Source organism: Perna viridis, chromosome 1 (assembly GCF_037379345.1).
Source record: "Perna viridis isolate PV_CMFRI_1.1 ecotype Kerala chromosome 1, ASM3737934v1, whole genome shotgun sequence".
Lineage (NCBI taxonomy): Eukaryota > Metazoa > Mollusca > Bivalvia > Mytilida > Mytilidae > Perna > Perna viridis.
The window spans coordinates 72152062-72219402 of NC_142445.1; the positions used below are offsets into that span (position 1 = coordinate 72152062).

General features: G+C 33.2%; 2 protein-coding genes across 9 annotated transcripts; one reads left to right on the plus strand and one right to left on the minus strand.

Moving 5' to 3' along the window:
• Positions 1-2556: 2556 nt before the first annotated feature.
• LOC148630270 (tRNA dimethylallyltransferase-like) lies at positions 2557-33223 on the plus strand. 5 transcript variants are annotated; one of them, XM_088564536.1, is made up of 12 exons: positions 2557-3582; positions 10548-10688; positions 12438-12536; positions 22805-23004; positions 24661-24803; positions 26145-26256; positions 27526-27638; positions 29215-29292; positions 30724-30839; positions 31443-31554; positions 32437-32488; positions 32937-33223. In XM_088564536.1, exons 1-12 carry the CDS (start codon positions 3553-3555, stop codon positions 33169-33171), a joined length of 1431 nt encoding a protein of 476 aa, XP_088420662.1. In that variant the 5' UTR covers positions 2557-3552; the 3' UTR covers positions 33172-33223. The 5 variants fall into 5 exon arrangements, with proteins under 5 accessions (XP_088420662.1, XP_088420660.1, XP_088420664.1 ...); XM_088564534.1 differs by having other exon boundaries at positions 2559-2711; XM_088564537.1 differs by having other exon boundaries at positions 2570-3121.
• Positions 33224-41165: 7942 nt separating this feature from the next.
• On the minus strand, positions 41166-58169 carry LOC148630271 (eukaryotic translation initiation factor 2 subunit 1-like). Of its 4 annotated transcripts, XM_088564547.1 has the most exons (9): positions 58108-58128; positions 52749-52846; positions 51975-52221; positions 49386-49465; positions 47292-47440; positions 45815-45921; positions 45316-45413; positions 43747-43890; positions 41166-41988 (listed from the first exon to the last, which is right to left on the minus strand). In XM_088564547.1, the coding sequence occupies exons 3-9, from the start codon at positions 52210-52212 to the stop codon at positions 41848-41850; spliced, it is 957 nt and encodes a 318-aa protein (XP_088420673.1). In that variant the 5' UTR covers positions 52213-52221; positions 52749-52846; positions 58108-58128; the 3' UTR covers positions 41166-41847. The 4 variants fall into 4 exon arrangements, with proteins under 4 accessions (XP_088420673.1, XP_088420668.1, XP_088420689.1 ...); XM_088564542.1 differs by lacking the exon at positions 52749-52846 and having other exon boundaries at positions 58108-58169; XM_088564563.1 differs by lacking the exon at positions 52749-52846 and having other exon boundaries at positions 58084-58159.
• Between the last annotated feature and the right edge of the window lie 9172 nt (positions 58170-67341).

A 67341-nucleotide genomic window follows, 5' to 3' on the forward strand; every position in this document is an offset into this window, starting at 1 on the left:
AAATATAACAAGACAACATGAGCTCTAGTGAGCTTAACCGAATGAACATGTCATATTTGTCTATGGAAGAACAAAACCAAAACGAGTACACCACCCTAAAAGCTAACTGCATGTAGTTGGGACGATATCCAAAGTCCGTGTTGCTGTACCCAACAAGATATGTTAGAAAGACCGTGTTAGTGTACCCAACGAGATATATCGAATAACACGAGTCTAAATTATGAAACTGGGTAAATACACGGTTCCAAGCTACACGAATATGTTACCAATTATTAATGAAACGTCGTTTTCAAAGTTCGATGGAGAGTTTTCCTCTTAATTTTGTGAACTGACTTCAGGCGCGGAACCAAGGACGGGGGTGTCTGACGTACTTTCCCTCCTAAAATTAAGGGGGGTGGCATGAAATCTCGATTTTCACAATTTGTACCCTTTAATTCTTTTTTCGCTTCGCTCGGCATTTATATCTATTTACTCCCATGCACCCACATGTACCTAAATTCCTCGATCCGCCTTTGGACTTGAGTACGCGAGAAAGAATACCAGAGTGCTCTAGATAGTTGTCTGAATAGCTCAGTTGACGTGTATTAGGATTTCACTGTATGTACGATTTTCATACCCCGGCTTTGAAAAGCGGGATGTACTGTCAGTTCGTCTTTCTCTTCTGAAATATCACATGGTGCCACGGTGATTTCCGTCTAAATTACTATTAGGGGTTTGGTCATTCATCGACCCGGGACACCTCTAAAACCTCTAAACATACAAATTTTTCATCACATGATGCAATCCGTCATGAACCTCCCGTCACGCCCCCACCTGAATCCGCCCCTGCCTCCTTTATTATCCATCTGAATTACTATACAAAACATGAGCTTAATCATTGGTCGGCCAAGGGGATCAACTCTAAAACTAATTCAGATTGAAAAATAAAAATGGTGCACAATGACATAATGTGATAACGAATTTGTGAAAGCTTCATTGAATTCCGATCAGACTTCAAGAATTTTCTAATTGGGTTGTCAGGGGTAGCTCTAGGCGGTTTTAGGTTGAAACTTTTAATTTCTCGCTAATTTGACCAGAAAAGATATCTACATTGCAACCACTCTAGAAGAATATTTCAAAAATTGAACCTCAAAAATTTTTCCCCCGTTCTCCTACAAGCAAGAAACACTCGTAGAACACACGTGTATGATTTTAAGATGACCAATTTTATTTCGTATGAAGCTAGAATTATGACGCTGTGGTGGTAAACAACGCGATAATCTACAGCATTATGTGGCGTATAACTATATATTTATGTAAATCATATGCGATTATTAAAAACTGAAATTACGAGTGCAAGAAGTCGCTAACAATATTAGCGACTTAAAAACAGGTCAGCTATCCACGGTAAAAGGACCAATATCTCGTGACTGTGGTAAGAAGGATAACTCATCAGCCTTCATAGGCAGAAGATATATTTCAATACAGGCACTAGGGTCCAGGATTTTTTTTAATTTATTTTTTTCCCAAAAATGTCGAAAATTCATCGTTTTAAACCATTCTGTGCATGTTCTGACAACCAAAAATTTTGCAAATTTTTGCATATTTGATCCTCCCTTAGAATTTATATATATATACCGTACCATACCCATACTAACGTACAATCTGATTAAAATAAACGATCTGACATATGCCAAGTCTAGAGGGTATGGTATAAGGGTCTGAAAAATTCCCAACGATGTTAGGACTGTCAAATTTGCGATTCAATTTTTTGGTCGTTCCCTCCGCGGGATTCGAACTGGTACCGCTGTGACATCTTTGGCACCACCGCCTGCACAAAGTCCATAGCCCTAAACCACTCGGCCAGCTAGGCTATATCGAGATATAGCTTTCGCTGGCCGGGTCATTCCTCATAGGATTAATCTAGGGCTGTAACTTAGTACACGATATATGGTAGTACGGGACAGTTCATCTAGGTGTTATTATGTAGGATAGAGGATCAAATTAATGATGCATGTAACAACAAATCAATATTATACAACGTCTCAGAATTTGACGACTCTATTCGCTACACTGCTCCATCGGATCAAATGGATACAAGGAAGATAGCGTAAACTTGTAGAAAGGTCTGAAAAATTCCCAACGATATTATAACTGTCAAATTTGCGATGCAAATTTTTGGTCATTGTGCAGGCGTTGTTGCCATAGATGTCACAGCGGTACGAGTTCGAGTCCCGCGGAGGGAACGACCAAAAATTTGCTTTGCAAATTTGACAGTTCTAACATTGTTGGGAATTTTTCAGACCCTTCTCTCTCACTATATATATACTTCGATAAATATTGAACGGTCCCTAAGTGAAATCAAATGAAGTACGCGACAACAAAAAGAGGGATTCGATATAACCATGCCCGGGGGCTTAAAATCTTGTTAGTAAATGCTGAATAACGCTCTTAAATATAGGTTTTGTCGGTTTCAAAAGCTCTGCCGATTCGGGACTTTATATGTTCGAGCTTATTATTAGGCTCATAAGTAATTGTTATATGGGACGAAACAAATTGGTACGACTTGACCTATTCGCCATAAGAAACAAAAGATGGCTGCGCCCATTAGGTTGTCAAACCGACTGCCTCTTGTAGTTATTCTTGGAGCAACAGGCTCAGGGAAATCCAAATTAGCACTAGAACTTGGTCGTGCATTTAAGGGTGAAATCATCAGTGCAGATTCTATGCAGGTGTGTCCCTTTCTTTAATAGAAGAAGTAGATTTGCGCTCTAACTAATTGGAGCTCAACGTCAAACAACAAAGCTAATTACATCAAGAGAGGAAAAAAAGGAAAACTATTCAAGCATACAAAAATATATGAATATTTATATGAACATAAAACACTAACAGTAGTTGTATTGAGGATTATACATGAAATACATGTTTTAAAGTTATGACACATAATATACAGAACTACATCGTTTATTATTCTGCTTTGTAACGGGAGAGCACGATTTGACTCACAAAATTATAATCTGCTCCCGAGGATCGAACCCTAGACTGCTCGGTGACAAGCCAGTAACAAAGCAATTCAGCTAAAGAATTAAACCTTCAGCCAAGTCAATTAACTGGCTGAATCTCACTACCTATTACAACACAGGTAGGCCATCCTGCCACATTTCCCTCACCTTAAGAGTCTCCGTACCACAAATGACTCTAACACTAGCTCAATAGTTAACCAAACCTGTGTGTTTTTTAGTTGGGTGTCAAATATAAAGGGAGAGTATAATTTGACTCACAAAATTATACTCCGCCCCCAAGGATCGAACCCTAGACTGCTTGGTGAAAAGCCAGCAACAAAGCGATTCAGCTAAAGAATTAATCCTTTAGCCAAGTCAATTAACTGGCTATTTAAATCTCACTACCTACTACAACGCAGGTAGGCCGTCCTGCCACAGCTTTAACCTATTTCCGAAGTATAACTGGTTCTGGTGTATTATTAATATTCCTTTTTGTACACAACTGAGAGCACATGATTGGGTCAGTGGTCAGAGGTTGCCAACACTGGAACCTGCTTGTTTCATCAAAACAATGATAAAGGTTAAATTGCCAGCATTCGAGGTAATTTTTATGTTTTAAGCTCCACATAGAATACTTTCAACTATTCCAAAACATCTGTATGCGATATTATTTAATCCATTTTAGAAATACAGAAAATACACATGTAACCAATCAATCAATATTGATTTATTGTCTGCCAAACAATAATCACATAACCAAAATGTGCATGTGTCATAAGAAAAAACTATGGAAAGCCTGATTAACAAAAAATGAACTTTTTCTGAGGATTTGAAAAATCAAAGTATCAAATATTTCTTCTCTCATCTTAAAAATATTTTACTTCGAAAAATTGAATGGAAATGAAGAATAGATGTGAAATATGTAACAATAGGAAAGTTCATTATGGACAAAATTAAGCTAGTTATGGGATATTTGATTATACAGATATCTCCTAAATGAAGGAAAAAATTATGGCGCTGATGCTTTGAAATCTGCCTTCATGCATTATTTTGACATTGTTTGACAAATAAACATTGAAAACTTTAGATATTTTTTTGTTTGACTGTTTTATTTTGTTGAGTTAATTAAAGTTTTTCAAATTTATAAACGATTTAATTTTCAAAGTTACAATTGATTAAAAACAAATTGTACTTGTATATAAATTTTTTGAAAATTTATCATTTAGAAATTAGCAAGTTTTGATAATCTAATGATAGAGATCAGTATATCAATTTTAAGTGATCTTAAAATATTTCTTAATGACTTCAATCAAAAATCAATTTCAATCAAATAATTATTTGAATAGAAATTGAAATAAGATCAACAGTATTTTGAGATAAAAAGCAAAGTGTTAATATTCCCACATATTAATATTTCTCTTTTAGAAAATATATTCTATACAGTCATTCTTGTCCAATACAATATTTTCATTAATAATTCAAATACTAGCATATTTCCTTATTTTAAGTGGAATTGTATTGTATCCCATATGGCTACTCATACTTGTTTAATCTCTGCACCGGATGTAGGGTATGACAACAATAATAGCAGATAGTTGACACCCGATTTTCATTGACTGGTTTAATAATTAAACAAAGACAAGGCTATGACATGATATACAGAAGTGGAAATTAAAATGGCCGAATTTTATTTATATAAATAACATTAGCATGGTCTGACCAGATCGGTAATTCCATCAGATAAATAACATTTTGACCACCGGAATGGGGATAACCCAGTATACCACAGCAAGGGAACTAAAATTATCGGTAGTTTAATTTGATGAAACAGAAACTTCTAAAATAAAATGTTCTCACCACTGTCTGTATGGCAGCAGGGACTTAATATTACAGGGACTGGTCACTCCTAACAAAATCTATATAATGTACAAAAATAAGTAAACCTCCCTGGTCTTTATACTAGGTAAACTTAAAGCCTGTAAGGTTTATATTTTACTTATGCATACTGGGAAAGAGAAATAATTCTGTAATCTAGTGATACAAGTTATAAAATTAACAAAATGATAATGATAAAGTTATGATGAAAATACTGAGGAAGGGTGTGTGTCATTAAAACACAAAATTGCCCCAGAAAAAATCAATGAAATTGGTCAACTTCTAACTGCTAATGAAGTATGTTTTTTCAAACTCATTATTATACAATAAAAATAACATTTTAAAATGAGTCATTGCTTATGCTCCAATTAGTATTTCATTTGTGCCTCAAACCATGTCTTATTTGTGCCAACTACAAGTGACTTTGATATAATATAGTCATACTTTCTGTTAGCCAGCATTATCTGTTTCAAAATAATGTATCCCTGCTCACCAGGAAGAAGTGGAGGTTGGATTTCGGGCAGGATAAGTCATTTAGCGTTGAAGGTTAAAACACTGAAATTGCATTTACGGCGTAAGCAGAGTATTTAGTCGTCTTAAAATCATCCTAAAAGCACTATACATGTTTATTAACTATAAACCAGCTACAACCTAACAGGTCTGTTCTACGCCAATGGACTTTTTTTTTTTTTTTTTTTTAAATATTACTAGTATTATAATATAGTCCCTAGTTCTACATTCCAGGCTTACAAATCATTAAAACTATTTACTGAAACTTTATTTATCTACCATTGCCTAAGTTACTGGAATAAATAATTAGTTATTGGCACACCGTGTAGCGCAAATGAATTAGTGAATATTTAAAAAAAAAAAAAAAGGTATGACATCCTTTTCAAGAGGTTTCTTTAATCTTTTAATTTGTAGTAAATTCAAAAGGTTAAAAAACAGAAAGGCACAATGATTAACAGCTAATTGGAGTATAGTTTTTGAAAGTGGAAATTTTTACATTTCTTTCTCAAGACATAGCTCCATATAGGTACATTTATTTAGTCATTATTTTATTGTTATTCAAAGCACATTTACTAAAATAGCCATTACCATTCAGCAGATTTTTCTCTTCAATTTGATACTAATTTAGTTTTAATAGATGCATTAGTTTTTACAAACACTTAATGACAAATCAACTTTTATGAACCTTTAAAAAAATGTGATTTTTTTTTGTCAATTGTTTAAAAAGACCTAATTTTGAACTGGAAAATATGTACAGTCCTCTTTTTTCAATAAAAAAAGATGTATTGCCATTCTCTAATCTTTATCTTTAATTTAGTACATCAGTCATCAAAATCCATCCAGTAGTTTTTGCAAACATCCCTAAAGCAAGGTTGCCCTTATTCCAACAGAGACATTTGAGAAAAATGGTTAATGAACAACCAAATAACCTATATAGATTCCCCTCTAAATATACACTCCTTGACTGCAGCTTCCAACAGGCACTTGTTTCTTAGTATTTAGACAAATTTTGAAGAAAATGAAAAAAGTCTGTGATGAAACTATTTCATATGTTGTAGGCATGTGCATTGCCTAAAGAAGCAAGCACTGTGAGGTTCAACATTCTTGGATTCTCATTTTTAACCTAAGGTTGCACTACACAAATGGGATTTAGGTGCACTGTTTCTTACACAAAACTGACCTGGTCTAATTTTGTAAAACATGAAAATAAAAGGTGAAACTTGGTGGAAATATTGATTGTGGATAGTAGAGCATTTATACATGAATAGATGCAATACTTGTGAAGGTAAAGAGGTGTAAAATGCATGCTTTAAGCTATCCAGAAAGATTCAGGTCCTCATCGGATTGGGTTCTCTTCCCGGCACCAACTGGCTGTTTTTCAAAAGTGCAAAATTTCGCAGGAACTTTAAAAATTAAAATCATGAACAAATGAGCAGAAAAAGGTACACTTTTTATTACTTTTTTTTTTACAATAATACCATGCCAACATGAAAATAAAAGGTGAAACTTGGTGGAAATATTGATTGTGGATAGTAGAGCATTTATACATAAATAGATGCAATACTTGTGAAGGTAAAGAGGTGTAAAATGCATGCTTTAAGCTATCCAGAAAGATTCAGGTCCTCATCGGATTGGGTTCTCTTCCCGGCACCAACTGGCTGTTTTTCAAAAGTGCAAAATTTCGCAGGAACTTTAAAAATTAAAATCATGAACAAATGAGCAGAAAAAGGTACACTTTTTATTTTTATTTTTTTTTTACAATAATACCATGCCAACTTCCTTTTTCTGGCAGTTTTTAAGTGCCTGATATTTTGAAAATTATTTTTGGGAAGGCATCCAAAATTTGTTATGTAAATTGATGTATATTTTTATTATGTTACCATGGCTACAGATTTTCATAACGAAGTAGAAAAGAATATCAATTTTTTTTTATGGATCTCCATAATGTAAGGTTTTGAAATATATATACTTTTTACAGGAAAAAATGCTGGATTTACTTGTTTAAGTGTCTCAATATAGCTTTATTTCCACAAATTGTCATAAAGTTATCTACAGTGACCCATCTATATAGTGGAACCTAATGAGCAGCTTCATGATCAGCTATTAGTAGGTCTGATTCAGAATATGTGTACATGTATGTATAAAGTCTGGAAATTTTACACATAACCTGTGATGTAAACAATTACACATCAAAGTGATGCAACTGACAGCTTGCACAAATTCTAAAAATGATTGCCTTTTTCTGTCTTAGAAAAACCATGCTTTGATTTGAATAATACAATGAGGTCTCTATGTTTTCCAGTGTAAGTTTGGTTCTGGAACAGCCAAGACCATCCAATATTTCCCAAACTTTTCTATGAATTTATTATATGATACAGAAAAAAAGAGAAAGGAATGCATTGAAAACAAGTGTCAATTTTCTTGTGAAACTTCTGTAATAGGGGTATTTGTGCATTCTATGAAACCCTTTCCAGTTTGATAACAATCACTTGGGACCATCTTAAGATTGTTTTTTTTTTCACATATACACACATTGCAGTTGAGCTTACCTGTGCTTGCTATTATTTTAGGGTATTATTAACAATATTTGTATAGAGCACTATTTTATTAAAAAATACTCTAAGCACTTTACAATAATAAGCACTAAAATGCAACCAACTTCATGTAGACAAAGTATGTATGCACATTTTAAAACAGGTACTCAACCAGTTAAAATTATACTTAACCAGCATGTGAGATCGGACCATATATCATATATGATATACCATCATACAATAAAATATGAATAATACTGGATAAACATATCTAAAAAAAAATGTAATAATATAACTTGGAAATATAATTATGATTTAAACTCAGAAATAATAGATTCATCATGGATATGTGTCACATTTCTTAAAAAAAACTTTATAATTTTTTTGAAGTGATGAAGACCTTGTAAATTGAAAACACGATAGGAAGGGAAGGAATAAAAAACTCCTTTTAAGAGCATGCCAAATAGGCATTTTTACAGGAAACCATAGTTTCATTTTTGTAGTCCTTGGCATTAGACTAGAATTTAGCCCAGCTGGTGTTAACCTGAAAGAGAAAGAAGTCACAAGCTAAAATGCTTTGACACTTGACTTTTGAAAGTAAATAAGGATCAATTTAACTTGGCAACAATAATGCTCATATACTAATATTGCATGTCCATGGTACTGGTATAAAAATAAATGTTGAAGTAATGTATTAATTTATTGTATTATGATTTTCTTTGTTTTACTACTACATGTACATGAATCTTATTAGATTAATCAAATTAGAATTTTGTCATTTTAAGACTTTTTTTTAAGGAAAAGAAGTACCATACATGTACATCCATTTGAAATAAAACTGAATATTCAGTAAGTGAGGTATATTTCATTAGATACATGTACAAATGTACATGTATTTTTATATTCAATATACATGTAGATGCATGTATATACAATATAAAATGGGAAAAAATTACAAGTAACATAGAAGTGTTGACTTCAATCAGGGCATAATAGTTTAAAGAAGGATATTGTTGTATTTATGGAATTGAATACATTTTGTATAAGTAAAATTGAATCAGGGTCTATTGTAGAGGGAGTAATCAGCAGAAAACTTCTCCTTCTCACTGCTCCCATTTGTCTTTGACAGAGAGATGTTTTGTAATAGACATAATAGATTACAAAAAATTTACTAAAACTTCTCCTTGCATCGATGTTTTATGGTCACCAAGTTTTTGTCTTGACTGAATATTGCAAATTTAAAAAGTATCCTTACATGTATATATGAAAAACTATGCATATTTATAAATAGAAGGAAAATCTATTTCGATCTTAGTTTGGTTGACTGAAAAATTCGAAAGATCTTTTGGAAACAATCTGAATACAATATCATTAAAACCTATGATTTTTCAACACTGTATACTTCTATTCCCCATACTCAATTAAAATCCCTACGTAAAAACATTATTCATCATTGTTTTTCCAAAAAAGATGGTACACCTAGATACAAATATATAGTTCTTTGTAGAGATTCGTCATACTTTGTAAGAAGTAATTCCAAATCATCTTCCAAATATACAGAGGAAGATGTTTACAAAATGCTGGAATTTTTAATCGACAACATATTTGTCCAATGTGCTGGACGTGTTTTTCAACAAACGATCGGCATTCCAATGGGAACAAATTGTGCTCCTTTACTTGCTGACCTATTCTTTCACTCTTATGAGGCTGACTTTATAGCTGATCTGATCAGAAAGAAAGAATATTGTTTGGCTAGATCCTTCAATCTCAGTTTCCGTTATATAGATGACATATTATCTTCAAACAATCCTAATTTCGGGGATTTGATACATTGCATCTACCCAAAAGAACTTGAGATAAAGGATACTACAGACTAAGGGAAAACTATTGACCAAACTATACGACAACGTGATGACTTTTTATTCAGAATTGTCAACTTTCCTTTCATCTGTGGCAACATCCCTTCAGCACCTGCGTATGGAGTGTTCATGGGTTATGCCAGAGCTTGCCGAAACTACGCAGACTTTTTATATCGCACTAGAACTCTAACAAATAGGCTTCTGGAACAGGGTTATGTTGCTACAAGATTGAAGTCATCACTACAGAAGTTTTATGGTCGTCATCATGAACTCGTTGATCGTTATGGTGTGTCCATTTGCATCATGAAAACTGATTTGTTCCATGTGTCATAGTTTTCCTTTCCTCTTTCGTTTACCCTGGACTTGACTTTTTATGAGCTTCTCGGCAGGTGTTTCTAGAAAAGCAGAGGACGCCTACCCTACCGGTGCATCTGGTCCATGCTCCCAGTTTTTAGTGGAGTCCGAGTTGCTCATTTGCTTTTGTTACTTTGTATGTATGATTTTAGTTACCTTATGTTCTTTGTTGTGTAAGTCTGTTTTCCATGTCGGGTCTTTGTCCCTGGATTACATTCTTTTGATTACCGCTATAACCTTGGTTCCCTTGATTACTCTTTCACTTTAATACACAACACTGATTTTAAATGAATACTTGGAGGTATTTACTTTGATGCTCTAAAGACACAGGGTATAAACTCACATTTTCTGTAATATTCATTCTTTTGACATTTAGTACATCTACATGTTGTATTAAAAAATAGATAATTTTGTTGTTTAAACTTTTGTTTTAGATATATAAAGGCTTGGACATAGTAACCAATAAAGTGACGAAAGAAGAAGTACAACAATGTCCTCACCATATGATAGATTATTTAGACCCTTTGATAGAAAACCACACCGTGGTAGACTTCAGAGACAGGGCTGTTCCTATTGTATCCTTGATATTATAGACTTTATAACACATACCTATGTTATCAGTGATGACACAGGTGTCTCATTAGTACCCTGACATATCTTTGTTATGTCTATATGGGTTAAAATTTCCTTTCAAGAATGGAGGACCTGGACTTTCCAAAGTTTCAAATCAATAGATCACTTGAGTAAGTCCAGACCAGTAAACAAAGGGACAGTGCAAAGAGTTTAAGGTCAAAGAACTAGGTAAATGAAATTCAATAAATATCTTGCTTCAAACCCTGGATCCATACTAATTTGAAACCCCAATCTGGTGATAGGTTAGGTGGGCCCAACTTTCCCTCTTTTAATTGAGGTCTGACATTCCTTGATATCACAGGTGTCTGGTTATGGATCAAGGAGGTCTGACTTTCCTTGATATCTCTGAGGTCTGGTGATGGATCATGGAGGCCTGACATTCCTTGATATCACAGGTGTCGGCCCATGGATCATGGAGGTCTGATTTTCCTTGACATCACAGTCTGGTGATGTATCACATTGAGGTCTGACATTCCTTAATATCATATATGCCTGGAGGTTGATTGTGAATGTCTGACATTCCTTTATATCTCTGTACCTGGTGAAGCATTTTGGAGGTCTGACATTCCTTGACATTACAGTCTGATGATGGATCATGGAGCTGTGACATTCCTTGACATCACAGTCTGGTGATGTATCATTGAGGTCTGACATTCCTTAATATCAAATATGCCTGGAGGTTGATTGTGAATGTCTCTGACATTCCTTCATATCTCATATGTCTGGTGATGGATCATGGAGGTCTGACTGATATTCCTTGATATCTCTGACATCTGGTGATGGATCATGAAGGTTTGACACTCCTAGGTATCTCTGATGTCTGGTGAAGTATCATGGAGGTCTGACATTCCTTGACATTACAGTCTGATGATGGATCATGGAGCTTTGACATTCCTTGATATCACAGGTGCCTGGCCATGGATCATGGAGGTCGGACATTCCTTGATATCTCTGACATCTGGTGATGAATCATGAATGTCTGACATTCCTTGATGACACAGATGTCTGATGATGGATCATGGAGCTGTGACATTCCTTGACATCACAGTCTGGTGATGTATCATTGATGTCTGACATTCCTTAATATCAAATATGCCTGGAGGTTGGTTGTGAATGTCTTTGACATTCCTTCATATCTCTGATGTCTGGTGATGGATCATGGAGGTCTGACTGATATTTCTTGATATCTCTGACATCTGGTGATGGATCATGAAGGTCTGACATTCCTAGGTATCTCTGATGTCTGGTGAAGTATCATGGAGGTCTGACATTCCTTGACATTACAGTCTGATGATGGATCATGGAGCTTTGACATTCCTTGATATCACAGGTGCCTGGCCATGGATCATGGAGGTCTGACATTCCTTGATATCTCTGACATCTGGTGATGAATCATGAATGTCTGACATTCCTTGATGACACAGATGTCTGGTGATGGATCATGGAGGTCTTACATTCTTGATATCTCTGACATCTGGTGATGTATCTTGAATGTCTGACATTCCTTGATATCTAATGTCAGGCCATGGAACATGAAGGTCTGACATTCCTTGATTATGATATCACAGATTTCTGATGATAGATCATGGAGACATTACACTCCTTAATTTCACAGATGTCTTGTGATAGAACATGATGTTAAAACTGATTTATAAAAGAGACCAATTTATTTTCCTGAACCTTTACTTTAGATAGACAATATATTTCATTCAAATAAGATACCCATAGTTGTTGGAGGGACCAACTATTACATAGAGTCATTGGTGTGGAATACACTTATTAACAATCAAGTAAGTAGAGGACTTATAATGATTAGGAGGGAAATGGGATTTTGAGGATTTTTTTAAAATGAATTCCTTTACCTATCAGGTGAGAATATGACTTCTATTGGTAAAAAGGGTCAGTGTGGTTTTCAGGTATTCCTTACATAAAAGTTTTAACCTCCTTGTAGATAGAGACTTTGACTGGTACAGGCAATGGGTTTTTGAGGTACTCCTTATATATATCAACTACCTGGTTAATCAAAGACTGAACATCTTCAACATTGCTAAATGGTGAAAATATTGATAAATTTAAAGAAAAAAAAAGGCTGTTAGTTGGAAATTTCTACCAATGCTTTTTTGTTTAGTGAAAAAAAGTTTTTACATTGTTGAATTCACAAAATTCGTAAAGTGATATCAACCTTCACCATCTTTGACGAACAGAACTATTAAAAAGGGTTGTAACTAAAGCCTCTGCTTTTAAAAGAGGAGCACTGTCTAGCTAGATTCTTGAACCTCAGTTTCCGCTATATAGATGACGTATATAGTGATTTAATACTGTTAAGTCACATCTTTCCCAAAGAACTTGAGATAAAGGATATTATAGACACTGTGAAGTCAGCCTCGTATCTTGACCTACACTGAGATCAGTGGTAAAGGAAAACTATTGACCAAACTATACGACCAACGTGATGACTTTTCATTTTTTATGTATTGTCAAATTTCCTTTCATTCGTGGCAACATTCCTTCAGCACTTGTGTTTGTAGTTTTCATATCACAACATAGCTTGCTGTAACTGTGCAGACTTTTTGTACCACACTAGACTTCTTACAATTGGGCTTCTGGAACGGGGATATGTTGATACAAGATTGGAGTCATCACTACAGAAGTTTTATGGTTGTCATTATGAACTCGTGGATCATTAAGTAATGTGAGCCATTGCCATCACTTGCCTTGGTTGTAGGCGGTGGCGGCAATGTTGTCATTGTTTGGTAAACTTTTCTTTAATCATCTTCTCTGAAACTACTTGTTTTAAATGAAACCATTCTTATGGTACCTTGCACAAAATTTGCCTTTAGATTTTTGATCCTTTAAAAAAACATGGCCTTCATATCTATTTATAGAACATAGGGGGTAAAGCCCTGTTTATCAAGTTTTATCTCAAAAACTATGAGGGTATGAGGAAAAATGGAAGAGACCTGTCTTCTTCAGCTTGAAGAGCTCTTCAAAAGTTTGTATTGGGATAACGTTGTAGGATAACTCCTTGTTAGAGTTATTGCCCATCAAGCCAGAAAACTGATGTGTTTTTTGCAGTTTTATGCCAATATTTTGAAAACCATAGTAGAAAGAAAAAACTTTTATATGTCCGCATTAATATTGGTATGGCCCGCATTATGTAAGTCCATAATGTCCTCCTGAGACACTTGTTTTTGTGTCACAACTTGAATATTAGATAGTTAATCTCTATGTAATTTTATAACAAGGTTTTAAACTACACAAGGAGTGTTGCTATTGATTTTGGGGATTATGACCATAACTGTTTTAGAATGAAGGGCCAAAAAAAGGGCTTTCATAGAACTTAACTATATAACTCCAGTAAAAGCATAGGAATGCTTATTATAGTGTTCCACAATATTCTATACCACAATGGTCAGACTAGTATATTGATTTTGGGGTTAAGACTTTAACATTTTAAAATTTAGTGACCAGAAAGATGTATTTTCCTTTTGTCCATATTAGTGAATGGATCTTTTTTAGTATTGTATAACCAGGCGCCATACTACCAAAAGAAGGCTGGGATTGATTTTGAGCGTTTAGACATGAAGCTTTTTGGAAAAGGGGGCCTGAAACATGCATTTATCTTTTGTTCTTACAATAATTTAAGTAAAAGTGAATGGATATCATATAAATCCAACTACAAATGTACAAGGTGCCATACCACAAAAGGAAGATACAAATGTACAAGGTGCCATACGACAAAAGGAAGACTGGGATTGGTTTTTGGGATTGTGACTTGAGCCAAGTAAGAATAAGGGGCCACAGAGGGGCCAATAACAAGTGTTTTTTTTTATTTCTGGATAATAACTTTAGTAAAAGGGAATAAATGGCTTTGACACAAGATGCCATACCCCCAAAGGACATGTTGGAATTTGACTGAAACCATTTAGGAATAAGGGGTCATTAAGTGTCCACTTAAATTCAGGTCAAATTCTTATCTTATCGTGTCAGTTATCTAACTGTTCTCAAAATTCAAAGCTTTATCAAGTTTGAATGGTGTGTACATACTTGCCCCAATTGTTCAGGGGTTTGACTTCCACAGTTGTATCAAGCTGCACTCAATGAAGCATTTTATTAGCCAATATCTTGAAAATCATAGTAGATAGAAAAAAAAACTTAAATTACGAAATACACAAATACCAGTCATATTGATATTGCCTATTTCAGTCTGCTGTACATGTGTTTCAAGAGTTAAACCTTGCAACAGCAGCATTAGAATCAAATACATAGGAAGATTTAAATTTAAAAATCAATTGTGTATAAGAAGTTCTCAAACCTAAACTATCAAAATAAGAAGCCAAATTCATCACCAGGTGGTTCTGCCATGTACAATACAAGAATGAAGCCTCATTCATCACCAAGTGGTCTACCATGTACAAGCCTCAATGCTTCAAGGGAGAAATTTGTAACACTGCAATTATCTTTATGGTAAGGTTTTCAAAAGGCTCCATGGAGTCAAAGTTGTATGATGACTCATTATAAAAAGGCAAAAAATTATGTTTTATGCAGTTACTATAAGGCTTATAAAAGTCTATTGGGTCGAAGTTGTAGGATGAGGCAAAAAATAAACCAGGTGGGCAATTCAGGTTTCTGGGAGCCTCTAGTTAAATAATACAATTCATTTAGTTTTATAATGATTTCTGTGAATGTTTTAAGCAAAGCATTCTTATAAAGAGGATTTTCATTGATATACATTTAAAGCAGTGTGGGACGAGTTTAAAAACAATTCAGTCTCCTAAATAATATCCATCAAATTGAAATGAGACTTCTATAGTTAAAGCCATTTGAATACAGTGTATCATATGTGAAATACACAATTAGACTATAGTACTTTAGGTATGAATATTTGAACACTGTCTTTGAAGGAAGATATGTATACACCAACTATATAGTGTTGTCAAAGCTATATAGAAAGTGCTTGTCCAGTCCACAAACTGCCAATTATTGTTTAAAGTACAAAAGTTGATGATAGTAACTAAGATTGAATGAGATAAGCAAAGGGATTTTGAGGAATTCTGTATAATTTAATTTGATTTATACCGAGTCTTATGATTTATTGGTTCAGTGGGCAACAAAGTTTATATTGTATACATTTAATTAGTACAGGGAGGCTATTAATGTCAATTGGTCAGCAGCCTCTGATTCAAAAAATCCCATACTATGTTATGTTTGATTAAGGACCAAATCTTAATTTTGGAGTTGTCCCACAAGATTCTTGTGCAGACAAACTTCAATCAGTATAAAAAGGCTAAATCAGTAATTGGGATGGCAGCTTGTGTACATTTTTTTTTTTTTTGGTTAAACAGTTAAATAGAAGAGGAGCCCCGTGCAGGTCCGGGTGTTAAAAGAATAGGCCTGCTGCAGCGCTAAGCTTGTCGTAAAAGGCGACTAAATAGTGCTCAGAAACCTAGCCGGGGGCTGGGCGCTCTGCCCACAGAGCAACTGGGATGTGTGCCCCAGGTGGTGGAATGGGGTACCCCTGGCGTGTTACATGCTGGGGTTGTCAGGCTATAATACGGAAAACCTGACCACAAACCATAGTGGTGCACCGTGTTGGGAAAGATGCCACATTCCTCGCACGTTAAAGAACCCTGCTGTGGTATTTGATAGGAGTAGGAACCTTTGCGCTCCGCCACAGGAGGCTAAATTGCCCGACCTTACCCATCCCTCCTTTTTCCAGTGGCAATCAAAATTTGTCGATCCTATTATCCTTGTGTCCCATCCTTTTTTTCATTTCATGTTCATTTAATCATTCATTTCATGTTCATCGTCTGAATATAGCTGAAATATTGTTGCTCAGACGTTAAACCCCAACAAACAAACAAACATAAATAGAAGAGGACACTGATGGGGAGGTGTCATCCTGGTTTGCATACATTTAATTACCATACTAATTAAATAGTTAAATAAACAAAAAAGACAATGGGTTCATACACCTTGAAGACCTATAGTTTGTTTTAAATATGTACAATGAAATGCATAATATTTGTTTTTACCTGCAGAAAATATATGTTGGCATTCTGTTGAGTTTCGTTTTAGTATTGATTGCGTGTTTTATTTAATGTGTACATTTGTCTTTCATTTCTAATAATCCTATAAAAAATAAGTAATAATAAGTATTTTAATAACAAAATCAACAACACAAGATAAGGGACAAGAGAATTCATTTTCAGATAGCTTGAATCACAACAAATAAAATAAATAATTTGCATATACTAAGAATACATATACAACATTTAAGACCCATTGTATCAGTTGCAGCATTAAAATAAATATAAAATCAGGTTAAATTATCAGAAATGACAAAGCATGAAATATATTACAATGTTTGTATCGTATAAAAGTTCACTAATTAAGATGCAGTAAGTGAGAAACGGCATCTGCGTAGTTTGTCACAGTCATAATCCGCTGCTGATATCTGTCTTTGAGTTGCTGTAGTTGTGTGTTGATGCGTCGGTAAACTGGTGTAGTGGAAGAAACATCCTTTGATGGTCACACCTGGAAATACAGTAGTGGCAGCGTTATTGGTGGCAATCTCGTAGTCCATGAATACAGTCTGAGGTTGAAGTACAATGTTGAGTTGGCGAGATATCTCTTTGATGTGGCTGTAGAATCTGATGTAGGTTGTCTGGTCTTTGCCTGGTAGTAAGCCAAATACTAGTGGAAACATGGAACCGTCGATCATAGCATGGATAGTGTATAGTTGATGAAACAGTATGGTTTAATCCTGGTAGTTGAAAATATAAGCATGCGTTGGTGAATGTTGTCATCAGGCAGTAGAAATTGTTCCCCAGCAGTAGTTGTACACCATTTGTCTTGGAGGTTGGTGTCTATGGTAGTTTTTGGTAACGCGGGTCTGGTCAGTGATCTCTGGTGGTAAAGTGAAGTTTTAATTGAGTAATATGTAGGTAGCTGCTCTACCATCTGCCTGGTATCGTTGTTCCACTCTGGTGTGCGTAGTTTCACTGCTTCCTCCTCGTAGATTGTTGGTGCTGGTGTGACCTCGGATTTAGATCGGTCTTTCATTGTCTGTATTACCCTCATGACATCAATTTTGGATTGGTTGCTTGGGTGGTTGTGTTGGTATCCACGTTTGACCAGATGGCCATCATGCGTGTTGACTGTAGCAGGACATGTGTTGATAACACATCGCCAATATATGCGTGTGTTGCGTTGACTTCTGATGCTGTAGCGATACCCATCTAAGACTAAGCTGTCTTTGCCAAACTTGTTTTTAACAAATTCAAGTGCTCGTAGTTGTGCGAATGCCATTTTTACTTGGAAGCTTAACATTAAGGAATGTAATAAATTTCAACAGACATTAATTAAGGATAAACTATAAAACTAACTTTACAGTTTTATTTTTTTTATTTCATTAAGTTCATAATTTATTATGTAAATAATTGTATTTTTGTACTATAATCCCAATATTGACAACATGTACTAAAATAAAATATTACATAATGAAATATTTCATTTAAAACATCATCAAGTTTATTTTGATATTCTCATAACAATATCTTAAGATTTTAAGTACAATTCTTCAGGTAAAATACAGGTGCAATTAAGGTGACCAATAAAGAACAGACTATAATGATTAAAACAACAATTTCGTCTTTGTTTATTTAAACCTGTAATCAAATGTATGCAAACCAGGATTAAACCGATGGGGAGCACAGAAGGATTATAGACCTTTTACCACATTGTCAATAAAAGGGGACACTGATATTGATAGGGAGGGGCACAGAAATCTTGAGGAATTCCTTAAAAAAAGTGTTATAACCTGTTAAATAGAAGAGAACACTGATAATGATAGGGAAGGCAGAGAAATTTTGAGTAATACCTTACAACCTGGTAAATAGATGGCGCTCTGGTTAGGATTTTGATGATTTTTTTATATAAATCTTTAACCATAAGGTAAATACGACAGGCATTGATACTAATATTGTTAGGGAGGGCAGAGGAAAATCTTTATTTACCTTTAACCAGGTAAGTAGATCCACCTGGTCAGGGGATTGATACTGATAGGGGTAATGTTCTTGATGACTTCCTTTTATATGTGTAACCACCATATAAATAAAAAGACTATTGTTAGGAATAACCAGATTTACTGCTAAGTTCTTTAACTTGATAAAAGTTAATTGTATATGGGTTCAATTTTATGATTTTTCTTCTTATATATGGATAGATGTTCTAGAAATTAATGTTTTCCATGTGACCAAACATTTAGTGTTTTTTTTTCTTAGAAACTTATTATACAGAATGTATTTGACTTTGGTTAATGAGGCTTCATTCCAATCTAGACATTATTTGATTCAGAGATCAGGGTTATTCCCTTTATACTTTCCCTTATACACTTGACATTAGCCATATCATTAGACTTCCTCCATAATTAGTGCCTACTTGACCTTTTACATCACAGTCTGTATTACAAAGATAACTAACATATGGTGTCTAAGGTCATGACCTCTGATCAAGTTCCAGGACAAATCCTCAATGCAAAATTGATAAAGATATGAATTATAGTCATTGTTGGAAAGCTTAAAAATATACATGTATGATACACATTGCAGATTCTTATGTTTGTAAAATTACTACAACTAATGGTATGAATGCATTCCAAATTGTAGGTTGTGGGAAAACTTCAGAATTAATGTAATCAATGTGTTTCTACATGGTTTGTGGTATGTATCTCTGCAGGAAGTTTAGATCATCAGTTAAGATCAATTAAACTCTGTTTAACAGGTTACATGATACCACTTATCATAGTAGTATGTAAATTACCAACCAGTGCGAATGATTCTAGAATGAATGAATGAAAATATCATTTTTTAAATATTTTACTCTGCTATTTATGGCCTATTTTATGAGCTTGCTTGCCATGGTCTTTAATTTTATTTGCCTGGTCTGAAATTACTAATGTCACAATTTTTCTGCTAAGATCATAAAAAACTATTGCTTTTGGAAGACCTTGTTTTAAGTTAATAGATATTTATCCACTTCAAGTTTCATACAATGTGTTAAAACCTGTTATTAATTCAAAATATTAAATTTTGTACAATAATAACTTGAAAAGAAAGGCAAAAGAGGAAGATTTTTCCTGATTCTGTTACTTTCTTGAAAACTGTATTGTAATAGATGAATAAAATACTTTACTTAAAGTGCAATAGTATAACAGTGGGTTATGGCTGAAATCTGATGTCATCCTTTTGATTTTTTCATTTAATTTTTAGCTAATCTTGGCATTCGTCATCTGTAGATAGCAAAACTCCTCAGAAATTACATGGTAGACTTTAATCAAACTTAGTAGGAATGATAACTGAATTGTCTTGTGGTTCATTGAACAAGATAGCTTTGTTAGGGCTATTGCAAGTTCTTATTGGTTGATTTTTATACACCAGTCTTTTTTATGGGATGTTAATTACACTGTTGTCTGTTTGTCATTAGATAACTCAAGAACACTTCCACCAATTTTCATGAATTTTAGTGAGTGGTTTCTTTTTATTGGTGTGAGCTCCATTTCAATTTTTGTAAAAATTCTGATTTTATGATTTGGAATTTTGGGATAGGTGGTTAAGTTTTATGGACTCAAAAGCATTTACCAGTTTGTATTTTACTTTGGAAAATAATTTCTATTGTTGTAAGCTCCAATTTGATTTTCATGAATTTCTGATTTATTGTTTTCAAGTTCTTGTACTTAATTAGTCATAAAAAGGGTAGTTTCACCCATTATACAATTTCTTTAAATTGTTTCCACCAATTTTCATGAAACTTTGATGACCATTTCCATTATAGTCAAAATCTGTGTCAAACATTTAATCAAAATCCCCAATTCGGACGTACATATCAAGCATAAATGTTGCTTCCATATTTGTCTCAAATATTCTTGCTTCAAACTCTGCAGGCATTTCTAGTTGCTCCCCTCTAAACAACTCTTCTGAAACTACAAGAGCTTATATTTTCAAACTTCATTGGGTTTATGACCTGAATGCCAACTACAAAACAGTTTACTTTTTGAGTGGCTCTGGTGGCTCATCAGGTGTGTGTGCCGACTATTCAAAGTTTCCACTTTGGGTAATCATATCTTGCCTATGTCTGCCAACCTTAATTAAGAGGTGTTTTTTCTTTACTTTCATGATCAATTATAATGCATGCTCATTCTAGAATATTGATAATGAAGTCTGGAATGTCCTTTATTAAAGCTCCCTGCAGTCTTACATGATACAGATCTTTGTGTGCAGATGTTACATTGTTTTCAGTAGGTTTACACATGTTACCTAATAACAGGAAATTGTCATTTGTATAGAACTCAATCATTGGATCATTGCATTCAGCCAACAGGAACAGTAAACTTCCCTTTTTGCTCTTTGTTACATATGATTTAAAATTCCCAGATTGTATTTTTTTCAATTAAAAGGTTATAACCTACATGAAACTGCCGAAATTGTCAATGGTCAAAGTGACTCTAAACAGTTCATAGCAGTTAACTCTCTCAACTTTTCATTGGTAAAAAAAGAACTCAATTAGCTCCAGGTGAACTGGTTCCCAGGTCATAAGTGAACTGTTTCCTCTCACCTTTTTCTGTAAATCATATCTGAACAGAGCTCCTGTGGTTAGCTGGAGAACTTTCCCAGACACAATATAAACAACACAAGCCTCTGATCAGCTGTTTGTAATTGACAATCATCATGTTGAATAATGTAAAATGGTATTGAAATTGTCAAAATTAAGGTGATGAAACACGTTCTTAACATTTGTCAAATTGTTTCTGTAATTTACTGGTATATATCTGACATAGTTTGGGAATGGTGATGATTATACATGGTGGGGAAACAAGTGTGATGGATGGGCATAATATCATGAATGAAGTTTGTGGGGGAGTGTGTGGTATATATCTGGGTCACTGATGATGACATAGTTATAAGGAGTGTTACTTCTGTTGTGTAAGGATAATAGTCCCAGATTGGTTCCAAAAACAATATAATTTGTTCCTGATTAATTCTGTGTTATAAAGCTGGTTCTGCTCAGGTGATGTACAATTATTGTCTTAGAAAGTAAAGTCTTAATTGATCATTTTTCTTCCTTGTGACCTTTTGACACTTTAGATCAGGTTGTTTAATTGTTTTACAAGTATTAAATACTTATGTAATTAGTCTCCCCTGATTCTGACATTTAGCTATTAGTCTCACAGTAAAGATAAAGATTTTAAGTATCAAATAATTATGCTCACCATATGATCCTATCTAGCTGATTAGTTTCACCCCAAGATGGAGATTTGGAGGTATCAAACAAATTAGATATACCCCCAGAGAGTAACCTAATCAGGTCAGACTGACACACCACTGTAGGTAAAATGCACCCCACCTGCAGTGAACACACTCAATTGAAATCTAATGAGCATGGGAAAATGTTCCTATATACATTGAAAAATACACCAGGGTCAATCTATCATGCACTGAAATAGCATTCAACTGTCATAGTGTGGCTTCATTGTTTGTCTTGTCCTGTAAAATATAGATCTGTTTAGATGTAGGTCAGCTCTGTTGATACTGTTAATTTTCGGTCACTTTGGTGCATATGACCTGGTGAATAAATGAGCTTACATAGGAAGGCACTCTATAGATGAAACTTATGGTTCCACATGATCAAATAATATGATTACATTATTTCTGATATTTCCAGGTCAGAAAAACATGCTCTTTAGGGCCTCTAGTTTATGATTTTAGTCATTTTAAAGAATTTGTAACTAATTAAATTCACTATTAATGTTTCATAATAATGCCAAACTAAGATTCATATTAAGCTCACTCGCCCAAATTGTTCTGCATTTGACCTATGCAGTCATATCAAAGTGAGCTCTGCAAGGCACTTTGTTATCTCAAGTTAAAACTAGTTTTTTTCTTTTTTTCCAAATTTAAACTTGTTATATGTTAGTGTTTTGGTGCTGGATTCAAATTTGTCATAAAGTAATGAATATGTAAATTTTATTTTTGCATTTACTAGACTACATGTTTTTCAGGATGTTGAAAAGGCAGCTGGTGCTATCTCTAGTGATAATAGGGGGAAAGCTGTAAGAAGTACTTATAGTGAAGATGAAGACAGTTATTACAGACAATCACTGGAAAAAGAAGATACACTGGTATTACATCAGAAACTTATGGAAGTCGACAGAAAACAAGCTGAATCTCTACATCCTCATAGTAAACGTAAAATCATCAGGTAACCATCAAAGGTCAAATGCTTGTTTGATAAGCACATTTCATCAACACTTCTTTTCAAGGAATGGTTGTTATTTCTTTACTATGAAGAAATAACCTCAATCATGTTGGCACACTAAACCATATAATTACCTCAGTACAGGCAAACCTCAATGTGTCGAACTCGGATTACTCGAAATCTTGGATAACTTGAACTAATTACAAAGTCCCTGCAAAACTCCCCTTACTTCAATACAATTTTACCTCGGATGACTCGAACTCGGATGAATCGAAACCTCGGATACTCAAGGTAATTAATCAGTCCCCTCGATAGGGCTTTGAGGTTAATTAACCCTGATGTCTTGAAGTCAACTAATTAGTCCGAAAACTCATTGCTTTATTACAAACCATGATCGAAGTGTGTTTTAACAACAATTAGCGTGGCTTTTAAAATTTATTTGTTGACACTCTTTATGGTTTGATTTTTTTTAATTAATTTAAAACTGCGCATGTTGTTAAAAGAAACAAATTTTATATACACGTCAGAATTTACACTAACAGTGATTTTGGATATTTTGAATTTTTTTTTTAAAAATACAGATGAATGGTAATGGTATCTTGACTATTTCATGAAACATCAAACAGACGATAGTAAGGGTATTTCAATGACTACATTCATTTCACCATTGAATTTGAATTAAATGTTAGCATAATACTGTAGAGCACATGGTTTGATGATACTCCTGATTGTGAATCAATCAAAGCAGCATGTTATGAACTATGATGTTTTTGATATAGAAAAAATAAAAATGGAAATTTCACTAAAACACTCAGTGCCATTCAGTATTACAAACATGATATACAACATACAAAAAAAGATATCTTCAGATATGAAACTTATGACATCACGAAGTACCATGCAAAGTGAAGTACATATACATGTAAAAGCACAACAAATGATGTAAATACAGAATCAATCATGAACCAAACTACTAGTATTTCCGGTTTATCCTCGACCTCAGATTACTCGAACCTTGGATAACTCAAACATTTTTGCATGGTCCCTTAGACTTCGACTTAACGAGGTTCGACTGTAGTTATTTCCAAGTGTGTGCCATGTGCATTGAGCTTATTTCAAATAGACTCAAAATATTTCAGTCATTCCATATAATTTAATTTTAAATTCAGAGTTTAACTAACATCATTGTATGACATCACAATCACATTGTAAAATTATGTTAACCAGTCAGAACAGACTTAACATCCAAAATTGAATTATAATCTTTAAAAAAAGCTATTTTTATACCTATAGCATGGAGGAATATTATACATGTACATTGCTCTGATACTAGATGTAATAGTAGAAGTTGCTGTTCTTATGTATGCTCCAATTTATTTTTCTTGTCCAAATCATAATTTGTTTTTATTGATATGAAGTGTAGATTTGCATTCTACACAGTTGATTCTACAAATATTGTAAAAGTTAAGAGGATTTAGGTACATGAGTGCTGGAGATATGTTACTATGAGTAGCAGTCTTGTTACTCATGACTGAATCAATTCAGATGACCAAGAAAACAGCCTCTTTTTTTGTTTCTAACTTGTTAAATGAATAAATGAAACCAATTTGGTGGAGACTTTGGTGTTCTCCATTAGAACTAGTAGATTGTTATTTACAGAGCTTTAGAAGTATATAACAGATATGGTATAGAGATGAGTAAGATATTACAATGTCAGAAATCATGGACTGGACTCGATGCATCAAGAGGGCAGTTTCGTTATGATAATACATGCATATTTTGGATACAGGCCGAGAAAAATGGTACTTATTCCTACAGAATTTAAGTACAAAAAAGGTCCAGTAAGACGTTCTGACTGTATTCTTACCTGTTATTGTTTCTCAACAAATCAACATTTAGAGCTTTACTCCATTCATATTTGATTCCTTTCTAAAAAGGGAGAACATTACATGTCTTACTTTTCCTGCTTTTCTTCAAAACAGCACTAAATAAGCACCAAGAGAAATAACTCCAACCTCTAGCTCTGGGTTGTACCAAACTGCAAACAAATCCTGAGTTATTACCTGGAAACCAGAAAAATGCTTGGTTTTGGCTCCTTTTTGGCCCCAATTCCTTCATCATTTTATGGTAACAGTCATAACCTCCAATGTCAACCCCAGGCTAACTTTTGTGGTACAGTAACATGGAGATCTGTAAATTGATACTTAGGTTATATTGTTTCATTAAAGGCTTACTTCTCCTTCCTTTTTTTCATCCCTACAATTATTGTTATGACCACAAAATTATTCCAAACCTTTCTCTTGTGGTACCAAAATTTGTGGTACAATTTCATAGTGATCCATACATAACTTTTGCCCGTTTTGTTTGCCTAAACAATTAAAGTCATTACCCGAAAAATTTATCACATGCTAATAGTTGTAAAACCTTGTGGTAAAGTTTCATAGAGATGTTTACACTTTACACCTTAGAAACATAGTTTAATTTAATGAAATGGTTATTTTTGGCTCTTAACTTCTGTGTCAAATAAAATTTGTCAAAGAGTTTTAGACAGTACAATAGTACCCTGTAGTAACCAGTCTGTACGTCTGTCTGTCCTGCATGATCAGCACTGCCTCAATGGTATGGTATCTCATGTTTGATTTTTAAAATTTTAAAAAGGTTCATATGCATATTTATAGATTTATTTGAGGTTTTCAGGAAAGATAAGTTGTAAACTAACTATGTTACCCTCTTGAAATAAAGTATTATTGTTATTGTTATAATAGATGCAATTCAAAACATAATCAATTACCTCGTATTTGAAGGCATTCAGAAGAAAGTATTGTGTATGTACATCATCATTACAATGAAATGTAATATTAAATCAGTGGCCTTATAGTTTAATTTAGTTGACATTAGGCAATTTGGAGAAATAGCTTGGCCTTCATTTTCAAAATAAACAAGATGGCTTTTTTTTTTTGCATTGAAGGTAAACATTTGTATGTATTTGAATGAACACGAATAGCTTATAAATTTTATGTACCAATATATGCAAAGCATAATTTTATGTTTACACTTTTTCTAATACAATAAATGAGTCACATTCCTTTTTTTCATAGTACATAATGACTAATGGTAAGTATGTAGTTCTAATTTTATTGTAGTGCTAGAGAACAGAACAGATAAAAGAGTTGATGAAATGATAGCAAAAGGTTTGTTAGAAGAACTACAAGATTTTCATAAAAGGTATAACATGTCCAGAGTTCAGGATAACAAGTAAGTTATATCATCATAAAGCAGTAATACCATATATAGATTTATTTTAGTGAGTGATTTATTATACCCCTACTCTGAAGGAGAGGGGGTATACTGTTTTACTATTGTGTGTGTTTCAGTGTGTCTGTGTTTCTGTAACACATTTTTTTTTTGTCACAGTTTTTTCAGCAACTATCCATCACAGTAGCTTGAAATTTTAACACATTCTTCGTGTAGGTATGTCATATGGTGGGATCCATTTTCAGAAAAAATTGACAACAATATCCTGTTACCAAGGACTTATAACGAGAATAGGTATGGTGAATATGTCAAAGAGACAACAACCCCACCTGGATGAAAATGTCATTGGTCTTCAATAAACAACAATGAAACCCTCACACCACAGGGCAGGTGCAGCTTGCCCCAAAACATCGTTATACACAGGTACATCAAAAAAGTTGCCCCCATATACTCAAGTTATATTTAAAAAATGAAAGTGAAAACAAAACAAGACAATTCTTCACTTGGGACATGCACAAAAAATGTGGTGTGGTTAAAGTACTTTTGAATAATCACAACTCTTTAGGTACCAGTATTGTATTGCATATCCCTAAGCGGGTGTACGTCAAAACATAGTACGTTTTCGTTTTCCCTTTTTGCAAATTAATGTTTTGTCAGAAGATGTGAACAATGACTTATAAAATAGAGCAAACATAACACTATAAGATGACAAACTTTTTGTTAAGAAAATTTAACATTATAACATAAAAATGATCAACTGAAAAGGTTGGTTTGGTGAGTGCAAAATGAAAGTGAAAGTAAAGAAAATGGCTATTTCTAGTTCAAGATTTTTTTTTCTGTCTGATCTTCGTGGACTACTTTTTTTGCGGGAAACTAATTTTTCACAAGTTGTTAGAAATGCTACACAAGTGAAACTTTTATTGAATCATTTTACATATTTTTGAAAAAATGCTAAAAATATGCACTTCACTATAGAAGTCTATGAGAATATTAATGCAATACTGAGACCTTTAGTTAACAATTTGATTGTTACTGCCATCAATAGACCTTGGTTTATTTCCCTTTGACTTTGAAAATTGTATTGAAACTATAGTGTTAAAATTGTATATAATGAAAAGCACTGGCAGTATTAACCAAATCTGAAGTAGGAATCTGTTTTCTAGTTTTAACAAGTTTTATTTTGACATATTGCACTGTAAGCCTATATTTGGTAATAGAAGTACAATATTATCCACTTGAGGGAATTGTTTATGTTATTGTCTATATCAGTGATTACACACATGGAATATTCCAAAGTATTGGATTCAAAGAATTCCATGAGTACCTGCTTCTTCCTGATGCTGAGAAACAAACCGAGAAGGGACTAAAGTTGTTAGAGAAAGGTATGAGGTAAAACATGACTGAATGCATTATTGTTTGTAAAGCCAAAAAAAAAAAAAAATTAAAGTGACATTTCAAAGATTCTCATTTATAAATCTTACTGATCATTTTCTTTAAAAAGTTGCCTCTTTTTCACAATTTCAAAAGTGCCCCTTCATTCTATTAACTCTTCTACTATTGTGTTTGTTATTAAAGCTTCCTTTTGTTTTCAATAAACTCATTGTCTATTCATTTCGTAAGTCTCCTTTGACACTATAGATATGTAGTATTTTAATGTGTATTTACCAAGAAGAAGCTGTCCTTATTGAAGACACTACCCACTCATTTCTTTATTCAATCAACAGTACTGTAAGTTTCTATACTGTCTATGATTTCAACCTCTTTGGGATAGAAAATTGGGAGGTTTACTTGTTTTTTTTATTCAAACTTATTGCCTAGATATTTCAACAAACTAAATATTTTGTTAAAAGTTGTTCTGATACAATAGCCTTTAACGGGTGGACTATTTTTAAAGTTGTCAACACATGTGGCCAAAATCTCCTGCAAAGAAAACCCTAGTGAAATATACTGCTTTTTCTTAATTTTGCAAAATTTACACATTTTGGCTCCATGTTATGCATGAATAAATTGCAAAAAAAAAGATTTTGCTGGCAAAATAAGCACACATTTTACTTAACATTATGCAAAAAGGAGATAGTAACATGCTTTTTCATTATTTCTGGTCGAAAACTTAACCTTAAGTGAATGGATCTTTTTGATATTGTACCACAAGGTGCCCATGTCTGTTCAAGGTTTGCCTCTGGTTGTATCCAGATCTGCTCTGCAAACCATTTTATTTATTATTAATGTCATTGATGATTATTAAAAAAAAGCAAGTCCGGCCTTTTATTTGCATCAAAGTTTTGCTTCAGCTTCTTGTAATGTGTTAATTACTGATATAAAATAATTAACTGGTGCACTTCAAGCGTTAACAGCAAGCCGTGTTTTCATCATTGGTGCATTTGTTTTATGATGACTGACGATAGTGAAGTTTCAGAGTGTATATTCAAAACACCGCAATTCAGATCATTTGATTGAACTGAACATTTCATTCAGATTTGTAACTCATATTTTAAATCCAGATTGAAATGGATATGAGGAAAAGTGATCATTTTAATAAAAATGGGATAAATCTTAAGATGAAAGGCATTTGTGACAGATATATATTAAAACATTTTAGGGAACCCTCACATAGTCTAGAGTTATAAAATATGTATTCCATGCAAAATGCAAATTCTGCACTGAATTCCTGCAAAATTTGATCAAGTAGGAAGATGTGTTATTTTTAATGGATTTTTATGTACTGGGTATTTTTTTCTTTTTCTTTCTCAAAACAGTGCCACTATCACTATAAAATTGAAAAATCATAACATCTGACAATATGATTCAATTACTTTCCTATAGAAATCAACTCCAAGTTTGTTATCATACAAATATATATTGATTATCCTGCTAAACTCCTTATAAATTCTTGGTAAAGTATTTTGATTATACAAATATTCTACTGTTAACATATGCAAAACATTATTTTTCTTGTAGGTATAGAAGAAATGAAGTTAGTTACAAGACAGTACTCTAGAAAGCAAGTTAGATGGGTCAGAAACAGGTTCCTTAAATGTTAGTTTATTCTTATTCCCTAAAAGAGAGTTTTTCACATTCAGTTCAGTTCAAAGAATCTAATCTAATCAACATTTTTATATCCTCTGAAGAACTGTTTAAAAAATTCAAATCATACATTGAATATCACTACTACCAAAACAAGTACAGAGGTAATACATCAATGGACTGTAAAAAAAGAATTACATGCAAGTGGATGGGTGATGTAACTCAAGTCTCAGTCTATATTTTTACTTAAGTATCTCATTGCTGAAATCTCCACTCCAGGTTCTGAGCTCAGCCTTGCATTGCAGTAGTCTCCACTGTAGATTTTGAGCTCAGCCTTACATTGCTGAAGTCTCCACTGTAGGTTCTGAGGTCAGCCTTACATTGCTGAAAAGGTTCTGAGCTCAGCCATGCATTGTTGAAGTCTCCAACGTAGGTTCTGAACTTGGTCTTGCATAGCTGAAGTCTCCAGTGAAGGTTCTGAGCTCAGCCTTGCATTGCCGAAGTCTCCAATGTAGGTTCTGAGCTCAGCCTTACATTGCTGAAGTCTCAATTATATGTTCTAACTTTCGTGATGCATTGCTGAAATCGCTAGTGTAGGGTCTGACTTTGGCATTACAATGCTGAAATCGCTAGTGTAGGCTCTGACTTTGGCATTACAATGCTGAAGTCGCTAGTGTAGGCTCTGACTTTGGCATTACAATGCTTAAGTCGCTAGTGTAGGCTCTGACTTTGGCATTACAATGCTGAAATCACTAGTGTAGACTCTGACTTTGGCATTACAATGCTGAAATCGCTAGTGTAGGCTTTGACTTTGGCATTACAATGCTGAAATGGCTAGTGTAGGCTCTGACTTTGGCATTACAATGCTGAAATCGCTAGTGTAGGCTCTGACTTTGGCATTACAATGCTTAAGTCGCTAGTGTAGGCTCTGACTTTGGCATTACAATGCTGAAATCGCTAGTGTAGGCTCTGACTTTGGCATTACAATGCTGAAATTGCTAGTGTAGGCTCTGACTTTGGCATTACAATGCTTAAGTCGCTAGTGTAGGGTCTGACTTTGGCATTACAATGCTGAAATCGCTAGTGTAGGCTCTGACTTTGGCATTACAATGCTGAAATCGCTAGTGTAGGCTCTGACTTTGGCATTACATTGCTGAAATCGCTAGTGTAGGGTCTGACTTTGGCATTACAATGCTGAAATCGCTAGTGTAGGCTCTGACTTTGGCATTACAATGCTTAAGTCGCTAGTGTAGGCTCTGACTTTGGCATTACAATGCTTAAGTCTCATTGTATGTTCTGATCAAGCTTATTCAATATAGTAATGTTCTAAACCTCCATTGTTACTCCTTTTGTTATGAATATCAAGAATTTTCTCACTTGTGTCTGGGTAAAATGTATTTAACTATAGTAAAATGAAAGATGTAAACTTTTTTATTTTAACAGACAAAGGATCTGAACAATTCCTACCACCTGTATATGGATTAGATTCTACTGATGTTTCATTGTGGGAAGAACATGTATATAAACCAGCTGTTGATATTCTTACTGCAATGTTGAAGGTAATTGTTAGCTGGTGTTCAATCACGAAGGTAATTGTGAACTGGGGTTCAATCACGCAGGTAACTGTCGACTATGGTTCAATCACAAAGGTAAATGTCAACTAGGGTTCAATCACTAAGGCAACTGTTGACTGGTTCAATCACAAAGGTAAATGTCAATTGAGGTTCTTATCATGAAGATAACTGTCAACTTGGGTTCTATCATGAAGGTAACTGTCAACTTGGTTTCTATCATGAAGATAACTGTCAACTGTGGTTCAATCATGAAAGTTGCTGTTGACTATGGCTCAATCATGAAGGTTTCTGTCAACTGTGGTCTCTGTAAACAGTGGTTTTATCATGAAGGTAAATGTCAACTGGAGTTGTACTAAAAGTTTTACTTAGTTGCAAATTCTTTTGGTAAAACATTTAAACTGTTCATGTTGTTTAGTTCATAACTGTATTTTGAATTTTGAAAGCAGATATTCTATTTTCATCTTTTGGAAAGCAAAGTGGCTCTAAGCATAATGTCAAAGCTACATTAGTATTGCTCTAGAATTTCAGAATTTTCCTTTTTTAACAAATCCTTTGTTTGCTCACATGAGAGTTGATTATGATACACAGGGTGAGACACCTGACTATGAACCTCTGCCTGTGGACTCAGCATATAATACAGCTGTATACAATGTATGTGATGTGTGTAACATGGTGTTTACCAGGAAAATGGAATGGGAAGGTAATTAATGTCTCATTCATTTTAATGATAGAAATGTTATTATAGATTAATTTATGGCCTTTATAATATTGTTCTTGTTATCAGTCCCAAGATTTTTGGCTCTGAGGGATTTAGCCTGAGGGAGGATATCAATTGAAAGCTGATAACAAGGACAATAAGGCCATGTATTAATCTGTTTATCACTTATTTTTTATACCAGTAATGAATTATTTAACAATTTTTCTTTTTAAACAAAAATCAGAAAAGGCTAGTGGCTAAATTGTGTTGTCTTATCTGTTATTTTGCATATGTATTTGACTTTTGTAGGTTCTTTAAACAACATTGCTCTTCATTATGACAGCGAATGATTATTTACCTGCGACAAGTTTTGTTTTTACTGCCTGATATCTCCTGCTACTTCCATGATACTAAAAACAGAATAAAAGTTACAGCAGTGAATCTCATGAGAAGGCTCATAACATATTATCTGCCCCCCTAAAATGAGGGCAGATAACATGCAGAAAACAATGCTTTGTCACATATGCAAAATTAATGTTATTTCAATAAAATATGTGATAATTGTGTTGTCTGCATTTTGACCCCAAATAAAAATATCAATAACTGGGATATTAAAAATATCCCATCATCCTTTAAACCAAAAAGGAGATACATCCAAATATGTAACAAGTTCAAGTAATGTGGTATTTCAGATTCCTAAACTATTTTTTACTTACCTTGCTGCATGATTCAAATTTCTCTAAAAAATTATTACTAAACAATGTAAAGCAGTTTAGATGACGTCATATCGAAAGTAAACAAACCAGAAAACATGATTGCTGTAAATAAAAGAACCAGTACAGTTAAATTCAAATGATACTAAATATCATGATTTTCAATTTGTAGCTCATATCAAAGGGAGGCGACACAGTAAAATGATGAGGGCAAAAACAAAAAGGTATTTATAAGACCATGTTTTACAGTGAAAAAGTTTTAAAAGTTGAAAATATAAGACCTACAGAAAATAGGCATCAGATGTGAATGAAGGTAGATAATCCAATTTAAGCGTTTTGTATGTTGAAAACTTAAATGAAACTCTTGTTTACTCTGCAAGAGCTATTGATTAAATTTATAGGAATCATCATATGTAGATGTGAATGAAGGAATATAATTCTCTTTTGATAATCTTAAAGCGTGTAACATGATTTTAGTCCATTTGAAGTGGAGAAGTATCTTCTTTATAATTTTGCTCACATCATTAACATTTCAGAAAGAGACAGAATACTTTTTAACTGTTTTATGAAACTGTGCTGATCCTGTGATAGTCTACTGTTGTTAGATCAGAATAATACAAGTATAAGTTAATTTCAATGGGTTCAGATATATACTTATGTTTCTTTTCACAGAGATGCATTTGAAGTATACAAGAGAACTCGGGAACAGAAATCAGACAATAGTTCATCCATAAAGGAACAGTTAGGTGACATTACTCAACCTACTAGTGGTGATTCTACTACACATGACAATGAATCATCTACTCATAGTGTTTCCAATTCAAAGATTTTAGAGAAAGAATCATTTTGTACTGCTAGTGAACTACAAACAAACAAGTTGAGTGACTCGGACTCCGATGTGAAATAAAATTTACAGTGCATTGATATTTAAATCATTAATTAAATCGGCTGATCCAGTATTGTTTGTCAGGCTATTTTCTCCCAGAATTTTTTAGATAAACCTTTGAAATTTGGCAGTATTTCACCCTTTAGCTGCCACAGCAAAATTACGAAATTCTACATTCAATGCCAAGGCTTGTTTTGGATGTCATTGTGAAGTTAATGGAGGTTTTATAACTTCAACAATGAAACAATAGAAGATCCAGTTATACTGGACAGATACAGAAGAACGAAAAAATTGAATTCCCATCACACGCCTGGTGAACCAGACTATAGCTATGTTATCTTAAAAAAAAACAAAACAACGAAAACAAAACAATATCAGTCATATAAAAATAAAATAAAAGAAATTAAAAATGAGAACCGATCCATAAAATGTGAATTTGCAGTTGATCTTTTTAAGACAGACGCTTATGTAGAATATTGTGCTGATTTTAAAATTTTAAATTATTTTGTTAATGTTTTCTTCCACAGTCCTGCAAATTATGTATGCTAAAAAGATAATTTGAGAAAAATTCTTCTTCGGTCCCTACAATAAAGTGAGGCTATATAAGGCCTAATTTTAAGTTAGGGGACCCACAACCTCTATAACAAAAAAAGGCAGAACCATGTGTATAGTACCACTAAAGTTTCTTTTGAAATTGCACTGCAAATAACATAAATGCACGTACATAATAATTCATGGGTTATCACTACATTTACGGTGTGTGTAACTTGAGTTGGGTCTCCTAAAGTAAAGTAAGGTCCATGTAGCAAATTAACCCAGATTAGTTGGAAAACTGAACTCCGTGCAACAAGGGGTGGAAATCTATTGAGCCAAGTTCGATATCTATAGAACATGTAATTGAGGACGAAGTCTTTATACATTTATTGGTAATCAATTTAACCATTGACCTAGAAGCACTGAGAGCCTGATTTCAGTCTGACTAGAAGTTGACCGAGGATAAAACAAAGCAAGGATATTTTTCATTTTCGTATCTTTAACATCATTAAATATTTATGGCTTTTGTTTTTAAGTTTTGTTACATTATGAACAAAAAATAAATCCTAGTAGATGTAAAACTGTAAACGGCACCATCGTATCTAAAAATATCTATATACTTAACTTGGTCCCCTTACATGTTTCACCCGTCTCATAATAGCTAAGTAAAGAATTTATGCATTTAAACATGCAACTAACATGCTTAGGAAAACATCATGTACATGTACTACTATGCATTGAAAATGACAAGAAATTAAAATAAAAAATATATATATTTATGTTGCTAGTAGAAATAGGATTTGACAATTTTCGCACCTGCATGACTGGTTTAAAGTTGAAGAATCAACATTAAGAGAACTGAAAGCATTTTTTGCTGTTATTCTTAACATGGGTATCATAAAGAAACCTGTTCTATAAGAATACTGGAATACAAAATGTGCTAGTGAATCAACAAAGTGGTTCAGGGACATGATTTCTAGGAACCGGTTCTAATTAATTTTTTAATTTTTTTTTCATCTAATTAACAATGATACGATTCCTAACCGTAATGACCTACAGTATTCTCGGACAGAAAAATTTCAATGCTTCATTGATTCGTTTAATGCAAAATCTAAACAATATTACAAGCCAAGTCAACCCCTAAGCATCAACGAAATAGGAACCCGGGGGCAGTTCAGTAATGATACAATATATACCCTCAAAGGTGGCAAAATTCGATATTAAACAACCGATATAGGTTCTAGATAAGTAACATGTTGGTAAGGTTGTGTGTGTTTTTTTTTTAGTACTACGTAAAAAAACTTAATGTACATGTATCAGACAAATTAAAAAAAAATATATATATCTTAAAAACTGAAAAACCACTGTCACAGTTTTTGAAATATAAATCCCTAGTTATTTTATGTTTTTTTTTAAATTCCATTTTATATAAAACTGATGAAAATTGGAAGTGACAAGTGCGCTTTTCAATATCGGGAGTTCGACAACACAATTCTCTATTGTTGACATCGTTGGTAACATAGCTATAAGAACATCGGCCGAAAATCAGCCCTCTGGCACTGAACGGTATGTGTAAATCGGCCCTTCATCACAGAAAGAGTTAAAGGATCTTGATTTCTCAAAATATTGTTGAAGAATAATCAAAGGAACCCAGATTCAAGTGATAATTAAAGGAATATATTCCAAGGATGAAGACAGGGAAAACAAAGAACATGAAATAACCAAAATAATATGTACAAAGAAATACAAGTAAATGAGCAACCTGAATTCCACTAAAAACTGGGATCATGGACCAGGTGCACTGGTAGAGTACACATTCTCTGCTTTACTAGAAACAACTGCCAAGTTGCTCATAAAATGTCACATAAAAATTTGAGATACATTTAGTTGAATCCAGAAATTTCAATATTTCATAGAGGTGATAATGGGCACATGGTTTGTCTTGCTATCTCCACTCACCGTTTTTCAGCTGCTGCTTTGAAATTTTGTTGGATGTTTATCCACCTGATGCTGATGGAGGTGTAAAGGGTCAAAGATTCTTATTTTTTTTTTTGTTGTACAATTCGCCATAATTAGAGATAGTAGACTTAGAATTTTCAAAATTTCAAAGGACATATGTTGGGGTAATAGGTGGTTCATGGTTTGTCTTGCCATCTCCTACAGTTTTTGAGTACTGGTTGAAATTTTAAATGATTTTTATGTACTTAATGGGGTTGTGCAGGGTCAGAGGTTTTTTATTTTCATAAAATGAAAAAAATTCAAGAAAAGTAAACTTTCAATTTCAATTTCTGTTGGGTTACATGGCATTTTGTCTTGGCCTATTAGCTTCCCTATTTTTGATAAAGGTATCATTCATGCCCTCCAGACAAGTTCTAAGACAGACATTTGCGTTTTTATGAAAATTGCATGCTTAATTGTATAGTGTAGGAGCATCTCTCTTTCTAGTTGACCAATATTTGTAATCCATAATAGAAACTTAAAATTGATGAAATGATCACTATGATAAGTTCTACAGAAGTCTTCATTGGGTTGAAGTTGAAAATGTTGACCATTAAAGGTGAAAAATGATGGGTTTATTTGCAGTTTCTAGCCAATATCTTGAAAACCATAATTGACAGAAACTTTCAAATAATAAAATGTTCTTTATACAAAACAATTATTTTATTAAACAAATAATGGACCCCCAACAGGCAGCTCTAGATTCAATATTTTGTATATCAGTTGTATATAGGAATTACCTTGTTTTTCTATCCATTCATCAATTGGTTCATCTGTCAACATGCCTTGTAAGTGTAACATCTTATCTTTTCAACATATTTTAAGAAATTTGGAATCATACTGGTGTAGACATATTATATAAGAGCATCGCTGAGCGCTGCATGATATGACTGCAGTGGTCAAACCATGAACAGTTGGGGCAAGTGTGAATACAATTAGATTTTGACAAACTTAAGCATAGGGACTTACAACCACTGGTTTGAACACAATATAGCACAAAATTTGAAATTGAATTAAAAGTTTTCAAAATTGAACAAAAGATAAAAAGTCGATTTTTTAGGGGTGTGGCCATTTTGCAACTTTTTATAACTCAAAAACGGTAAAAGGAATCTAAAATCTCCATAACAGTTTAAGAAAAGCCTACCCTGTACATTTTTTTCAAAACTGAATTTCAAAAGGAACAAATTGACACAAGAATTATAAAAATTGAATCAACAATACGCTTTTTCTATCAATTCTAATAATAACACCTGTTTTCCCCCTTTAACCCCTTTTTTTCCAAAGGGATGGGGCAAAAACTGGGTAATACCATTATACAACCAAAAAAAGGCTGCATAAAAATGTAATAGTTATCAAATACATGTACCTCTAAAGAGAAATGATTCAGCTTGAGTGTTTTACCACACGAGTCCAACTTCATTAAAACTTATAAATGTTCTACTGGAACCCTAGAGATAATTTGTACATGAAGGAATATAATTATCATACAGTGCCTGCAAATGGAGAAAATACACCATAAAAGGTTTTACATGTTGAAATGTCATAAGTATAACTTCTCCTACCTAAGATATTTTAATTAATTTTATTGGAAGGTAAGGCTCGATATTTAGATGTGCATGAAGCTATGTAATTATTGTCCAATTCAACCTTCGGGAGATAATCTAACATCTAGTCTAAAGATGTTGGTCACTGACACATTAAAATGGATATTTCAAGGGCAATAACTCCTAAAAGGTAAGGTGTGTCTCAGGTCTCTCAGTTAATATTAAGATCAATATTTGTTCCATTAGGGGTCCAAAATAGTCAAAAGTCTCAAACAAGAATTAAAACATGAAAGAACTACTTCAATCTTCAGAATATTGGGGGATGTAGTTACTGAAACGTTTATCTGAAATTGGGTAATGAGATGCTTACATAACAGAACCATAAGTAGTCTGTACATGCTTATCCATACATTATCCCTCCAAAGTTTGGTTACAATAAGTTCAGTTGTTTTCAAAAAGTTGAACAGAATTTAAAATGCAAAATGGTCTTAAAGGACAGAAGATGGGACAATAAGAAATGCAGAGAAATGTCCTTTGGTTTTGGCAAGCTATTAAAACACAGTATAGAAAATTACTTACAGTAAATTGCAAACCAAAATTAATTCATTATATTCAACAGTTTTAGTCATTATTTCATTTTGATTGGTTTCTTCATCATACTGCTATTAACCAAGCATATTTTCTGAGCATGTGTCACTATCATATATTTGTCTGTACATAGGTATTGTCAATATAAAGAGATTCCAATGATACAACCACAAAAATAAAAATAAAGCTTTGCCAACCACAGCATAATTCAACTACAAACAGTTGAACTATGTTCACTTGGGGTAAGTGTGGACACAATATTAGTTTTTGACAAACTTAATTATAGGGACTTCCAGTTCATTATGGACAACTCATTTGGATACAATATTGCACAATATTTTGAAATTCAAGGACAAAGTTCTGCTTTAGGGTGCCTTCATGAATCAATAAAAAGCTTTGTTAAGTGCAGCATGATACAACGGTAGTGGTCAAACCTCGAATAGTTGGGACAAATGTGGACACAATATTAGTTTTGACCCCTTACAACTTGAAAACTTTAAAAAAAAAACTAAAAAAAAAAAAAAAACAACATTACACATGGGTTTCAAATAAACACTTTTTTTTACCCTTTTTGCACCTTTTTCTAGAATCGTAGGGGTCACAAACTCCAAATCAAATAGGAATCTTCCTTTAGTGGTAAGTAAAATCATATCAAAATTTTAGAACAATTGGTCAACCACAACTTAAGTTATCACACAGAAAAAAGTGTCCCCAAACGATGACGACGACGGCACCATCATATTCTACTACCACATTTGTTTTTGCAGTTGTATAAAAACAATAAATAAAGAGTAAATTGCTAAGCATACTTCTTAAAGCTCGTGTAAAGGATTTTTATTTCATCCTTATCAAATATTTTTTTTTATAATTGCACCTAAAAAACAGTAGATTTTTTTGGGGCATGGCCCCTTTAGCACCTTATAACTCAAAAATCATATGAGATATCTGAAATCTGATTAAGACAGGTTATCAAGAGAAATTTAATAAATAAAATTTCATAATCCAATGAGAAACAAAAATGTTTATTTTTAGGGTGTGCCCTCCCCATACACTGACAATGCTAAATGCTATTTAAACAGAATTTTATAACAAATTAAAAAAAAGATCTATTAAAATTGAACAAAAAGTAAACCGTCTATATTAATTTTAAAACAAACACCTCTTTTACCCCTTCAGGCCCCTTTTTTGCAGAATAGTAGGGGCAGTAACTCAATTTTAAAAAGCAAGCTTCCTAAATTTCATGACATTTAGTCCACTCCAGTTATTGCACAGAAGTAAAAAAATAAACAACCCTGGCCACAAAACAACAATGACACTGACATCATTGCATTATACAACTACAATTTTTTGTGGTTCTCTAAAAACAAGAGGCTCCAAGAAGCCTGAATCGCTCAACTGGTTAAATTTTAGCCTTTCAAGGGCATTAACTCTAACAAGGAGTTGTCCGACAATTTTGACTCCATTAAGAATTTGGTAGGACTTATCATAACGATCATTTCATCAACTGAAAGTTTCATTCTATCTATTAAAGTTTTCAAAATATTGACTGAAAACTGCAAAAGACATAATGTTTTGCCATTCAAGGGCAATAACTCTTACATGAAGTCGTCTGACAACTTTGATCCCTGGAGACTTCTGTAGGCCTTATAATAAGAATTATTTCGGTAATTGAAAGTTTCATTCTATCATAGTTTTCAAGATATTGGCTGAAAACTGTAAAACTAAAATGTCATTGTTCTCCTCTCAGGGGCAAAAACTCTTAAATAGAGTTGTCTGACAACTTTGATCCAGGGAGACTTTTGTAGGCCTTATAATAAGATCATTTCAGCAATTGAAAAATATTGGCTAAACCTAATGGTTTTGGAGATGTATGCAAAAAACTAATGTCTGACCCCTATGTTCTATTTATAGTAATGGCAGCCAAGTTTTTTAAGCAATGAAAAATCCAAATAGACATTTTGTTTAGGATACAAAAACGCCAACTTTCATTGAATTCTGTACAGTAGTTTCTGAGGAGAAGATTTTTTCAAAGTAATAACAACTAAAACAGCAAAAAACGTCCAAAAAGGGCAATAACTCTAACATGGGTCAACAGATTGACCACAGATACATCTCATCATGTTGAATACTTATACCCCAGTCAGAATTTGGTTAAACCAAAGGTTTGGGAGATAAATGCAAAAAGCTGCAATCTGAACCCTATGTTCTATATTTAGTCAGGGCAGCCTTGTTTTTTAACCGATCAAAAATCCAAACAGTAATTTTGTGCAGGATACTCTAAGGAACAATCTTCTAAAATTTCATCCAAATCTATTCAATAGTTTCAGAGTAGAAGATGTTTGAAGAAATTAAACGAAGATGACGATGGACACCAAGAGATGGCAATTTCTCACATGGCCTATGGACAGGTAAGCTAACTAGGTTTTTTGGAGCATGGCTGAGTTTTGTACCCTTATAACTCCAAAACAGTTAAAAATAAGTCCAACCAGTAAAAAGCGGAATTTCAAAAGGAACACATTGACAACAGAATCACCAAAAAAGGATTAACAAAAAACTATATCATTTCTAATTACAATACCTATTTTCTCCCTTTTAGCCCCTTATCTTCAAAGGGGCAAAAACCTCTGAAAACTATAGGGCCCTCCATTTTGTCCCTAGGAACAATGATTCATTAAGTTTTACTCAAGTTATCATAAATAAATGAAATTTAACTGAGACTTATGCCAACAATGCTCACAACTACAGCATAATACTATTATACCTCCACAAGTTTTGTTTGCAGTTGCATAATAAATACTATTTAAAACAAGTTAAAAAAAAACTACAGAGTGGATTATTAATGTCCTTACCCTAAAGTAATTTACTAATGATAGCATATACTGCTGAAAAATGGTTCAACGTGATAAAACAATCAAATTGTTCCATAATAGGTGGTGAAAATCTTCAATATGTAAATAAGCATAGTGCAAAGTTCCAATAATTATATAGGTTAAATACTTTTTTGAATTACAGATTTCATAAAGTAGGTAAAGTAACAAAAAAGGCTACATTCAACATGCTAAAACAGCCAAAAAAAAAAAACCCAAAATTTGATCAAATTTCTCCATAATAGGAAGTTCACATTTCCAATATGTATAATAACACTGAGCAAAGTATAAATAATATTGGTTTGATATTTTTTAGAGATTACACAAAGTAGTTACCCTCTAAGTGCGATAGACGAATGGACAAACAGGAGTTGTGGGCTACTTGACCTTCTTTCACCATTGGTGACACAGTTAATTAAGGAAGTTCAACAGATCTGAATCCTCAATTACATGATAGTAACTTAAGCAATATATATACATATGATGAATTTTTGAGATTTTTATTGGGAAGATAATTCTTGTATTTATTCAGATCAAGACTCTACACTGGTTTTCTCAGAATACCTAAGTAATATGCAAGTTAAAAAGATAAGACAAATGATGATGAGGACAAACCATGAACTGACTGACACAAAGAGATGAAAATAGCTCATATGAACCTTTTCTATGTGACAATAACCAAAACATTGAAAAACATCAAAACAAGAACAAAGCTAATGTTTATAAGACTATTATTTCAGGGGATGAAAAAAGATATAGATACCTAATTCATGATTTAATGTACATAATTGACTTTGATGTTATAATGTTCATGCTCTGTACAAAATTGGAAAAACAAAGAAGAAAGCATAGTTCTTAATTTCAGTTTACTTTTTTTAAATGTATTTCAAGTTTATTAAAGAGCAATTTAAAGACAAAAACCTAATATTCAGTCTCTGTTTGTCATGTATCTACAATTTATTACACAGTACTGTTGCTCTTATCACAAAATTAAAATCATTTTACTTAGTCAAACTTGATAAAGCACTAATTAACATGAGGTGTTATAAATAGAGAATTCATTTCTCAATAATTACACAAATGAGAAAAACAAAGTTTCACATGTATATAACTTGTGCCTACTAGCACAATAACAATAAGTCCAGTTAGATTATGATGACACAAGTTTATTCAACATCTCCATCTTCTTCAGATCCTTCTTGATCACCTTCTGAATCTTCATCACCACTTATTTCTCGGTTTTCCTCCTCAAGTTTCTGCATCTGTTTGGCCAATTCTATTTCATCAGTATCTGATACAAATCTTGGCTGAAAATAGAAATTTAAGTTTAAAACTAAATCTGTTTTGTAATATCAAAACACAAAATTAAAGAGTTATTTGTAACAGTCTTACTGGCATTAACATACTAAAAATGTAGAGCAAAATGTGTCCATAACAGGAGAAGTATCTTCAAAATGTGTATAAGCACTAATCAAAGTTCAAATAATAATGGTTTAATACTTTCAGTTACAGATTACACAAAATATGTACTCCTTAGTGTGACTGATTGGTAGTTGACCTACTATACTTTCACTATTATTGACACAGAAAGATACAGAATAAAGATACAGATATTGTTGTGTATTGACAGTAAAACCCTATCCACCAACTTCACACTAAATCTAACCTGTTGTGTATTGACAGTAAACCCTATCCACCAACTTCACACTAAATCTAACCTGTTGTTGTGTATTGACAGTAAACCCTATCCACCAACTTCACACTAAATCTAACCTGTTGTGTATTGACAGTAAACCCTATCCACCAACTTCACACTAAATCTAACCTGTTGTTGTGTATTGACAGTAAACCCTATCCACCAACTTCACACTAAATCTAACCTGTTGTGTATTGACAGTAAACCCTATCCACCAACTTCACACTAAATCTAACCTGTTGTTGCGTATTGACAGTAAACCCTATACATAAACATCACACTAAATCTAACCTGTTGTGTATTGACAGTAAAACCCTATCCACCAACTTTACACTAAATCTAACCTGCTGTGTATTGACAGTGAACCCTATCCATCAACTTCACACTAAATCTAACCTGTTGTTGTGTATTGACAGTAAACCCTATACATAAACATCACACTAAATCTAACCTGTTGTGTATTGACAGTAAAACCCTATCCACCAACTTTACACTAAATCTAACCTGTTGTGTATTGACAGTAAACCCTATCCATCAACTTCACACTAAATCTAACCTGTTGTTGTGTATTGACAGTAAACCCTATACATAAACATCACACTAAATCTAACCTGTTGCGTATTGACAGTAAAACCCTATCCACCAACTTTACACTAAATCTACCCTGTTGTGTATTGACAGTGAACCCTATCCATCAACTTCACACTAAATCTAACCTGTTGTTGTGTATTGACAGTAAACCCTATACATAAACATCACACTAAATCTAACCTGTTGTGTATTGACAGTAAAACCCTATCCACCAACTTTACACTAAATCTAACCTGTTGTGTATTGACAGTAAACCCTATCCATCAACTTCACACTAAATCTAACCTGTTGTTGTGTATTGACAGTAAACCCTATCCACCAAATTCACACTAAATCTAACCTGTTGTTGTGTATTGACAGTAAACCCTATCCACCAACTTCACACTAAATCTAACCTGTTGTGTATTGACAGTAAAACCCTAGCTACCAACTTCACACTAAATCTAACCTGTTGTTGTGTATTGACAGTAAACCCTATCCACCAACTTCACACTAAATCTAACCTGTTGTTGTGTATTGACAGTAAACCCTATCCACCAACTTCACACTAAATCTAACCTGTTGTTGTGTATTGACAGTAAACCCTATCCACCAACTTCACACTAAATCTAACCTGTTGTGTATTGACAGTAAAACCCTAGCTACCAACTTCACACTAAATCTAACCTGTTGTTGTGTATTGACAGTAAAACCCTATCCACCAACATCACACTAAATCTAACCAGTTGTTGTGTATTGACAGTAAAACCCTATCTACCAACATTACATTAAATCTAACCTGTTGTTGTATATTGAAGATCCCTCCAGCTTCTTCAATGTCTTCTTTTATGGTAGCTATAGCTTTATTTAGTAAAGCCATACCTTCTGTTCTTTCCAGTGTAGCTGTAGTCATTACATACAGCGGCGGGGCTATCAAGTTTATCTAAAACAAATGTAACTAAGATGCAGCTAAGGTCATTACATATAGAAATAAGCTGGAGCTATCAAATTCATCTTAAACATGGCAGAATCAAGAAAATGACCTGCAAATTGTTTTTTAGGACTACAATACAGGGGCCTGTAGTCAATTTCACAAAAAAGTCATAAGCATAAAATTGACACATGGTAAACTAGAGGCCCTAGAAGGCCTGAATTGTTCACCTGGAATTCATTTCATAATTTTATGAATATCTGATGTCAGAAATAAAACAAGAAATTTGTGAGTCACTGCTCAGTAGTGATACTCCTGTTTTCCAACATGATATAAATGAATGTTTTTGGACGAACAGGAAGTAGATGTCATATGAGTATGAAAATGTATCCCCTGACCTACAGGAAGGTGTAACCTGTGATTAATAGTAGCCGAGAAAAAGGTGACAAACATCTTGTACATTACCACTTTATAAGAAAAATTCAAGTTTTTTTTTTTGGAAAACGGGAAGTACATGTAATATGCGTACAAAAACCCATCCCACAACACAAACTATTTAACCTGTTGTTGTGTATTGACAGTATACCCATATGATGCTACCAAGAACCTGTGATTAATACTAGCCAGGAAAAATGTGACAAAAACTTTGTATAAGGAAACTTCAAGTTTTTTTTCAACAAACAGAAAGTACATGTCATAATAGTACAAAAATGAATCGCACAATACAACATCCCTATAGGAAGCTTAGTACAATATATCAGCAACCTATAATTAATAGCAGAGAAAACTGTGTGGAAAATTTCCACTGTATCAGAAAAAAATTGAATGTTTTTGTCAAACAGGAAGTAGATATTATATGAGTACAAAAAGCTTCCCTCAATACAGTATACCAATATTAAGCTTTTAATATATATAATTTCATCAGCCTGTGATTTACAGAAGCTGCGAGTTTTGTTACGAAAAAAAGTGTTACAGAATGGTGGAATGATGGACACTGGTAAAAAAGTACACCACCTGAGGTTGGTATTACTTTAAAAGGTCCATATATATGCATTAAACAAGTATGAAACTGGCTCCTGACCTGACACAGACCTGATATTTCTATATTTGGAAAGTAATATGGATCTGAGGACCCAATATATCTACAATGTATTTTTAAAAACAACAGATCCATATTGCTTTATAAGATTCAGTTTTACTCATATTTTAATAGTCTAGTGATCAAATTGGTCGATGACACTAAACAAATAACAGAAGATATGGAATACATCATTTCATACGAAAAGAAGTCTGACACATTAGATTTTCAAGTATTGCTGTACACTTTGTTCAAGTACAGCTGTACAATTTGGAATGATTAATAAACATGAAACCTGGCTATCAAATGCTTCTAGTTATAATCTACATATCCATGCATTCTAAAAAAAAATGATATACCTTGATAGGCATATTTTCTGTTGACAAAGCCAGTCCTTTCTTCAAAGCTCTCTTCACTGCATCAACGCCTTCATAATTTGTACAAGCCACCTCAATGTCTGAAAAAAAATAACAGCTCAATCTGGTCTTTTTATATGTCACTTTACTATTAGTGTTATTTATTTTTACGACAGACTTTTATTGTTTAGTTTGTTATGGTATAAGCGCACAGACTGTAAATTATTAACATTTCATGAATTTGTTTATTCTAATAGTTCATCCATCTTTTTGTTCTTTTCTTATTTTGTTTTAGTAGATGAACCCAGAGGACCTCAAAATGGAACAATCTTTATCTAACTTAAGACCATGGGAGTTCCATTCAATCACTGCATGTAGGATCATGAAATTAAAGAGATGAGTAAGACTTGAAAGTCCAACTTTAACACACAGATTACTAATCTAACATAAAATAATATTACAAGGTGTATTTATCTTTTGTTCTTTACGCCTAATACTTTACCTGCCCTGATTTTAACAGCCTGAGGTGTCAACCTTCTTTTGATGTTATCTATTAAAACTTCTTTTGTTTTTTCATCAATATCACATTCATCTAAAATTTCTGGATTACTGAAATAACAAAACATTCACATTATAACAACATTTGCGATTGATTTAAAACAGCTACCCATAGTCATGCACAAAATGTACTTACTACTGCAGAGAAATACATAATGTATGAATTATAGTCATAGAAAGTCACAAATAGATAGCAGGTAATAGTTTTGATTAGAGATAGTGTTTCCAGTAGTCAAATGAAATAAAATGCTTTGCAGAGCACAGCATGATACGACCACATAGTAGAACTCTGAACAGTTGGGGCAAATGTGGACAAAAATTGGTTTTTGATACACTTAAGCAAAGGAACTTACAATTCACAAAAACTGGTTTGGACATAATATTGCACAAGAATTGAAATTCAATTGGACCAAAAATATAAAAGTTGATTTTTTGGGGTGTGGCCCCTCTGATCCCTTATAACTTAAAAACTGCAAGAGCCTTTTTTTAGAGGTATCTGAAATCTGATTGAAAAACACAGGAACTGATTTTCATAAGGTATCCAATAAAAAAAATTTGAAATAGGACCAAAAATACGTAATAGTAGTTATTAGTACATGTATCAGGAAAATGCATGTAAATGGCCCCCTTTTTAACCCCTTATTTCTGAAGTTCAAGTCTTAACTACCCAAATCTGACCACTGTGGTCTAGAATATTGGCAACAATATCATAGACATTCCTATAAAGCCTTTACTGGAGTTATGTAGTTAAATTCTATTAAATGCTTGTTTTAGGTCCCTTTTTGGACCCTTATTCTAAAAGTTAGAGCTATAACCCAAAAATCAATACCAACTTTCCTTTTGTGGTGTTTCACCTTGTTATTAAATTTTATAAAGTTCAACAAACTAATTCTCGAGTTACTGTACGAAAATCAAGTGTCTACTGACCACTATGACAACAAATGACATCATGGACGATGACAGCACCATACCAATATACCAAGGATCCGGAAATGGTCAAAAATGCTGGTCACTGACTGACAAATTTTGCAAATGACCAATGACAATTTTCCCATATCAGGCATAAAAAATTTGTCAACCCTCATAAATTACAGTCTGCATGGTTTTAATAGTGTATAAACATCCTTTCTACCTGTCTCTTAATTGTAAATTGGAAATCAATTGACAGGTGTGCATCAATATTAGACGATGTGCAGCCACCTGTGACTGTGATTTACCTGTGAGAGGTTAATAGATTATATAATTAAATTAATGGTACATATGCAGCACCATTGCATATACCAATGAATTGAAGTGACTCAGAGAATTTTCATACATTTATTACTTGATTTGTAAAGAAAAATGAAGGGAACCAAGATTCTAGTGCAAAATCAAAGGAATGTAATCCAGGGACAAGGACCTACATAACTGATGTGACTTACCTAACAGCATGTTTAAATGCTTCATAAGCTGCACCAGGTTTCTTATATTTCTCATCAAAAAACCAAGCAGTCTTTTTATACAGCTCTTCAAGCTGTTCACTACTGGAGTACTTCATCAATTCTCCAACATGTCTTAAGATGCTATTCACCTGAAAAAATAACATTCACATTGTGAAGTAGAGAGTAACATCATATTTTCATTAATAAACTATACAGTTTTTAAGACCATCCAGCAGCTTAAATAGCCTCTGGTAGCAAGCAATGTGGATTATCCATTAATCATTTCACAAGTTTGATAAAAATCTACTCTGGAGTTTATAAGGAGTTGGTCCTTATAACAGATGACAGACCATAATGGACACATTTTGACTACTTACTGCTTTTGAATTTGGTCTTCGTAAGATAACTATGAACAAATCTAGACTACTTATTGCTTTTGCCTTTCATGAGATAACTATAAACATAACTACTTACTGCTTTTGAATTTGGTCTTAGTAAGATAACTATGAACATATCAGGATTTTGAGGGCTTTAGTCACTTTTGCATAGAGCACGAATGACATATTATGGGCAGCAGAATTTGGTAAATAGTCAGTAGTTTCATAAACTAAAGACATAAACACTCTTAATATATTCATTTTAAGTTTACAGACACAGGCATAACAATAAATACAATAAATGTTACAACAAAATAACTATTATTTTCTATAAGAAAACGTGTGTTACTTAATAAAATAAAATGGTTACTATCAGAAAAATAGTAAAATAGAAAATTTTTTTACATCATGACAAAGCTTTGATGCATTCAGTCTAAAAATAGCTACTATTTGACAAAAGCTACTATTATGATATGACCTGACACTCAACTAACAAGAGAAAATCCTCCTGTCCTTTGCCAAACCCCACACCTCAAAAGCCCTCTTCAACCTAAAACTCCTCAAATCAGAAGGATGGAGACAGATCTTTAGAAGAGAATTGTTTGATGAAACCTTGAGCCTGTTTCTAAGATAGGTCTCGATCAGATAGTACCTACTAAATCCCCTCTCAGTCACCAGAAGATAATGTAGAAACTAGACAGATAGAAAGGAGGTTGGCAATATTGGCATAGCCAACTGTAGAATGTTGCACTCTGTAAGCGGTTGCTGTGTGATATCTTACTGCTGGATACTAATTTTTTTAGTGACCTTTGACCCCAGATCATGAGTAGAATTGAAGATGTTCGTAATCATTAGGATTTCATTTCAAGAAGAAAAGAGAATTGTAATTTCAAATAAAAATTTATTGTTGATTAATACTTCCTAACTGTCCGCTATTGCATTAAAATTAACTGAAATCCATGAGATGATCAGTCGCACATCAGAGACATTGTTTTTGTGTGAATTTAAATTTCTAAAAATAGATAGCTATATATATGTTGCAAGGTTTGTGAAGGGTTTGTTTTCAAAATAAGGATATATATAAGTTATATTTTAAATGTACTTAAAAGCAGAAATGTCTCCAGTCAACTCAAAGCTTTTTTCAGCGGTCAAAAAAGACTGGCTGAAGTTGAGTGAGAAACCTGGGATATCTTTTGTGGTTGGTCCTAATGATCAAACAATCGATAAATTATTGTTATTTTAAATGATTATTAACAATGCACATATCAGAGATGCCAGGTTAACAACAACAAAACGTATTTCACACCTGGTTGACCAGGTAATTACCAAGCTTGGGGTCATAAACTTGTCTGAGCGTATGGCCAGGTGAAATTATGTAACTTTCAATTGACAGTTTTTAACAACATTTTTATTTAAGGTGACGAAAATTTATCTTAAATACTTTTTGAATGGATTTTTTTATATACTTTTGAAATTTTAAGTGACGAAAACAATCTAAAACATTTTCGTCATTTAGGAAATCTTTTCGTAAATGGTGAAAACGACGAGTGCTAGCTGAATCACTTAACATATCTTAACTACTTACTGCTTTTGAATTTGGTCTTAGTGAGATAACTATGAACACATCTTAACTACTTACTGCTTCTGAATTTGGTCGACTACTTATTGCTTTTGAATTTGGTCTCAATCAGCTAACAACCTCATCTCGACTACTTACTGCTTTTGCCTTTGCAAATTTCTCTTCACATTTACATACTTCTTCAGGGGAAACTCTTCTCTTGGACAAATCAATATATCCTGTAATAATGATGAATTCCTCTATTTACATATATGTATTGCCAGTTGAAACCATGAGTATATTCTATGTCAAACTAAAAGCTGTTATAGTTGGTTTGGTAACAGAATTGTTCTAAAATAGGGCAGCATGATAAGACCAAAACTAGTTAAACTGTGTTAAATTGGGCCAAGTAATTAATTTTTGACACACTTTAACATAGGGACAATTCACCAAGGACACAACAACTAGATTGGCTTTGAGGATGCTCATCAAACACCTTTACATATATGTACCATATACATGTACCAGTAACTTGAAAACCATAAGATATATTTCAAATCTGATTGAAAAATACAAGCAGGGATTTTTATGTGGAATCTAAAAAAAAATGAATGCCACAAATATTGAAAAGAACCCGGAAGGAAGTATTGACAGTATAACTGAAATCTGTACGGTTTTGTCAATCATACAAGTCGGCGAGTTTTGTCAATGGCACAGCCATCACCGCTACAAGTTTTCATCGATAGTTGGTGACTATCTAAATATGAATTCATATTTCAAAAAATTTGATAGTCACCAGTTGTTGAAAATTAAAACTTTGATGGCTTTCAATTGCCAAGTTAAAAAGGTGCTGCAGGAAGACAATTATTGTGGGGATCCCTGTGCAAATCAATAGCAACAACTTAACTGCTGGTTGTTTCAATTTCAGAGCATCATTTTTTCATGATGACCCCCTGTGAAAAATTTCTAGATTAAGCACTGTATTTTTGCCCTTATTTCCAAAGAGATGTAATAAAAACCTCCAAAACCTATATGGGCCTCCATCATATACTAGGAACAATGTGTTAAACAAAATTGCAGTGGTAAAAATATAAGCAATATGTTTTGGAATTAGTTTACCTTTTCACTGTTCATTCCAGAAAATAACGGCAACCAGTGGTCCCTTTGACAGTAAAACTGGGAGTCAGAAAATGGGGGCCCATATGGCAGTATGATATGGAGTCATTTTTATATTACAGGAGAGATTCAGCCAACAAATAAGTTAACCTCAGGTTCATATACATTTTATAGTTTCATTTTTAGGTGAGAAGTATACACCTCAAATGAAAAAAAATACGAATAGATGTTGTTTATTTATTATGGTATTTTGATGATTCAAATTGTCATTCATTTTGATGTTGCAGCTCCACTTAATATCTTTCTGCTCTTATCAGGATCACATCCCAGCCAGGCCCATGAACATTACTCAAAATGATTCAGGTTGGCCAACCTTGTCCATTTGTATTGAGTCAGCAGGCTCATCTATAACTTATTGGGTGCCATCAGCAGTCAGGGAAATGATCATGTCCCCTGAGGCACTGCCTGCAGTTACCCAGTGTGGGAAACCATCACTCGCCAAATACGAGTAGATGTGTAATTTGGCAAGTTCTCATTAGCTTACACTCATCAATTTGGCAATCGTCATTTGATTGGCGAGTTCCAAGGAAAGTTAACCAACCAACAGCTTATTTAGTTAAACATTCCTTAACATCATACATTAAAAATATGTTCCCTACATATTAAGACTTTCAGCTTGAATAAGTCAAGTAAATTTTGCACAATTTTATTGACTTGTAAAGCATTGTTTACAATCTGCCATTTTAATTTCCAGTAAACGGGATGTGCCAAAACTTACGCGACAGTCCTGATCTCATATTAGTAGTCATACGAAATTATCTTGGTAATTTATGAAATGTTACCTTGCAAATTAGTTGTTTACTGTCAAAATAAATTTGAATAAGAAGCAAATGATAAACATTTTCTTGTTTCATAATGATGAATCTGTTGAAATATAATTTTATTTTTAAAATATGAGTTCAGAAATGGAGTACTTTAAGTACTTGAAAAACTTCAACGGGAGGGAATATGTGAAAATGGAAAAGATTTTGATAAATTTAGAAACAAATGAAATGATAGTTGAAGACAGAAAAAGAAAGGCTGAAGATAGTCAAATCCAAGAGAAAACAGATGATAGTACAGACAAAAAAACAAAAAAAAATTTGGCTTGTTGAATTTCTATTTGGCTTACAAGATCAATATTCCACTAGCCAGTATGACAACTTGTGAAAAAAATTGGTTTCCCACGCTGGTTACCTTATGTCGTTTTAACCCAAACAAGTTTTAATTTTTGTTTCTCCTGTTTACTACGAAATGGCCAAGGCCACTGGTGCTTTAAATAAAGTAAGCGTATCCAGAAAAGAAACCAAAAAAAACCCTGGAAATTCAGAGACCGACCTTCAGAATAATGTGCACCCACAGGGCCCACAAACAGTACATTTTGTGTGCTATACGCAAGATATCCTTACCAATGTCACAAAAGCTTGGTCTGGAATGAACACTGTTTTTGATGAAATACTTCATTTTTTTCATTTTGTATTGATAAAAGCTGCTGAGCATTTTAAACTCAAACAGTTTATTTAACATCTTTGACAGTAACTGTAATGTATTATCTGTGTTTACTTTATCAATCACTACATTAAGTATATGTACCTTTGTCTTTATCAACTCTGATGACTACCACACATTCACTTCTTCCAACTCGAATCAATTTATTAATAGAACGAATACGTCTTCGAGAAAGTTCACTTAACAAGATCATTCCTTCAATGTTATTATACTCCAGAAGGTGAACATACGCTCCCATTTCTGCTATAGACCTAACATTCACCATAACTACATCCTCAACTTCAGGATATCTATTACCATAAAATCTACATGTTAACACCATTTTGGTTTTCTAAAAAGATAATAAGATTTTAAAACGTACATGTAACACTGTATCATACTATGCATAGTTGTATGTTGTGTATAAGTTGATCAAGTGTTCTAGGATTCCCAATACCCATTACCCGTGGTAAGTGAGTTTTCAAGTCGGTAAAGTTCTTTGGGAGCCCTGGGTTACCTGTGGGGAAGTCGGTTTTAAAGTTTGGGTATGTTGAAAACGAGTCCTTACTTTCCCAACCTGTGGCAATAATTTCTGAATTTATTTCAGCAGAATTTAAGTTTTGTTCTTTAGAAAATGTGATTGTTTTGTTTTGCTTTTTTATTCATCATGATCCTATCAGCACTTGTAATTAGATCTTTTTTCTTCCATTGAAGTCAAACACGATCGTGATGCGAAAACAAAAATTTAATAATAATAATTAATAAAAAAATCCAGATTTCAAAATTTGTAATTTTGAACAAGTGAGATGGATAGTTTCTTTCATCATTATATATTTGTTTGCCAATAAATATGAAATGTATTGAGGGGAGAAGGAGTACCTGAGTCCGAGAAAGGTGACTAAAGGGTAAAAAGCCATAAACATGTAAAAGTTCCCATACAAGTACATCTCAGCCATGAAAACATGTTGAATTTGAGCCTGATAATAAATAAATGAAGAATAAAAATGGTTATTACCTTGTTATCTAAGTGTATTCAATTATAAGAATCAGACAGTAAAAATACATCACATTCTTTGCTTCTTAGAAATGATTGCACATTACCAAATCATATGACACATATTTTGTCTTTGAAATGTTACTTTCAATGTGTGTAAGTTCATTTAAAGTCTGGGTAAGTCATTTTTGAAGGCCACATGCCCATGGTAAGTCCAGTTGACCAAAAAATCCTAGAACACTGTATATTGTACACATAATAATTTGTATGAAAAGTTTGTACAAACTGTAATTTGTATTTTCAGTTTCTATTATTATAACTTGTCTGAAATTAGTAATAAAAAATTAAAATTTGTATGATATCAACCAAAAAATCACTTATAACTTAAAAATTTCAGCCATTTGTAAATGAAACAATTCTTGTATCTTCTGCACCACTTTGACTACCAATTATACATTTACTAATTTTGACCGGGTGCAATTTATGCTGCCTGTTCGCATTGCATTATACAAGAAATAATTAACCCTAATCCAGAAGCAGGGGGTTTAGTGCACTATAAAACCTGATTTAACCAACCATTCAAACCTAGGGTCAATTACATGCAATAGTAATTAATTACATGCTAAATTCTTCAATTAAATTACAGTTACAATTTCAGAAAGTAAATTTTGTAAAGTAATTAATTAAATTACAATTACTTTTGCTACATAATAAGTTAGTAATAAATGAAATACAACATTTTAAAATGTCTTGTCAGATAAAGAACATCACACCTTCTCAGCAATGTAAAGCATCATCCAACAGATGTGGAAGACAATGGGGTACATATTACTCATTGCTAGCCTAATTTTGAAAGGGTTGGGAGTTAGGCAGTTGTAAATAGAATTCCATAATAAAGAAATTTTCAGTCGGAAAATAACTTTGAGTCAATAATAATTGTGTAGTTCAATTTCTCGCTTACCCTCATATGGAGGAATTTTTTAAACAAAATGATATAATGATAACTAAAAGATTAGAAGTACTTGTCTACTGATGAATTTGCACCGATAACGAGAGACCAAGTACCATCTTCAAAGAACCCGACACAAAGTAATTGCATGTAATTGAAATGCAATTAGTAATTACATGCAAAATATAGAAAGTAATACATTACTTTTGATTACAATTTTTTTTCATGTAATTTAAAAAAACACAGAAGTACTCATTACATTGAATTACTTCAAACATTGTAATTAAATACAGCTAATTACAATTACATTTTAAATTATCCCAGGTCTGCAGCTATTTCCATCAGAAAATGGAATCTAGTAGTTTATACATCAGACTTTGTTCACACTTAAGGCTAATGACTTCCTCATATTAATATGTGCAATTTTAAATGCAATAGAATCACTCACTTCCTAGACAATGTCTTATAAAGGTTTAACCTGTTTCTGGTGCATTCACAAATTTGTTTCTTTTTAAGGAAAAACAGGGGCCTATGCCTGTGAATAGTATGTCATCCAGGTCAGGTTAAGACGTGTTTACTAACAGAAATGTATTCAAATCAGCTCATTATTCCATATATGATAAAATATTCTTTTTATAAGTTTGCCATTGTGATTTACTGTACACCCTAAAACTCTGTATGCATTCAAAATTAGATTCATATTTTAAAAAAGAATTTTCAACCTTTAATGTACAATAAAATTAACAGAACTAATTAATGACCAGTTATGTAGGAGACATTCCTAACTTAAATAAGATGATAATCTGATAATTAAATGCACACATGACCAAGAATTACAGCTTTGCACCAGAACTAGGTTAAACAATACAGTATTGAATGGCGTCTGAGGACTCTTATCTTTCACCCTTTTCTCCAGTGGGTCAGCATTTACAATCATGATATTTTTTTTATTCTTAATAGAAGAATATCCAGCCTCCTGGCTACATGTATTTGAAACAAAAACATGCTCATCAGTTGTTTTCAATTTTTATAGGATGCTTAATATTTTGACCACATGAGTGGGGTTAACCCACTATATATCTAGTCGAACAGCAAAGTGCCTACGTGACCCCGAAATCCTTTGATCTCATTTGCAGTGACCCATGAGCAGATAACTCTAAAGATGGTGGCAATAAATTTCCCAGGAAAATTTTACGTTTCCCCTGCTTCAAAGAATCATCAAATTAATTAAAATCAATCAGAAAATAGGTAAACAAAAAATTATCATGTACGAAAATAAATTCTTCAGCTAAATGACGGCAACAAAAACATTTCAGATGGACCAATGAGGAAAAAGAACGTATAGAAAGTCCCCCTCTCGAAGAAAAAGATTTCATTGTTTTGATTTTGAGCCAATGGAAAAGCTGACAGAATTGCATTTCACACGTCATATCTATTAAAAAAAGGGTTTTCTAAACAGGTTGACCAATGAACTTCAAGATCTGAAAGGGAATTCCATGTTCAAGGTCACTCTCCATGTTTATTTGTAATGCTTCAGAGTTTACCCAAAAAGCATGTTGTGATTATTTTTCTCGTGTATTTGCTCTCTAATTCCTCCAAACCGGCTTTGTATGGTAAAATTAGAGTTGGAAATGAGTTACATATTATTCATTCCATTATAATTTGGTTATCCTGTGTAGATTTTGGAAGTATTTGCTTATTTGCCCCTCCCCCTTTTTTCCCATCCCTCTGACTTTGTTTTGCTTTGACAGTTTGAGAAAACATGACAAAATTATACACACAATTGAAACATTATGGACTGTCTTCTTTTATCTATTGTAAAATACCATACAAAGATTTATCATGACATAGCCATGTTAGCTGTCAACTGTATTTGCAATTTTGAAAGACTTTCAGGTAAGTCAACATCATGAACATTAATACTTTTCAGACTGCTAGTCAATTTTGTGTTATAATTTTACATTTGTTTTGTGTAGTACTATTTTTTTTGGTTGCTTAAAGTTAGACTTCAGTGCATGTATTTTTATTTATCAAACCGGAACAATACCTCAAACTTTCTCTCCTCAGTTAACTTTAGCATTTTTATAGGAATTATATTTTTTTCATTTGCTTAGAAACTGCACATGGAAATACAAGTAAGAATATATTTCATTTCAAATTAATATGTTGAATAATTAAGTTAATAAATAATAAAATTGTAAACCACTTATATAGCAATTCTTTATTTAATAGTGATATGTATTGACTAGTAAAATCAGTCACAAGATATCAATTAACAAATGTATATTTTAAATTCTTGTTTTTTGTAAAACACTTTGTTCATTTTTTGTTGTATTTTAAAGCAATGAAAAAATTTCAAAAGAATTAATCATCTGGAAAAATTTTTTCAACCCCTTAGAATCTAGATAATTAATACATGCACATGCCATTGGAGTATTGTATCTGTCAAGTTATGATATTTCAAAGAAAGAATTTTTTTCATATTTTAGAAAATTATTTGATAATCTCCTTCCACAGTCAGTGTTAAGATGTTGTGAACAAACTTGGGAAATTCCTTGTCAGTCCACTTGGTCCCATCCATTTAAGACAGGAAATATGTTCTTTTTATTTTTTTAGTTATAAACACAGTGGTATGTGTGTCTTGGTGTATGCATGCATGCATCTCAATTTACATGTTTGTTTATGTTATTATAATAGAGGATTTATTTACTGGTGGCTGTATTCTTCACACTGATTTTTTTTTTCACTAGATTCCAGTATTGGATAAAACTTAAAACAATCAGCAATATACAGTGTATTTCATGTTATTCAAGACAGATATGCACTGCATGGTGATGGTTCTACATTACAAGAATATTTTTATTGTGTATAGTGAGCCAAAGTGTACAAAATACTATATTTTTATACAGAATTTTTTTTTTTTTAAATTCAATGTTGATATTAAAAAAATTTCAAATTCAATTGACAACAATATTAGAAAATATAAAAAGGAATTTTATTATAAGAAAATTAATTTCCCATAAGAAATTGATTTGTTTTATATAAAAATGAATTTCTAATGTCAAAAACTAAAATTTTAATATATGAATTCTCAATGCAAAAAAAAAAAAACTATCTTTTTCAATATTAAAAAATTAGTTATAATAATATTCAAGAATCAATATCTAATATGGAAATGAGTTTATTGTAATAAAAATGAATTTCTAATTCCATGAACTTGTTTTTAAATACAGGTTTAAGCTAATACTAAGACATAGTTCTCTGATATTAGAAAATAAAAAGTTAATATTAAAAATGTATTTTTTTGTCCACTTTGGCTTACAAGTCATTCTGGTACAGATGAGTGCAAGAAGAATGTTTTGACAAAAAGTTTTCTTCTTTTTATTATAACCTAGATACATTATTTTTTAGACATTTTTAATAGAATATAAGGGTTGAAACTAACTATGATTGGAACTTCCAAATACTTCCATACCGGGTTACTTCCCTTACTCGATTCGTAATTTAGAAAAAGCTGACAGAATTGCATTTCAACCAGATTATGACTGCAAACTCTGTGAAGTAGTCTCAGATTTTGAATACTTTAGCATGTTGAAATTTCAAAGCTGTTCAGAATCGGAAAGTGTAGATATCTTAATTTTTTGCCGGCAAGTGGCAAATTTCTGACAAAGGGGTAGGTGACCTCAAAGCTGACAGAATCATTCTTACTGATTAATTTCACTGTTTTGAAAGGATAAATATGTAGATAAATGATCAAAGATTTGAACGTTTATTTTATTTTTTACCGATGGTAATAGAAATGGTCACACGAAGCGAGTTTTCATCAGAAATCGTGCTGCTAAAAACATCGCCATTCTGACCATGATTTGTCACATGACTCTTGCAAATGAAAACTACACCATTTTCGACTTTGCTGTTCAGCTGATCATAACAACAATACATATGATAAGAATCAAAGAATCCCCATATGGTGTAATTGTATATTTGTTTTCTTTGATTGAAAACCAGTTAATTTGATCAAAATATGTCCTATCAATCTATTTCTTACTTTACCTATATATGCTCATTGAAAAGTTATTGTTCATGTCGTGTACTTTAGTCATTAACATATTCTTTTGTTATACTAGATTATGAATTTATGATATTCACGACAGTACCCATACTAGCAAGCAGAAAAACCGTTTTTATCGCCTTAATGTCTGCTGAATGCATTGAATTTACATGGAATAATTTGATTAATAAGCATTAAAAAGGAATCTCAATTAACAAACCGCCAATAAGAAGGTCAAATTTACTTGTATTTGTCTACTGAAGTAGGCTTTTTTGACACATGTGTCTGTCTGATGCAAGGTGAATAAAATTCTATAATAATGAAACGAATTTAAGTGTTTATCCGAAATACGTTAAAAATAAAATTTCTTTAAAATATTTTCAATTTATTTTGATAGTGAATGTGATTTTATCATATCACTACTAACATTATTTCATTGTAGTTGATAAAATTCGAGTAGTTAGTATGATTTTCGTTCCACAAATATTTATTTTTAAAAAAAAAGCGACAAGAGGTTATAAAAGCGACAAGAAGCGCCCGAAAGTTTAAAAAAAAAAAAACCACAAGAAGATAAATTAGCGACAGGAAACAGTGAATTAGCGTCAAGAATTTTTTTTCAATATCAAATTATTCAATAAAGATACAAGGAAACATAAGTTCTTGTATATGATATTACTATTTAGCTCTTTTGCAATTCCCTGCATAGTCCGAATTTCCTCTGACCCTGCAACCCTCCTCTTTTTTATTTGGATATTGATACGTCGCGTTGGGGTCAGAACCCAACCCGACATATTAATATCCAAATAAAAAAGAGGAGGGTTGCAGGGTCAGAAGAAATTCGGACTATTCCCTGCAATGGTTTAGATACCAAATGCCTTATCCATAAATCCATTTCTATAGAATAAACTGATCTGTTTTTTTTTTTCGAACAGCCCAAAACAGTTTCTGTCGCTAATACTGTTAAAGTAGACGGCCGGCTTTTTGTTTTTGCTGCGCTTGTGCATGCCTCATTATACAGAGGCTACAGAGGCTAAAGTAAAGTAAAGTAAAGTAAATTTTATTTAAAGTCGGCATATATGTACAAATAATAAAATAACACGAGCACTGAAGTGCTCTTTAACCGACTACAAATAAATAAAAAAAAAAACATGCATGCACAAACTAAAGGAGTGGAAACAAAAGTTTTCTAATCTTACAATGCCAGTGAGCAGGTGGCTATGCCTCGCTGATCAGTGATCACTGTAACACCAGAAAATAAAGCATAATATATTAGAAACAAAACATAATAAAACAAAGAGGACAACTAAAATATAAAATAAGCATGGACAACTAAAACTGTGGAGTTTAAAATAAAGGGACAGACTGCAGAGCAAATCGAAACAGGTTTAAGTTTCTCAGGCAGGAGGCAGATCACCATGAAACTTGCATCAACTACAAAAACATTTTTGATCACCGCACCAGCTATTAATATAGTTTTGGTCAAAAGATGTGATGTCTCTGGCCGAATTTGGTAGTTCGTTCCATAATTTGGCTGCCTCGTACCTGAAAGACTTTTTACCGTATGCTGTAGTTCTGGGCTGGGGTACCACTGCTTTTTTTACATACCTGAAATTATAAGAATTATTTCTTATTTCGACTAAATCTTGTATAAAACAAGGGCTCATTTTATTAATTATTTTGAAGGTCTCCAAGGCAATTGTGCGCATCCTTCTTGTTTTCAGAGATGGTAATTTTGATTTGTCCAAAAGCGAATCATGTGTACTGTCAAAGTCCTCATATATAAAACGGAGCGCACGTTCTTGAATTTTCTCAATTTTTGCTGAATTTGTTTCGCTACAGAAGTGCCAGGTCAAAGGGCAGTAGCTAAAATTTAACATAATGAAAGAATAATAAATGGTAAGTTTCCCAAGCCTAGTTAATTTTTTACCAATACGCTTGAGAACATTTAATTGCCTTGCAGCCTCTTTACATATATTTGAAATATGAGTATTAAAATTTAATTTAAAATCCAAAGTAACTCCCAGTAATTTAACTTCTTCTTCTTCACATGAAATGGAAATACCGTTTACATCAAAAATAACTTTTTTATCACGAGTTTTCTTCCCAAGAGATATGGCCTGAAATTTCTCTGGGTTTGCCTGCATCTTGTTACAGGAAAACGAGTCAATTAACTGTTTCCTATCATCTTGTAGACACTTAATTACAACATCAATAGATTTATCAGATTTTGACAAAGTGTTATCATCTGCATAGTTGTACAGAGAACAATTTTTAACAAAATAAAATATATCGTTGATGAAAATATTGAACAAAAGAGGTCCTAAAATAGAGCCTTGTGGTACCCCTTTGTAAATATTTTTCATTGAGCTGAGAGTTTGGTTAATTTTACACATTGTGTTCTCAGATAAATAGCTGTTAAGTAAATTTAAAGCTTGTATAGACAGGCCGTAAGTCTTTAACTTGAGAAGTAGTAGATCATGAGGAAGGCAATCAAAAGCCTTAGACAGGTCCATCAGAATAGCAGCAAGATACTCATTTTTATCTAAAGCTTTTTTCCAGTCTTCAATCACACGTAATAATGTTGACTGACATCCAAAACCTGATCGAAAAGCGGTCAAATAAGGAATGAAGTTAGTGTAAAAATACTTGACAAGCTAAGATTCAATAGAATTTTTTTAAAAATTGGAAATGGTTGGAAGGACACTGACAGGCCTGTAATTGCCCTTCTCAAGAACACTATTCTTTTTATGGATTGGGGCTACTTGAGCGACTTTAAGCTTGTCTGGAAATACTGAGGAGGATAGGGACATATTAACAAGGTCGGTAAGGGGGCGAACAATAATAGGTTTAGCATATCTCAGAAGTTTAGGAGATATGCCGTCAATGCCAGTAGCCTTCTTCACATTGATCCTGTTAAGACGTTTCCTAACAAAGTCCTCATCCAGTTGAGAAAATGAAAAAAATTTGTCCTGGCATTCCGGCATATTTCCTTTAATGGCGGTAATACTAGGATGGGTGTCATCTATGTTTACATCCGTGTTGACGATGTTTTTTTGCAACGTTTACAAAGAAATCATTAAATAGTTCACTGACTTCATCTTGATTTATAATTAATTTATTATTATTAGATATTATTGTCTCTTTTTGACATAATCCCCCTTTGTTGGTAAGAAAGGGTTTAACTGTTGGCCAGAAGTCAGATGATTTTGGACCACCGGCACAGCGCTCAATAAAATAGGTATTCATAGATTTTTTCTTTAATTTTGTGACATAATTTCTCTGCTGTCTGTATGATTCCCAGTTTTTATCAGATCTTACTTTTTGAAATCTATTATGCAACATTTTTTTTCTTATATATAGCTCTTTTTAGATCTTTATTCATATAAGGAACCTGCTGTGATAAAATTTTTCTCTCTTTATAAGGTGCATGCTTGTTGGCAACCTTCAGAAACTGTTCATTAAAATTTTCATAAGTATCATTTACATTACTAAAATTTGAAAAGTTAAAATCATAATTTTGTAAATCTAGTAAAAATTCATTGTCATCAAAATTTTTAAAACTTCTACATAATTTAGTTTTGAAAGACTTTTTTTGTAAATCACATTTAAGTTTAACACCAATAAAATTATGCACATCACTTATGCCAGTACCAAAGTTAAAAGTTTTCTTATAAACACACTCTTGATTCATTAAAATTAAATCTAGCAAAGATGGTCTGGCATTTTTTGTAAAACAAGTTGGATTTTTAATGATGTTTTACAGATTGAAAATATCAGATATAAAAAATAATTGCACCTTTATCACTATCACATTGATCAAAATTAAATTCACCAATAAGAATATAATTTTCATAATTTGCTATAATTTTGTCTAAAACAGAACTAAAATCCATGCGGAATTGCTCATCTGTCATGCTGGGCGGTTTGTAGTCCCCACAAAATAACCATTTTGTATCTTTTGATCTTATTTCTATACCAATGGATTCAATGTTTTTAAAACCATATATGGCTATGTTTGGGGGATCATATTTTAATTGGCTTGTTGCTAATAAGTTCAATACAAGTCTCATATATTGCCAGTAATATCCGCTGATAAATAGAAAAAAGAACGGGTATGGTAAAACGTAACAAATGGGTTAGCGTGTAACCAAGAATACAAAATAATTAAGAAAGTGTGACTATCCATGTAGTAACCAAGCAGTTCCTATAATATGGGTGGCACATAGTAATGAATTTTGGGTTTCAATGTAATGTTTAATCATGATTATGCCAATTTGTCAAAAGATTTTGTAAATTCGACACTTGATGGCCCTGAAAATGATTTTAAACTTCCCTAACAAAGCAACCAAATTTTGCACACAATTAATGAGTTATCTCCCCTTTTCACCGAATTTCAATACTTTCTATGTAATTTATTTCCCTTAAACCGTTGAAGTTAATCAAAAGCCAACATTTAATTTTAGAAAAGGTGCATTTGTGATACGAAATTGGGGCCTTTTTTTTTGTTTGGAAAACTTGTCATGCGTCAGCCACTGCTTGATTTTTGAATGGACACACTGTCAATACTTTCAGAGATCACCAAAAGGCTACCCACTGCTTGGTTTTTGCACGGATACCCTCTCAATTCTTTCAGAGGTCACAAAGTGGGCTTCAATTTATCAAATCGAATCAAATATGCTTAATTTAGAATCTGCAAGTTAAGATACGGTACAACATAAGCTTTAATAACCGACATAAAGTGAAATAATATATACAATGAAAGCATACATATAATAATGGACAGTAAATGAAACATACATAGTAAATATAAAATGAAACATGCGGTACTCGATGATCATTTGCACACATCTCATATATAGTTTAAATCTGATTCACAAAAGATAGATTTTACATATGACAACTACTTTAAATTTACCTGAAGTTTCAGCATAAGTCAAAAAATTAAGCTAGATAGTCTGTTCTCTTGTTCTACGAGGCTGCTTCAAAAAGTACACTTCTTAGCTTGATAACAATTTCCATCGAAAAAGCTTCAGGTTCTCCGTCATTCATATAGTTCGGTGTATTGCTCCTTAAGCCAATTTAAGAATTTTTTTTCAAAACTGGGCTAGGATCAAATTTTTCTTCCTGGATATTTTTTTTATTTGTGTGTGTGTTATGACTATCCTGACTTTTTATTTAAAATTCCAACCTGTCATGGATTTTTTCATGATATATACAAATATGACAAATTAAAATGTTTACAAAAAACATATCTTATCTTTTTTAATTTAATTTAATTTTTTTTGTTCTTTACAACATTTTTGAAATCATTTTGCGCGTCTAATATATCATCGTCGTTAAGTTTTTATAAGGAATACACTGATTGGTGGACTGTCCTCTTGTACACTTGTCCTATACTTGTACACTTGTCCTAAGTTTTTATAAGGAATACACTGATTGGTGGACTGTCCTCTTGTACACTTGTCCTAAGTTTTTATAAGGAATACACTGATTGGTGGACTGTCCTCTTGTACACTTGTCCTATACTTGTACACTTGTCCTAAGTTTTTATAAGGAATACACTGATTGATGGACTGTCCTCTTGTACACTTGTCCTATACTTGTACACTTGTCCTAAGTTTTTATAAGGAATACACTGATTGGTGGACTGTCCTCTTGTACACTTGTCCTATACTTGTACGCCTGTCCTATACTTGACCACTTGTCCTATACTTGACCACTGGTCTGATTTTGTTGCTGCCCACTAATCTGTTGTTGTTCAGTACCTACATTGTAAACCTCTTTTGTGGATCAATATATGTGTACTCTGTCCATGAGGAGGAGTGGGCCTCTTGAAAAAAATTCCTCTTGTCAATGAAGAGCTTATCTTCTTTCATGACTGAACGACGACTCCTTTCTCGTGTACCTATCTTAAAGGGCAACAGTTCCCGTTACTCCAGCAGTGCTAGAGGTTGTCCGGCAAGCTATTTTCTGACTTGATGCCATCCAAACCTCTATCATCTGACATGTTGAAAACCATCGCAAATGTGAATAAACTATGTGTTTTAAAATATTTTAAGACTTTTGTTTACATGAACGTAGTTTAACCCATCGGAAATCAAGCGAAAAAATTCTAATTTTTTTGTAAAATACCTAGAAAACATTAGTAATGACGACAGTTATCAAAGTGACCAGCCATTTTGAATTGTTCACCAGTCGTCCCACTGAAAATACGGAATGTATATATGTAGTTCATGTATGGAATAGAAATACAAAAGCCAATAAAATCTGACCTGAATAAATTAGAACGTATGCAACGATCCATGCTCAGACATTTCCAATGCCTACCAGACCATACAGCATCTGCGGCAGTATACACACTAATAGGGACTGAACCAGTAGAAGCCACTTATGACAAGTTATGTATAACCTTACTGTTAGGGATAGCCAGACTAGACACAGCTATAGAAAAACAAATCGTATTATGGGAAATGCATACCAAGAAAATTTATTTGTCAACAATGTGGCACGTATTTTGGAGAAATATCAACTGCCATGTCCAACCGAGAATATGCAAAATTTACCCAGCAAGAATATATGGAAGTAAATGGTGAAAAAAGCCGTCAATAAATATTGGTATGAGAAATGCTGTGCTGAAAATCCCGACTCAAGAACATTATACATCGTTGTTTTACTCCAAGACGGAACACCTAAATACAAATATGTAGTTCTTGGTAGAAATTCCTCATACTTTGTGAAAAATAATTCCAAATCATCTTCCAAATATACCGAAGATGTTTTCAAAATGCCGGAATTTTTTATCGACAACATATTTGTCCTGTGTGGGGGGCGCGTTTTTCAACAAACGGTCGGCATTCCAATCGGAACAAATTGTGCTCATCTACTTGCTGACCTATTCCTTCACTCTTATGAAGCTGACTTTATAGCTGATCTGGTCCAAAAGAAGGAACATCGTTTAATCTCAGTTTCCGCTATATATATGACGTATATAAACAATCCTGGTTTCGGGGATTTGGTACATCGCATCTACCCCAAAAGAACTTGAGATAAAGGATGCTATAGACATTGTGAAGTCAGACTCATATCTTGACATACACTTAGAGATCGATGGCAAAAGGAAAACTACTGACCAAACTCAACGATAAACGCGATGACTTTTCATTCCGTATTGTCAACTTTCCTTTCATCTGTGGCAGCATCCCTTCAGCATCTGCGCATGAAGTTTTCATATCACAACTCATACGTTATATCAGAGCTTGTCGTAACTACGACTTTTTGTATCGCATGCACTAGACTTCTTAAAATTAGGTTTCTGCAGCAGGGTTATGTTGCTACAAATTTGAAGTCATCACTACCGAAGTTTTATGGTCGTCATCATGAACTCGTGGATCGTTATGGTGTGTCCATTTGCATCATGAAAACTGATTTGTTCAATGTGTCATAATTTTCCTTTCCTCTTTCGTCTACCCTGGACTTGACATTTAATGAGCTTCTCGAGGGTGTTTCTAGAAAAGCAGAGGACGCCTACCCTACCGGTGCACCTGGTCCATGCTCCTATTTTTTAGTGGAGTCGAGTTGCTCATTTACTTTTGTTACTTTGTATGTATTAAATTGGCTACTTTATGTTCTTTGTTGTGTGTGTCTGTTTTCCATGTCTAGTTTTTGTCCCTGGATTACATTCTTTTGATATCTGCTAGAAGGTTACAGACCACCAATTCAACCAATGAGCATTTGGAACGTACGCAAAAATAGTCCTACGCAGAAATTACCCCTGTTCCTCATAGTGCTGTGAAAAAAGTTCTCATCTTATTTAAAAAATTTAAACAGTTTCTGAAAGGAAAAACATTTCTGTACATTTTATAGGTGCATTTTGCTTCTTGTGATGTGAAGCCTAATCTCCATAATGATTTTTAAATATACCCCTATCTTGTGAAAACACTGGGATTTCCCATGCTATTTATAGACCCTTCACTTCCGGTGACCAGTACTGCACTGCAAGTCTGCTAACCCCACATGCCATTCTGAGGATTGTGAGCTGACATATGTAGAATCATGCTGATATATAGTCCTCTGCAGGTTAAAGTTAAGGTAAAGTCCAGAGAAGCCATTGAATATTGTGAAATTAGCATAGAAGCCTATGGAAAGTGGAATTAGTGGTTTTTAGCCTAGAATCGTTGTTCCCTTGACAGGGGCGGATCCAGGATTTTAGATTAATGCTTCGTATGCGAGTAATATTTTTTTTCAATTTACTCTGCCTCGGTCAGCAAATTGATGAACAATGTTTAGTTTGGCATCATTGAGAGCAGATGTAGTCTATTTTCTTCTTCTTCTTCTTCTTCTTTTTTTTTTTTTGTTTTTTTTTGTTTTTTTTGGGGGGGGCATTTTGTTAAAATCTTGTACTGAACGTTATTTAGTTTCTGAGATTTGTTGTGAATCCAGGTTTCACATTGGACAGACATACAAAATCCTCTGCAATTCAAGACGCAATCACCACAAGCATAATTCTACATACTTGTATCTTATTCCGTATCCCAAGGGGTACGAATCTTGTTCTTAAGACCGATGAATAATTCGAAGTTTATCTAATTGAAATAGATGCTAAATCGTTAAAACGTAAGCAGTTAGATTCTTGCAACCGCATAGATTCGTACTAAACTACTTATGTTAAACTCAAAGTGATTTGTGGCTTCGTTTATATTCACTGATTACGAACTATAAAATACATATTTCTGTATAAAAAGATTCATCATGGCCTTCTGAAACATGAATATGTTACCGAAACATGTTATATTTCGTTGTTTTATTATCATTAAGATACATTCACTTGACAATTAAGTTTTATTGTGTGTGTGTGTGTGTGTGTGTGCGCGCGCGCGCTTTGAAATAAAAAAAAACCGCGTGTTGCTACTAGTATATCTTTCCAGTGGCTGGTCTAGAGGATGTTATGGCAAGAAAAGGCATCAATATCCGGTTTGTACCTTTATTATCAGGAGCTGGCCAGCATAATGGCGGCTTCATTTGCATATATTTGTATATATGCGATTGAGAGCCAAACCAGTCTCAGGAAATATTCGTTAGTTTCGATAATTAATATAAATCGAATCATAGCTTTTCCAAGATAGGGTTGGTCATAAAAGTCTGCCGTTTACGAAAATTACATAATCAATATTACCCATAATTCTCGGTCATAAAAAATTGCGAAACGAAAACGAAAATAATCGATAAAAGAAAGAACCGAAACGAAACAATTCGATAAAATGAATCAAATCGTAATATAAACATAATTAAACGATACAAATCGAAACAGAATGAACCGAAACTAAGAAATCTTTTAAGCCGTTTCGCAAATAATAAGCAACATAACGTCAACCAGTGCGGGACAATTCGACCCAAAGTCATTTCGGACCCTTACAAACAATAATTCCTTATGAATGCCGGACATTTCGGCCAATAGACATATCAGACCATGACAATTAGT

Coding starts and splice junctions, on each gene's coding strand:
- LOC148630270 (XM_088564534.1), top strand. CDS start 2,574: ATGGCTGCGCCCATTAGGTTGTCAAACCGACTGCCTCTTGTAGTTATT. Junction 10,689..12,437: donor GAGACAGGGCTGTTCCTATT/GTATCCTTGATA, acceptor CCTTTACTTTAG/ATAGACAATATATTTCATTC. Junction 12,537..22,804: donor ATACACTTATTAACAATCAA/GTAAGTAGAGGA, acceptor CATGTTTTTCAG/GATGTTGAAAAGGCAGCTGG.
- LOC148630271 (XM_088564542.1), bottom strand. CDS start 52,212: ATGGTGTTAACATGTAGATTTTATGGTAATAGATATCCTGAAGTTGAG. Junction 49,466..51,974: donor CAGAGTTGATAAAGACAAAG/GTACATATACTT, acceptor TCATTATTACAG/GATATATTGATTTGTCCAAG. Junction 45,414..45,814: donor GGCTGTTAAAATCAGGGCAG/GTAAAGTATTAG, acceptor ATTTTTTTTCAG/ACATTGAGGTGGCTTGTACA.